This window comes from Bos indicus, chromosome 3 (genome assembly GCF_029378745.1).
Source record: "Bos indicus isolate NIAB-ARS_2022 breed Sahiwal x Tharparkar chromosome 3, NIAB-ARS_B.indTharparkar_mat_pri_1.0, whole genome shotgun sequence".
Lineage (NCBI taxonomy): Eukaryota > Metazoa > Chordata > Mammalia > Artiodactyla > Bovidae > Bos > Bos indicus.
In genome coordinates, this window is record NC_091762.1 from 38498338 (window position 1) to 38570426 (window position 72089).

The following is a 72089-nucleotide window of genomic DNA, read 5'->3' on the forward strand; positions in this document are numbered from 1 at the left end:
TGGCTAGTATACTCCTTGATGTGGTGGTCTTCCAGACCCCAGTGTGCTTGCTCTATCAAGTGCAAAATCTCTGGTTGCAGAATTCCATGCAGTAGTCAGTGTATACCCCTGTTTATGAGGCAGCAAGCTGAAAGCACGTTGCAGAGGACTTTCACAAATTTCCGGGGCACAGGGAAAGGAACCCTTAAAAAGTAATATCAGCTAACAAGAAAGGCATGTGACTTACCCCAGAGGCCTGCCTACCTTCTCAATGGCATTACTTTCACTGGTGATGCAAATAGGAAGAGCTGCTCTTCCTTACACTGAGGGAGGAAACGATGTTTCCTTTTCTGCATTGATATTTGTCAGTTGAACTCCTTACCTCATTTGTTTGCATCTTTGAAGGAAGTAGTGTATCTTCTCCCTGTCCTGCTATCTTCATATGCCACATTTTTATTCAAGTTTTCAGGGATTTCCAAGTATGTGGGTTTACCATGTCCACTTTCCTAGCTTCCTGGTGTGTAGATAATACAGGCTCTTGGAGGTAGAATCTGTGTTAGGCTAAGAGACCCATAAATCTGTCCTCAAAGGGAGAAGGTAATTCATTTTTGGTTAAAGATATTATGCTCTTGTCTGTCTATGAGGGGAAATCCAACAATGAAGGGAACTACCCATTATCTCCCCCCTTCTCTTCACTGGTCAGTGTGAAGTGGGGCAGAATAACGACATGCAGGGAAAATAGAGACAGCAGCGAAATTCTCCTTAGGCCTTTCACTACAAATATTGGGAATATCATACAAAATTTAGAATATAAGCTTCAGGAAAATAAATAAGAATTATTCTTCTGTATAATTAAAGTAGTGCTTGAGTAGTCTGAAAATGTAATAAGTGTTAAAGGATATTTAAAATAAATATTAAAAATAAAATAAAATAAAATAAATATTAATATTATATCTATGCAAAATGGAGCTAAAGCTTGGAAGTTGGTCATCTTTATCCAAGAAGTGATTAGTTGGCCTATTGTGTTCCATTAATTCCTTTTTCCTATAGAATTGCATTACAGAATTAATCTTACTTTATTAAAAAAAACTTCAATATCTTCGACTTTGAAAGGAAGCTATTTTCTCTTGCATCTAAATAAATTCACAAAGGATTCTGATTTGTGTTGGGAGAAATTGTTTTGAAATATAGCTAAGGTTTTATTGGCAAGTTAAAGAATAGTCTTTTTCAGCTTAGAGCATAAAGTGAAATTAAGCAATGATTTTTCCATGATTCTTTTTTGTTTGGCAATACTTTATAGAGTTTAAAATCTGATAGAGATGAATGGGAAATATATGTTTATTATAAAACTTTTCTGAAAGAAAGAAAACTAGACAACCATTAGAGCAAAAGGAAGTTTATTTTAATTAAGATTGTAACAAATTACACCCTGTTTTGTTCATTGGAAATAGAAAGCTAAGGGATCATAGCTTACAGTTTTTCTAACTACAGTCCAGGGTTCCTTGTTTCAATAGCCAAAATGATTATAAAAGGAATAGAAATGAAAATACTGCATGATGCAACATTAAATTTGTTTGAACCCAAATAATAACAGTTCTCCAAATCAAATCAGGTCCCTTGACCATAATGATCTTAGGTCCCAAAATGTTCCTGATAAAGTGAGGGATCCTCCCTAGACTACAAAGTACACATGGTCTCTAAGTTGAAATGACTCTGAATATGACTTTCATGTTATTCAAACCAAAAGATCTTTTATCAGATAATGAATAGCCAAACATTTCTCAGTTTTAAAAATAGTACTGAGTACATTTTTCAGAAATAATCTTTATATGTGGAGCCACTGTGGTTAAATCAGAAGCAAAATAACCCAATATACCTTATGAAATATCTCATATTTGTATCAGGAGAAATAATTAAAGGTAGCTTATTTGTTATAAAATAAAATTAAATAAAATCATAAATACTGAATACAGTTCCTATACTTATCTATATAAAGACTTTATTGTAATAATATCAAGTGAAACAGTTCAGTTCAGTTCAGTCACTCAGCCGTGTTCGACTCTTTGTGACCCCATGAATCGCAGCATGCCAGGCCTCCCTGTCCATCACCAACTCCTGGAGTTCACTCAAATTCAAGTCCATCAAATTGGTGATGCCATCCAGCCATCTCATCTTCTGTCATCCCCTTCTCCTGCCCCCAATCCCTCCCTGCATCAGAGTCTTTTCCAATGAGTCAACTCTTTGCATGAAGTGGCCAAAGTATTGGAGTTTCAGTTTAGCATCATTCCTTTCAAAAACACCCAGGACCGTCATCTGCTTTAGAATGGACTGGTTGGATCGCCTTGCAGTCCAAGGGACTCTCAGGAGTCTTCTCCAAAACCACAGTTCAAAAACATCAATTCTTCAGCACTCAGCTTTCTTCACAGTCCAACTCTCACATCCATACATGACCACTGGAAAAACCATAGCCTTGAAGAGACAGACCTTCGTTGGCTAAGTAATGTCTCTCCTTTTGAATATGCTATCTAGGTTGGTCATAACTTTCCTTCCAAGGAGTAAGCGTCTTTTAATTTCATGGCTGCAGTCAACATCTGCAGTGGTTTTTTAGCCCCCCAAAATAAAGTCTACCACTGTTTCCACTGTTTCCCCATCTATTTCCCATGAAGTGATGGGACCAGATGCCATGATCTTAGTGTTCTGAATGTTGAACTTTAAGCCAACTTTTTCACTCTCCTCTTTCACTTTTCATCAAGAGGCTTTTTAGTTCCTCTTCACTTTCTGCCATAAGCGTGATGTCATCTGCATATCTGAGGTTATTGATATTTCTCCCGGCAATCTTGATTCCAGCTTGTGCTTCTTCCAGCCCAGCGTTTCTCATGATGTACTCTGTATGTGAATTAAATAAGTAGGGTGACAATATACAACCTTGACGTACTCCTTTTCCTATTTGGAACAAGTCTGTTGTTCCATGTCCAGTTCTAACTGTTGCTTCCTGACCTGCATATAGGTTTCTCAAGAGGCAGGTCAGGTGGTCTGGTATTCCCATCTCTTTTAGAATTTTCCACAGTTTATTGTGATTTACACAATCAAAGGCTTTGGCATAGTCAATAAAGCAGAAATAGATGTTTTTCTGGAACTCTCTTCCTTTTCCCATGATCCAGCGGATGTTGGTAATTTGATTTCTGGTTCCTCTGCCTTTTCTAAAACCAGCTTGAACATCTGGAAATTCACGGTTCACGTATTGCTGAAGCCTGGCTTGGAGAATTTTGAGCATTACTTTACTAGCGTGTGAGATGAGTGCAATTGTGTGGTAGTTTGAGCATTCTTTGGCATTGCCTTTCTTTGGGATTGGGATGAAAACTGACGTTTTCCAGTCCTGTGGCCACCGCTGAGTTTTCCAAATTTGCTGGCATATTGAGTGCAGCACTTTCACAGCATCATCTTTCAGGATTTGAAATAGCTCAACTGAAATTCCATTACCTCCACTAGCTTTGTTTGTAGTGATGCTTTCTAAGGCCCACCTGATTTCACATTCCAGGATGTCTGGCTCTAGGTGAGTGATCACACCATCATGATTATCTGGGTCATGAAGATCTGTTTTGTACAGTTTTTCTGTGTATTCTTGCCACCTCTTCTTAATATTTTCTGCTTCTGTTATGTCCATACCATTTCTGTCATTTATCGAGCCCATCTTTGCATGAAATATTCCCTTGATATCTCTAATTTTATTGACGAGATCTCTGGTCTTTCCCCTTCTGTTGTTTTCGCTATTTCTTTGCACTGATCAGTGAGGAAGGCTTTCGTGGTGCAAAAACTATTAAAATAGAAAAATTTGGGGAAATACCTGCCTGTATCAATGCAAAAGGGTCAACATTTACTGGAGGTCTTCTGTATGCTAGGATATATTCTAAAAGTTTAAAAGAAAATTCAAAAATGCTTAGGGAAAATGTGATTCTAATGTCATTTGTGTAGAATTGTTTTACAATGTTGTAGACTTTGCATCTTTCACTCATTTCTCTTAGTTACATAGTCTTTCTTTTGGTAAGCATACCAAAGAATAATACTAGTAAAAGTAATTTACTGTATACATGTAAAACTCTCTCTTAAAGTGTGTGTAACTCAACAAGTTCATCATATTATAATGAATCATACAAATTAGCTAACTATAAATCAGCTTTGTTAGTAAATTACATGAATTATTTAACAAGTTGGGTAACGGGTAAGCCAAGGATTGGCAAACTGATCTCCTTCTTTAATTATTGAATACTGTATCCCCTGTACAAAATTCAGATTTTATTGTACTGAATTTTAGCATTAATAATACATAATGCTGAGGACACCATACACTTTTATTCTAAATACAATATTCTACTATAAGGAGACTGTTTAATAAGTGAATCTGTGGTTTTATGCTGGGAGCTTTTTTGTTTGGTTATTATGCTGCTGTTTGATTGTGTTTCTTCTTATTTAAATATTTAATGAAAGTTTATCTAACTTATGTTCCAAGGCTTTGAAGCAAAGGGCATAACTTAAAATATCTAATAAGAAAATAAATGTCAGAATACTGAAAAAATATTGGATATGCAAAATATATTAAAAGCACTGTTTTAATAATAGCATAACAAATTCTGTTTTTCTCTTGACATGATGAAGTGTAAGAAATGAGATTAAGTAAGATATAAAATCTTCTAAAAATTTGGCTGTGCAGTGCTCATTTCTGTGTGGCTACCTACTACAGCGTCTTCTGCTTAGTAGTTGTCTTAAAATGATCAGTGATATAAAATAGGTCCTGCTAAAGATGCCTTCAGTAAATTACCAAATATCTAACATTTTACACAAGTCATACATTATTGTATATACAGAATCAAGAGAATTCTTAATAGATAGGACAATCAAAAAAATTTTTTATTGTAAATAGGTTTAAAGATGTTATTAGTACCTATATATGTGCTTTAGTTCAGTTCAGTCACTCAGTCAAGGCTCTTAGCGACCCCATGGATCTCCCTTTCCATCACCAACTCCCAAAACTTTCCAAAACTCATGTCCATTGAGTCAGTGATGCCATCCAACCATTTCATCCTCTGTCGTCCCCTTCTACTCCTGCCCTCAATCTTTCCCAGCATCAGGGGTTTTTCAAATGAGTCAGTTCTTCGCATCAGGTGGCCAAAGTATTGGAGTTTCAGCTTCAACATCAGTCCTTCCAATGAATATTCAGGACTGATCTCCTTTAGGATGGACTGGCTGGATCTCCTTGCAGTCCAAGGGACACTCAAGAGTCTTCTTCAAAACCACAGTTCAAAAGTGTCAATTCTTAGGCGCTCAGCTTTCTTTATAGTCCAACTCTCACATCCCTACATGACTACTGGAAAAACCATAGACTAGATAGACCTTTGCTGACAAAGTAATGTCTCTGATTTTTAGTATGCTGTCTAGGTTGGTCATAACTTTCCTTCCAAGGAGTAAGCATCTTTTAATTTCATGGCTGCAGTCACCGTCTGCAGTGATTTTGGAGCCCAAATAAGTAAAGTCTCTTACTGTTTCCACTGTTTCCCCATCTATTTGGCATGAACTTATGGGACCAGATGCCCTGATCTTAGTTTTCTGAATGTTGAGCTTTAAGCCAACTTTTCCCTCTCCTTTTCCACTTTCGTCAAGTGGCTCTTTAGTTTCTCTTCTCTTTCTGCCATAAGTGTGGTGTCATCTGCATGTCTGAGGTTATTGATACTTCTCCCAGCAATCTTGATTCCAGCTTGTGCTTCATCCAGCCTGTAATTTCACATAATGTACTCTGCATAGCAGTTAAAGAAGCAGGGTGACAATATACAGCCTTGACACATTCCTTTCCTGATTTGGAAAAAGTCTATTGTTCCATGTCCAGTTCTAACTGTTGCTTCTTGACCTGCATGCAGATTTCTTAGAAGGCAGATAAGGTGGTCTGGTATGCCCATCTCTTTAAGAATTTTCCACAGTTTGTTGTGATCCATACAGTCAAAGGCTTTGGCATAGTCAATAAAGCAGAAATAGATGTTTTTCTGGAACTCTCTTCCTTTTTCGATTATCCAATTGATGTTGGCCAATTGATCTCTGGTCCTCTGCCTTTACTAAATCCAACTTGAGCATCTGGAAGTTCACAGTTCACATACTGTTCGAGCCTGGCTTGGGAATTTTGAGCATTACTTTGCTAGCATTTGATATGAGTGCAATTGTGTGGTAGTTTGAGCATTCTTTGGCATTGCGTTTCTTTGGGATTGGGATGAAAACTGACCTTTGCCAGTCCTGTGGCCACTGCTAAGTTTTCCATATTTGCTGGCCTATTAAGTGTAGCACTTTCATAGCATCATCTTTCAGGATTTGGAATAGCTCAACTGGAATTCCATCACTTCCACTAGCTTTGTTTGTAGTGATGCTTCCTAAGGCCCGCTTGGCTTCGCATTCCAGGATGTCTGCCTCTAGGTGAGTGATCACACCATCGTGGTTATCTGGGTCATGAACTCTTTTTTGTACAGTTCTTCTGTGTATTCTTGCCACCTCTTCTTAATATCTTCTGCTTCTGTTAGGTCCATACCATTTCTGTCTTTCATTGTGCTCATCTTTGCATGAAATTTTCCCTTGGTTCTCTAGTTTTCTTGAAGAGATCTCTAGTCTTTCCCATTCTATTGTTTTCCTCTATTTCTTTGCATTGATCATTGAGGAAGGCTTCCCTGTCTCCCCTTTCTATTCTTTGAAACTCTGCATTCAAATAGGTATATCTTTCCCTTTCGCCTTTGCCTTTTGTGTCTTTTGTTTTCTTTGCAATTTTAAAGCCTCCACATACATCCATTTTGCCTTTTTACATTTCTTTTTCTTGGCGATGGTCTTAATCACTGTGTCTTGCACAGTGTCACAAACCTCCGTCCACATTAATTCACACACTCTATCAGATCTAATCCCATTAATCTATTTGTCACTTCCAGTGTATAATTGTATGGGATATGATTTAGGTCAAACTTGAATGGTCTATTGGTTTTCCCTACTTTATTCAACTTAAGTCTGAATTTGGCAATAAGGAGTTCATGATCTGAGCCACAGTCAGCTCCCAGTCTTGTTTTTGCTAACTGTATAGAGCGTGTCCATCTTTGGCTGCAAAGAGTATTATAAATCTGATTTTGGTGTTGGCCATCTGGTGATATCCATGTGTAGAGTCTTCTCTTGTGTTGTTGGAAGAGAGTGTTTGCTATGACCAGTGCATTCTTTTGGCAAAACTCAGTTAGACTTTGACCTGCTTCGTTTTGTACTCCAAGGCCAAATTGCTTGTTACTCCAGGTATTTCTTGACTTCCTACTTTTGCATTGCAGTCCCCTATAATGAAAAGGACATCTTTTTCGGCTGTTAGTTCTGGAAGTTCTTGTAGGTCTTCATAGAACCGTTCAACGTCAGCTTCTTCAGCATTACTAATCAGCACATAGACTTGGATTACTGTGATATTGAATGGTTGCCTAGGAAATGAACCGAGGTCATTCTGTCGTTTTTGAGATTGTATCCAAGCACTGCATTTCAGACTCTTAGGTTGACTATAACAGCTATCCACGTCTTCTAAGGGATTCCTGCCCACAATAGTAGATATAATGGTTATCTGAGTTAAATTCACCCATTTCAGTCCATTTTAGTTCGCTGATTCCTAAAGTGTCAGTGTTCACTCTTGCCATCTCCTGCTTGACCACTTCCAATTTTCCTTGATTCATGGACCTAACAGTTCAGGTTCCTATACAGTATTGCTCTTTACAGCATTGGACTTTACTTCCATCTTTAGTCACATTCACAACTGGGTATTGTTTTTACTTTCACTCTTGTCTCTTCATTTTTCTGGAGTTATTTCTCCACTGATCTCCAGTGCATATTGGGCACCTACCGACCTGGGGAGTTCATCTTTCAGTGTCCTATCTTTTTGCCTTTTCACACTGTTCATTGGGTTCTCAAGGCAAGAATACTGAGGTGGTTTTTCCCTTCCCTTCTCCAGTGGACCACGTTTTGTGAGAACTCTCCACCATGACCCATTCATCTTGGGTGCCCTACATGCATGGCTCACAGTTTCATTGAATTAGACCATCTGTGGTCCATGTGATTATCTTCAGTGTTCATAAAGTGGTCTCTTTTCTCCTGAAGTATTCGAGATGAATCTTGGAAAACTTTGCGAGGTTGAAATTAGAGGACAGTCTAGTAAGAATATATTGAAAAACTGTAGTTCTGAAAAGTGAGTGAAGTTTGTTTCCATACTAACTCTAATAGTAGTGTATGGTGAGAACTTTATTATATAATATAAGAGTTCAACCAAGTGGGACATAGGTAGTAGGGATTAAAATGAAATGTCAATTAAGTAAACTTAGAGTTGTGCTGGCTGGAAACCTTTTAGAAAAGCGGAATATTGAAGGAACTGTGTACGCTGACATTTCCACTGTGTATCTGGACACATATGCATCTTTTGAAACAAATATAATAACCCATTTACTAGCTAGTATGTACACCTTGATGATGGGAAAAGACCCTGATGATGGGAAAGATTGAAGGCAAAAGGAGAAGGGGATAGCAGAGGATGAGATGGTTAGATAGCATCACTGACTCAGTGGGCATGAATCTGAGCAATCTCTGGGAGATAGTAGAGGACAGAGGAGCCTAGCATGCCACAGTCTATGAGGTCACAGAGATACAGACATGAGTTAGCAAATGAACAGTAGCAACATCCTGAAGCTAGAGACATAACCAAGAATATATAAGTCTGTCTTTAAAGCTAGTATATTGATATATATAGTCACTGTATTATACTGACATGTCGTCTACATGGACAATAACTTTCAAATATCATACTAAGAAAAGGTTGTTCTATATAGACCCTGTTTATAGGCAGTGCTCATAAAATTACCAGTTATACATTTATCTTTACTAATATCTCCACCTGGCATGTAATGATCATACATGTTGATAAGCAAGCTGGCCCTTGGGAGTAAGTCAGCCCAGATTTATTAATTCAAATTTGGTCATGAACCATGTCATCTTGTATAAGAATGCTGAGTTCCTCAAATTCAGATCCCCTCACTTCAGTCATGTTGTAAGAGGTGACTGTTTTAATTTATATAAAGCATGATTAACACAGTGCCTGATTAGCACACAGCATATGCAAAATATTACATTTAAAGCTTTAGATGGATTATGATAATGAAATGAAGCTAAAGTGAACATTGGAAATTGGGGTGTAAACTGCTAGGATTTTATTGCCCTCTATCTCTCATAATACACTGACACTCGGAATTTTAAATGACCATAAAACAATAAATCACTTGGATTATATTACATAATGTTAATAAAAACCAAGAAAAAAAAACTCAGTTTCTCATTTTCAGAATATACACAAGTAGTTTTTTGAAGTACAGCAAATAAAATGGAGCCTAACAAAAAAGTCATATTTTATTATTAATACTATGACAGCACTTCAAAATAAATAAAAATATACTGCAGGCGTAAACTAAACAAATGTAGTTAGCATTGTTTTATATCCTAAGAGAATTAAATTTATGATTTTAACTTGAAATAGAAAAAAAAAAGCCACAGAAGTTGACAGAAAGTGTTTGCATATACCTCTTAAATCTGTTATTGACAGGACTTTGAAATCCAACTGTTATTATATTCTGAGCAAAATCAACTTTGCTTTCCCATATAAACTAATTTCCAAAAGAAATATCCATGTAGCATGCTATTATCCCTCTGAAAAAAATCAGATTGAAAACCTGCCAACAGCTAAACCAAAGTTTATGAAATTTATTTTCTCTTTAGTTAACTGCTGTGGATGTGAAAAATATGTAAGGCCTACATACTTAAAACCTGTTCAAATTGAAAAAAAAAAAAATGGAATCCATGTTACCTGTAAATGTAATTGTGGTATCTACAATATCAGAAAAAAACTTCATGCCATCAACTATTTTCAATGCTTTCAAGTATTTTCTCTCTACAAAAATAACCCATTGGCATCATACCTCATATTAACCACTATAATACCTGAGAAAAAATTTTAATTTCTCACTTTTCACCCCAGTACATTTATATAACCCTTGACTAAGTAATCTGAGGAAGTTTTAATCCAGTTCTGATTTGTAAAAGCTGCTGTAAAATGATTGTCATCGGCATGACAGTCCTAGTTGTTGGAATAAAATGTCTCTGATGAGAAGCAACTGTTTGCATCCTTTTTTCTTTACCCAGCCAACTCCAACTTCCTTTTTCCATGTATATAACATTGTTGTAAAAAGGCAGTCATACTTCATCCTTCATTCTGGATTTGTTACAACTCTTGTTTGTCACTCATAATCCCAGATATACCTAAGAGAATATCTACATGTCTATATATGTATATATAGATATATGTAAATGAAGCAGGGCAAAGACTAATAGAGTTTTGCCAAGAAAATGCACTGGTCATAACAAACACCCTCTACCAACAACACAAGAGAAGACTCTATACATGGACATCACCAGATGGTCAACACCAAAATCAGACTGATTATACTCCTTGCAGCCAAAGATGGAGAAGCACTATACAGTCAGCAAAAACAAGACCAGGAGCTGACTGTGGCTCAGACCACGAACTCCTTATTGCCAAATTCAGACTTAAATTGAAGAAAGTAGGGAAAACCACTAGACCATTCAGGTATGACCTAAATCAAATCCCTTATGATTATACACTGGAAGTGAGAAAGATTTAAGGGCCTATATCTGATAGATAGAGTGCCTGATGAACTATGGAATGAGGTTCGTGACATTGTACAGAAGACAGGGATCAAGATGATTCCCATGGAAAAGAAATGCAAAAAAGCAAAATGGCTGTCTGGGGAGGCCTACAAATAGCTGTGAAAAGAAGAGAAGCGAAAAGCAAAGGAGAAAAGGAAAGATATAAACATCTGAATGCAGAGTTCCAAAGAATAGCAAGAAGAGATAGGAAAGCCTTCCTCAGTGATCAATGCAAAGAAATAGAGGAAAACAACAGAATGGGAAAGACCAGGGATCTCTGCAAGAAAATCAGAGATACCAAAGGAACATTTCATGCAAAGATGGGCTTGATAAAGGACAGAAATGATATGGACCTAACAGAAGCAGAAGATATTAAGAAGAGATGGCAAGAATACACAAAGGACTGTACAAAACAGATCTTCACGACCCAGATAATCACGATGGTATGATCACTGACCTAGAGCCAGACATCCTGGAATGTGAAGTCAAGTGGGCCTTAGAAAGCATCACTACAAACAAAGCTAGTGGAGGTGATGAAATTCCAGTAGAGCTATTCCAAATCCTGAAAGATGATGCTGTGAAAGTGTTGCACTCAATATGCCAGCAAATTTGGAAAACTCAGCAGCGGCCACAGGACTGGAAAAGGTCAGTTTTCATTCCAATCCCAAAGAAAGGCAATGCCAAAGAATGCTCAAACTACCACACGATTGCACTCATCTCACACGCTAGTAAAGTAATGCTCAAAATTCTCCAAGCCAGGCTTCAGCAATATGTGAACTGTGAAATTCCTCATGTTCAAGCTGGTTTTAGAAAAGGCAGAGGAACCAGAGATCAAATTGCCAACATCCGCTGGATCATGGAAAAAGCAACAGAGTTCCAGAAAAACATCTATTTCTGCTTTATTGACTATGCCAAAGCCTTTGACTGTGTGGATCACAATAAACTGTGGAAAATTCTTCAAGAGATGGCAATACTAGACCACCTGATCTGCCTCTTCAGAAATTTGTATGCAGGTCAGGAAGCAACAGTTAGAACTGGACATGGAACAACAGACTGGTTCCAAATAGGAAAAGGAGTTCGTCAAGGCTGTATATTGTCACCCTGTTTATTTAACTTCTATGCAGAGTACATCATGAGAAACGCTGGGCTGAAAAACACAAGCTGGAATCAAGATTGCCAGGAGAAATATCAATAACCTCAGATATGCAGATGACACCACCCTTATGGCAGAAAGTGAAGAGGAACTAAAAAGCCTCTCGATGAAAGTGAAAGTGGAGTGTGAAAAAGTTGGCTTAAAGCTCAACATTCAGAAAACTAAGATCATGGCATCTGGTCCCACCACTTCATGGGAAATAGATGGGCAAACAGTGGAAACAGTGTCAGACTTTATTTTTCTGGGCTGCAAAATCACTGCAGATGGTGACTGCAACCATGAAATTAAAAGACGCTTGCTCCTTGGAAGGAAAGTTATGACCAACCTCGATAGCATTTTCAAAAGCAGAGATATTACTTTGCCAACAAAGGTTCATCTAGTCAAGGCTATTGTTTTTCCTGTAGTCATTTATGGATGTGAGAGTTGGACTGTGAGGAAAGCTGAGCGCCGAAGAATTGATGCTTTTAAACTGTGGTGTTGGAGAAGACTCTTGAGAGTCCCTTGGAATGCAAGGAGATCCAACCAGTCCATTCTGAAGGAGATCAGCCCTGGGATTTCTTTGGAAGGAATGATGCTAAAGCTGAAACTCCAGTACTTTGGCCACCTCATGCGAAGAGTTGAGTCATTGGAAAAGACTCTGATGCTGGGAGGTATTGGGGGCAAGAGGAGAAGGGGACGACAGAGGATGAGATGGCTGGATGGCATCACTGATCGATGGATGTGAGTCTGAGTGAACTCCGGGAGTTGGTGAGGGAAGGGAGGTCTGGCCTGCTGCGATTCATGGGGTTGCAAAGAGTCGGACATGACTGAGCGACTGATCTGATCTGATCTGATCTATATAGATATATATGCACACACACACACATATATATATATGCGCACATATATATGTAGATATAAAATTTTCAGAATATGTATATGCATAAGAATGTACATGCCTCTTTTCAAAAAATATACTAGCTGCCTAAGACATGTGTTCAATGTTTTTTTTTTTTTTCCCTTTATCAGTCTTGTTTTCCCTTGGGAAATTTAACTGCTCCTAATGTTACCTTTGTTTGGCACTACCTCACTGTTTACATGTGTGATTCCCTGTTCTTATGTTCACATTTAATGCAGAATCCACAGAGTTCACATCACAGTATTGGTTATTCCATCTTTTCCTTTGGTCTTTCACACTCAGAATGTTTCCTCTTGTACTACTTTGTCTGAACTCAGGACTTACATGCACTAAAAAACATACACTAAGAATAAGAATAGGTAATTATATTCTGTCCTTGAGAAATAATCTTTACAGTGTTAGACATATTAATATTTCATGTTTCTATTTCAATATGATTTTATTATATTTGTTTAAGCAGTTAAAAATAAACCAATTTGGCTATAGTGGTAGAGAGATATTTCTTTAGAAAATGATTTTTTGGTTCTGCTATATTTCTTCAGGAATATGAAATGACTATTAACATGTATTCTATTGGATATATTTTCACTATTCCTTTGGTGCTCAAGGCTGGGGTATCAGGTACTCTGGTAAAAAAAAAAAAATACCACTTCTTGGTACAAAAAATTATTCCAAGGCTAGAGCTTCTATTTATGCATAAAACCACTCTAATTTTCTCTTCCTTCTCTACTTCAAAGAAATTGCTATGTCTGCTCCATGACTTTGGATCTGTATCACACAGCTTGACCTTTTCCCCAAGCTGAGGCTTCTCAAATGACCCACTAGTATCTAGATATTGTGACCACAGACAAAAGTCATAGTATCCTGATTCATGCTGTTGGGTCAAGGGATGTGTGTGTGTGTGCGTGTGAACATGTGCAAAAGATTTTAAAGTATATTCACAACATCAGTAGTATTTGCAAGTAACTAAGTCAATCAAGTAGTTACTGGCTATTACTATCCTAAGGGGCTTCCCTTGTAGCTCAGCTGGTGAAGAATCTGCTTGTAATGTGGGAAACCTGGGTTCAATCCCTGGGTTGGAAAGATTCCCTGGAGATGGGAAAGGCTACCCACTGCAGTATTCTGGCCTGGAGAATTCCACAGACTGTGTAGTCCACAGGGTCGCAAAGAGTTAGACATGACTGAGCGACTTTCATCACTTCACTATCCTAAGGATCAGGTTCATCTCAAAACTAAAGTAACTGGAGTAATTATCTGTCTTGTGAATGATTTTACATTTTGATGCACTTCCAAGTTCTAACTTTTGGCATTATCAGTTATCAGTCTATATATGCCTTCTTTCTTGCCTGGAGAACCCAGGGACAGAGGAGCCTGGTAGGAAGCCGTCTATGGGGTCGCAGAGAGTCAGACACGACTGAAGCGACTTAGCAGTAGCAGCAGCAGAGATCTTATTCCAGCAGGTTCACAGGTAAGAAAAAAAAAATGTCACTTATAATAGTGGTTCACAAATCAATCCTTCCTAACTGCATTATTGAACATCATGTGATTTTTTTAAAAAGCTAACTTTAATTAAGTAATCACTGTCCTAAGAACCTTTCGTATTTTAAATTTATCCCTCAAAGGAATTATATGAGGAAGGTAATGTTTTCATACCCTTTAGAGAGGGAATTTTGGACATGCATGTTATATATATGTAATCTGCTTAAATTTTCAATCCCTTTTAACCTACATTTAATTTGAAATGTTTCAGACAGTGAATTAAATCAAATAAATACCTTAATAGTATTTCAAATATAATGGGATTCTGATATGGTATAAGTTTCTGTGTAAGTATGTTCCAAGGTTTATATTATATGAATGGTTCCTTACTTTTTCATCATATTACATGGACAAATCAAAGAAAGGCAGAAATTTGCAAGCAAAGATAATTCCATAATCAGAGGTAGAGAAGTCATATGTATTCCAGGTATGATTCGTTTGATAAGTGTCCTTAGTGAAACAAGATTTGGATAGTAATTTTCATTTGTATTTCTTCTACCCAGAGACAACAGTGATAGTAACTTCCTGTGTATCTTTTAGCATATGCTCCTATGTGTGTGTGTGTGTGTGTGTGTGTGTGTGTACATATAAACACATACATCATATTTGATATTGTTATTCAGTCACTAAGTTATGTCCAACTCTTTTGCAACCCCATGGACTACAGCCCTCCAGCTAAACTGCCCATGGGATTTCACAGGCAAAAATACTGGAGTGGATTGCCATTTCCTTCTCCAGGGAATCTTCCTGATCCCTGGATCAAACCCACATCTCCTGCATTGGCAGGTGGATTCTTTACTGCTGAGCTACAGGAAAGCCTATCATATTTGATAGTTTGTAGTATTCAATTGTAGCTATATACTCTGGTATATTCAGTTATTTAGATTTGGTTCTCTATCAATTATTTTTTGGTGAATAACAAACACACTACATAATAGTTTCTTTAAAATTGGCTATTTATTATTTTACATAGACCTATAAGTAAGTCAGATGGTCCTGGTGATTTGGGCCAGAATCGACTCAAAGCAGGGTAGATTTACTCATGTGACTGAGGTGACCAGATTGGTTGGATCTGGACTGGCTGACCTAAAATAGCCTCAGCTGAAAAAAAAAATGCATCTTTGTTCTTTGTGATCTCTAGTCCTTCAACAGACTACTTAGAGCTTGTTCCCATGGCTGTGACAAAGATCTGAGAGACAGTGCTCTCAAACAGGTGTTCAAGGAGAACATAGAGGATCAAGAGTGATGGTGGAAACATACAGTTGCTTCCTTGAACCTGTACCTCCATGAAATTTGCTATTCTCCCATTGGTAACAGCAAGTCAAAAAGACTCAGTACAGTGGTATACCCGTCCAAAGAGCATGTATACAGCGAGGTTTGAAATATTAAAGTTGATGATGAAATAAATTTACATGAAGCTTTTTTATTATTTCAAATATTTTTCTAAAAAACACATTGCTGCAGAGAACATCCTTTAGCCAATCCTTTTTATATTTATGCTTCCCAGGTGGAGCTAGTGGTAATGAACCTGCCTGCCAGTGCAGGAGACATAAGAGATGTGGGTTCGATCCCTAGGTCAGGAAGATGTCCTGAAGGAGAAAGTGGCAATCCACTTCAGTATATTTATATTTCACTTTTAGCTTGGAAGGTCCGGTACTGAATGCATTTTTTTATATTGAGTTAGTCAAATCACAAATGATCCATGAAATGGACTTCAAAACAAAACAACAAACAAAAATAGCACAATGTTCCTTGCTCTGAGTCATAAGATGTTAAGATGTTGAAAAGTACTACAAAAAGGATATTATTATTTTTTTTTACCTGTAGCCACAGGATGCTGAAAAACAGCTCTAGAAATGTTAAGAATCAATGATGGGTGAAATGCTGACATCTTCAGTATTTTGGTTCACACTGATACATTGGAAGATGATTGCCTTCAGGATAGAATCCCCATCATTTTATGTCAAACTTGAAAAATATTAAATACAATACTAGATATCATCCTTACAAAATATACACAGCTGCCTAGTCAGGCAATCAGGTCCTCTGAGCTTAAATATCGTTTACCTTACCCTACCAAGAATTCTAACAGCTGTATATTCATATTATATTTGAGACCGTGTAAGAAAACGTGTTCTTGAGAGCATGAATGAGTAAAATTATCCAAGCACCTCCAACGCAATGTATATAAACTGTACTTTTTTCATTAAATCTGTTTCTGGAATACTGATAGAAACATTGACTGTAGATTACCTCTCAGTTTCCTTGGGGATGCTTTGTCATACTACAACCAGAGCAACATATGTATGATAAACAATGGAGTATGGCATTGATGCAGTGGAGGTTTAAAATCTACTACAAGTTAAATTTGAAAAAAACTCACAAGTATCTAAATAATGTGACATATATGAAATTACTTTTTATATAAAAACTAACTAAACACACACGCACAGCCAGCCTAAAAGTTGTGAGTTAAATTTTATTTGGAGACTTTACTGAGGACTATAGCCCAGAAAACAGCTTCTCAGATAGCTCTGAGTTGCTGTTCCAAAGAGGTAAGAGAGGAGGCAGGATATGTAGGAATATTTTTCTGGGGAAAAACTATGTAGTTGAACATCAAAAGATTACTGCTAATGACCAAAAAAAAAAAAAAAAAAAAAGACATCTCAGTTAATGATTTTAGTGCTTTTCTTTGTATGGGAAGATTCAAGTATCTGCTGCTGCTGCTAAGTCGCTTCAGTTGTGTCCGACTCTGTGCGACCCCATAGATGGCAGCCCACCAGGCTCCCCCATCCCTGGGATTCTCCAGGTAAGAACACTGGAGTGGGTTGCCATTTCCTTCTCCAGTGCATGAGAGTGAAAAGTGAAAGTGAAGTCGCTCAGACCTGTCCGACTCTGTGCGACCCCATGGACTGTAGCCTACCAGGCTTCTCCAACCATGGGATTTTCCAGGCAAGAATACTAGAGTGGGGTGCCATTGCCTTCTCCGTCAAGTATCTGGGCTCATACAAATATTACTCCTTAAATATGCAACTTAATTGTCTAGGGCCAGTATCCAAAGAACATAATGCTTCCTGTTTTCCTTTATCCTGAGTTTCCCTTTCCTTTATCCTGAGTTTCCCTCAGGATTGTAAGGCAACATTCTTGTTTACTGGAATGGCAGACAACATTCTCTGTCCAAAACAGTCATAAGTAACCCAAAGCAGTGATATTTCTCTGAAGTAGTTGGCTCTAAAACAAAGACTAGAATATGCTTTTGAACTGTGGTGCTAGAGAAGACTCTTGAGAGACCCTTGGGCAGTAAGGATATCAAACCAATCAATCCAAAAGGAAGTCAACCCTGAATATTCATTGGAAACACTGATGCTGAAGCTGAAGCTCCAATATTTTGTTCATCTGATGCAAAGAGCCAAGTCTTTAGAAAAGACCCTGATGCTGGGAAAGATTGAAGGCAGGAGGAGAAGGGGGCAACAGAAGATAAGATGGTTGGATGGCATCATTGATTCAGTGGACATGAGCTTGAGAAAACTCCAGGAGATGACGAAAGACAGGAAGTCCTGCTGTGCTGCTGTCCATGGGGTCACAAAGAGTTGGACATGACTGAGCGACTGAACAATAACATGCCATCTCAGTTTGTAAGGGATCATTTGTCCAAGAGAAAGTTTTTGTCAAATTTATCTCATCAGTTCAGTTCAGTTCAGTCGCTCAGTCGTGTCCGACTCTTTGTGACCCCATGAATTGCAGCACACCAGGCCTCCCTGTCCATCACCAACTCCCGGAGTTCACTCAGACTCACGTCCATCGAGTCGGTGATGCCATCCAGCCATCTCATCCTCTGTCGTCCCCTTCTCCTTCTACCCCCAATCCCTCCAAGCATCAGAGTCTTTTCCAATGAGTCAACTCTTCACATGAGGTGGCCAAAGTACTGGAGTTTCAGCTTTAGCATCATTCCTTCCAAAGAAATCCCAGGGCTGATCTCCTTCAGAATGGACTGGTTGGATCTCGTTGCAGTCCAAGTGACTCTCAAGAATATGCACTAATAAGAATCCTAAGTGACATTCAGTAAATTCCATGTGATTCTTACTGTTGAAAACAAGACTGCAGGTCCAAAATGGAGTTGCCTATGCTAAAAGCCACATCATCAGAGACTTAATTACAGTTCAGCTCTCCCAGAAATGGAATCTTAAATAGATCTGGGACCACCTGATCAGAAAAGTTAGTTAGGTAATCTGCTTGATAGATCCCTGCCATTTCCTAAATAATGAAGCACTCTCATTGCAAAGGGGCTTCCATGGTAGCTCAGCTGGTAAAGAATTTACCTGAAATGCAGGAGACCCTGGTTCAATTCCTGGATTGGGAAGTTCCCTGGAGAAGGGATAAGCTACACATTCCAGTATTCTTGGACTTCCCTGGTGGTTCAGACAGTAAAGAATCCACCTGCAATGCGGGAGACCTGAGTTTGATCCCTGGGTTGGGAATATCCCCTGGAGGAGGGCATGGCAACCCACCCTCATATTCTTGCCTGGAGAATCCCCCTGGTGGGCTGCAGTCCTTGGGGTCACAAAGAGTTGGACATGACTAAGAGACTAAACACACATTATTGCCAGGCATTAAGTCTTTGTTTTTGCTTCCTTCTGCCTCTAATAGTCTTTCATTTTTGTATAGCTTTTGGGGCTTATTTCTATCTTAGATTGGATGCTGTTTGATTCATGAATTGTTGAATAAAGCCACTAGGGTCTTTAAAATTTATTCAGTTGAATTGTATTTTTTAACAATGTTTATCATCTAAAGTGTGTGTTCTAGTTCATAGTTCTAGGACTCTGTGATTGGACTTCACCCTGTTTGTCATTGCTATTCCTCAGTGTATGGTCACAGGTTGTTTTTTTTTTTTTTTTTTTCATCTAAGGCCATTAAAGCATTTTAAATTACAGAAAAACAATCAGTTTATTTTATTTCACATATCTTAATTAAATGTCCCATTAGGATAGTTCTTATTTTGAGTGCAGAAGTAGAAGAGAGTTGATGTTATCCTTTTCTAAACTTATTTATGTGCTATATCTTTAATGGATTTGACTATATTTCATCCTTATCTTGAAAGAGCATCCAAGTTCCTTATACTTTTCTTAAGATCATTAGTTTTTAGTATCACTAGAGATCATTTGTTTCCCCCAAATCTAGTATCCTCACACACATCTTAAAAAAAAAAAAAAAAAAAGCATAGAAGAGCATGGCTAAAGACTACTAGTTCTCAAACATCATAATAGTTATGCCAATTAATGAGATGAATGGGCAACCATTATGTATAAGACATTTTGATAAATTCTAAGACACATAAAAGAAAATAATATATGCATGATCTATACCAATGAAATACCATATATTTACCATATATATACCATATATCAGGGCTTCCTTAATAGCTCAAATGGTAAAGAATCCACCTGCAATGCAGGAGACCCCAGTTAGATTCCTGGGTCGGGACGATCTGCTGGAGAAGGGATAGGCTAGCCATTACAGTATTCTTCAGCTTCTCTTGTGGCTCAGCTGGTCAAGAACCTCCTGCAATGTGGGAGACCTGGGTTCGATCCCCAGCTTGGGAAGATCCCCTGGAGAAGGGAAAGGCTACCCACTTCCCTTTATTCTGGCCTGGAGGATTTCATGGACTGTATAGACGATGGGGTTGCAAAAAGCTGGACACGACTGAGCGACTTTCATTTTACTTCACTTCACATACCATTGAGATGTTCTTATAATAGCTTCTTATATTGTAATACTATAACAAGATAATCAGGCAGTTAATTAGGCAAAGTAATGTAGAGGTTGTTTGTTGTTATAATAAATCATTTTATAGTTTTAATGATTCATGAGAATGAATTATATTAAATTATATTAAATTAAATGATTTTAAAATTAATATTAAAAATTAAATTATATCAAATGATCCATGATAATATTTAGACTAGAATTTTAATTAAGGAAATAATTTTTCATATAATTAAGATATATTAAATATAAATATTTGTAATATGTTAAATGTATATTACATATGCTACATATATATATACACACATATATAGTTTATCGGAGAAGGCAATGGCACCCCACTCCAGTACTCTTGCCTGGAAAATCCCATGGATGGAGGAGCCTGGTAGGCTGCAGTCCATGAGGTCGCGAAGTGTCAGACACGGCTGAGCGACTTCCCTTTCACTTTTCACTTTCTTGCATTGGAGAAGGAAATGGCAACCCACTCCAGTGTTCGTGCCTGGAGAATCCCAGGGATGGGGGAGCCTGGTGGGCTGCTGTCTATGGGGTTGCAGAGTCGGACACGACTGAAGCGACTTAGCAGCATATAGTATATAATTAAAAATAAGAGTAGATTCTTTATCTCTACATGTCTTCAAAAAATGCACTGTCTAATGTATCAGAAAATTTTATGAGGTATCATTAAGTTTATAGAACATCACATGTAATCTATCACTAATCCTATTTCTTGCATGCGTGTGTGTGCTTGTGACGCCATGAACTATAGCCTGCCAGGCTCTTCTATCCATGGGATTCTTCAGGCAAAAATATTGAAGTGAGTAGCGATCCCCCCTTCATGGGATCTTCCCAACCCAGGGATAAAACATGGGTCTCCTGCATTAAAGGCAGACTCCTTACCATCTGAGCTACTTACTTATTTGCCTACAAATTATAGTTTTAACTTTTAAAGGCATTAACACATTCAGCCTAACAATATATGTTTATAACATACTCAATTTAACATAAAGCAAAAAGATTCACACACATTTTAAATAGCATTTGTGGGTATGGACCGCTAACATATCAAATGAATCTTTCATACACACACACACACACACACACACATACACACCCACCCACCCCCACACACACAAACATATATGCCTAATTTGTTCTTTTTCTAGCTCATTGAGGTATAAAGTTAGGTTGTTTGAGATATTTCTTCTTTCAAAACATAGGCATTTTTGTAATAAATTTATCTCTTAGTAATTTCTTTTCAACATCCTATTGTTCTTGTTCAGTTGCTCAGTTGTGTCCACTTCTTTGTGACACCATGGACTACAGCACGCCTGTCCTTCACCATCTCCTGGAGCTTGCTCAAACTCATGTCCATTGAATTGGTGATGTCATCCAACCATCTCATCCTTTGTGGTGGCCTTCTCCTCCTGCCTTCAGTCTTTCCCAGCATCAGAGTCTTTTCTAATAAGTCAGCTCTTCCCATCAATATCACATAAGTTTTGTTATCGTATATCTTTATTTTGTCAGTCTGAGGGTATTTTCTAATTTGCATATGATTTTTTTCTTTGATCCAATCTTGTTGCTCAGTGTGTTGTTTAATTTCTACATATTGTGACTTTCCAGTTTTCCTTCTGCTGTCGATTTCTAGGTTCATTCTATTATGGTCAGAAAAAAATACTCAGTGTGATTTCATCCTTAAATTTGTAAAAACTTGTTTTGTGACCTAATATGTGATCTATCCTGGAGAAAATGCCCTGTGCTTGAAAAGAATGTATCAATATATTCTGTTTCTGTTTAGTGAAATGTTTCATGTTAGAAAAATAAGATATTCACACACACACAAAAGGAATGAATGTTATGTATGAAAGTCAACTCAAAACGAGTAAAAAAAATTAAATGTACATTCTGAAACTGTATAACACCTAAAAGAACATATAGAGCAAAAGTTTCATGATGTAGTGTTGACAGTGATTTCATGGATATGACACCAAAAGCACAGACCTCAAAAACAAAAATTTAACAAATGGGACTACATAAAACTAAAAAACTTTTGTATAGCAAATGAAGCAAGTAATAAAAGGCAACCCATAAAATGGGAGAAAATATTTGTAAAGCATATATCTTATAGAGGGTAAATGTCATAAATATATAAGAAAATCTTATAACTCACTAGAAACAAAACAAAACACAAAACTAAAATCCTATTTAAAAATGGACTAAGAACTTAAATAGGCATTTCTCCAAAAAAGAAGTACAAGTGGCCAACAGATACATGAAAAGGTGCTGATGTATTATTTTGTTCTTTTAAAAATACTTAGATATTAATGCTAACTGAAGGGGGGAGAAATTGCTGATAAATGTTTGCAGAAAATAAAAAACTATATCAAATTTAAAAAAAAAAAAAGAAATTATTAGGGCAGTAAGAGTGGTATATTTGAAAACCAACAATTTGAAGTTGGTGATGATAGCAGAGATTCTAAGATAAGAAGTTAAGAATGGGACTTCATGTACCTTGGCTGGCATTCCAGAGCTGGACAAGAAATATGAACTTTGTTAAACTCTTTTGGGTTAGTCTTAGTTTGAACGTAACTCTGTGACCTTTCCAGTAAAGACTGTCATTCATTAAATAACTACCTTAGAAGGCATATTTCACAATGACAAAATTTTCATAATTTAACCAATTTCAGTTTGGGGAGTTTTTAAAGTGAATAAATTTTTCCTTCTCCCTGAAGAACTTTTAAGTAAGTCTACAGGTGGCAAACTCCTCAGTTTTTGGTTGTTTGAGAAAATCTTTATTTCTCAGTCACTTTTTGAAGTAATTTTGCTGGACACAGAATTCTAGGTTGTTATTTTTAGTTATGTGTGTGTTTATGTGTCTAACACATTAAGTATTTTGTTTTATGCCTTTCTTGCTTCTATAGTTTCTGAAAAAGCATAATATAAATTTTTATCATCTTCCCTTTATTTAAGTAAATCTCTATTTCTCTCTGCCTTCTTTAAGATTTTCTCTTTGTCTTTGATTTTTGGTCATTTGAGTATGGTATGTGTATTATATTTTTTGGTCCTTGTCCTTTGTTAAATCTGAGCTTTTCCAGATGTATGGTTTTTGGTGTCCCTGATGAATTGTGGACAATTCTCAGACATTACTACTTCAAATATTTACTTCTGTTGTCTTATTTCCCCTTTTACTAGTCTCACGACAGATACGTACACATTTTATAATTGTCTCACAAGTCTTGAAAATTTTCTGTTTTTTTGTTCTTTTTACTTTCTGCTTTTCATACCTTCAAGCTCACTGATTTATTTTTTCCTTTGACCTTTTCTAACATACTGATGGGTTCATCAAAAGCCTTCTTCATTTCTTTTTTTTTTTTCCTATTTTTTTAAAATTTTATTTTATTTTATTTTTAAACTTTACAATATTGTATTAGTTTTGCCAAATGTCGAAATGAATCCACCACAGGTATACATGTGTTCCCCATCCTGAACCCTCCTCCCTCCCCATACCATCCCTCTGGATCATCCCAGTGCACCAGTCCCAAGCATCCAGTATCGTGCATCGAACCTGGACTGGCAACTCGTTTCATACATGATACTATACATGTTTCAATGCCATTCTCCCAAATCTTCCCACCCTCTCCCACAGAGTCCATAAGACTGTTCTATACATCAGTGTCTCTTTTGCTGTCTCGTACACAGGGTTATTGTTACCATCTTTCTAAATTTCATATATATGCATTAGTATACTGTATTGGTGTTTTTCTTTCTGGCTTACTTCACTCTGTATAATGGGTTCCACTTTCATCCACCTCATTAGAACTGATTCAAATGTATTCTTTTTAATGGCTGAGTAATACTCCATTGTGTATATGTACCACTGCTTTCTTATCCATTCATCTGCTGATGGACATCTAGGTTGCTTCCATGTCCTGGCTATTATAAACAGTGCTGCGATGAACATTGGGGTACACGTGTCTCTTTTCCTTCTGGTTTCCTCAGTGTGTATGCCCAGCAGTGGGATTACTGGCTACAAATAAGAAAAAAGTCATAGACATTGCTATGCGTCCAAAAATTGTTAAAATTGCTATAAATTTAAAAAAAAATTTGATTTGCACTGATATCTATTGCAAAGATTGAAGTATATTTCTCCATCCTTCACTCTGAGAACCTGGTGAGGTTCCTGAAGTAAAATTCACAAAAAATATTTCCTCCATACACCTACTGACACAGGGAGCCCTCAGGAATTTTAACGCAAGCTAGTCTGCACTCAGCCTCTGGTAACTTGTCAATTACTGTACGTGTTCTTACTCATTTATGCTTTCTGTAGCTTTTGCTCTTGCTAAGCTGTGACTCTCTGTTTCTGTCTGCCTGTCCAGTTTTCAGGACCACGGTTTTCCACGGACTTCAATTCCCTGATGGATCTAAGAAGAGTTGTTAATTTTCTGCTTGTTCAACCTTTTCTCATAATGAGTACACAGGACTGTCAACTCTGAAGTCCCATTAATGTCAGAATGTAAAGCATAAATGCAGTTTGTCTATATTTTATGAGAATTTTTGCATGTATAGACATAAGAAATATTAGGATAAACTGACTCCATCAATATAATTACTCTTAGGACATAAAAAAAAGCTTCGAAAGAAAAGTTAGAAGTTTGTGAGAACAAAGTTGATTTTTTTGGACATGATTTGTCCCAAGACTGTGAATACTCCCAACAGATAACAATCCATTCAAAATGTTACCAAGAGACAAATAATAGTATTTTTCTGAATATCACTTTGTATTGTAGGCAACAAAGTCTCAAGTTATTTTTTTTAATTGAACTATAGTTGATTTACAATGTTTTAATTTCTGGTATACAGCAAAATGATTCATTTATATATACACACACACGCACGCACACACACACACTTGTAAAATATATATATATATATATATATATATATATATATATATATATATACATACACATATATATATACTTACTATTTTTCATATTTTTTCCATTATGGTTTATTATAGAATATTGAATGTATTTCTTTGTGCTATACAGTAGAACATTGTTATTTATCTATATTATATACAGTAATTTGTGTCTGCTAATCCGAACTTATCTCTCCCCTAACCCTTTCCCCTTTTGTAACCATAAATTCGTTTCAATATCTGTGAGTCTATTTCTGTTTTATAAGTTCATTTGTGTCTTTTTCTCTCTCTACTTTTATATTACCTTATGACTGAAACTTCCCTGAAAAAACTTGTAATTTAAATACAATCTTTAAGAGCTCCAATACTCTGTGCCTTTTTAATTACTGTGAATCTATAAATCTATTCTGTACATAAATACTATTGGCAAGTTCTTAGAATTCAGAATCAAACTCATGTGAATAACGAAAATCAATTTCTTATTAGAGTGTTCTACAAACCTCGTGACAGAGACCTACCCATATTTTCAAGGAGAAATTGTAGCAGCAACTAAACTAGTGAAGTCTTCTCCATATTTGATTTTAAAATCTAAACCTGATGGTCTTTCATACTGTCAGTACTTGTTACTGAAAATAAAAAATATTTATTAATAAGTGTTAATTTTCCCTCAAACATGTCTATTTATTTGTATAAACCATATCCTGCTATCATTCCATTCTCCAAAAGAAAGGTAAATCCATGACTGTTTATCATCTCTGTTGTTGATGAAATATGACCAAATAAAGTTTAATATAACTCCCTTCCCTTTAGAAAATCCAGACTTAATCTGGTTTTTTGGTAGGTCATAACTTAAAACTTATATGAAATATACTAAGCAGAATATACCATAAGCTTCATAGTGGGACAGAGATCTTTAATAGAAACTTTCAAAATGTTGCCACTATGCATGGTCAATAATAGTGAACACATGTCTCGGTATATGTCTAATCTGTCACAATGATCATACTGGGAGAAGTGTAAAGACAGAACCTGGACAAAAATGCACACTCCAGTATCCCTTGAACATCTCTGAATAGACTTCATACCACTAATTACTTGCCATGGGTTTTGAAAAATGTGCTTTTCTTCCTGCCTATCTTTAGGAACATGACACTTTTCTTTTTCAAAGAGCTATGGCTCTAACTGAAGCAAAAATCTGGCTTGATTTTGTGTGTGGCTGGGTAGTTCCAACCTACATCTTCAAAGACAGAGACATTAATTTTATAGGGAATTTTAGTAGGGAAATTTGAAAGTCTGATTACTCACTAAGAGACATTGTTGTCTCTATCATTCTTAATACTTAGGAAAAGAAAAGGGGGCCAATGACATTTTAAATCTGTATTAGCAAAGTTAGCTGACATTTTGGCTTCCTTAGACAAGAGTTTTGCCTCTGCCCTTCATGTACGGGAAGCCCACACTATCAAGAACTCGTGACTTTAACCAAGTTTAGTGCAGGTCACTTACGGGCTTGGATATTTCACTCTTGATTTCAAATCCTAAGTCACCTAAAGAAGGTATCACAAATTATGCAAAATATTCATTCATATATATCTAGTCTTATCATCTACAGGTACAAACTTTCTTTCCTTATGTTCTTAAAATAGCCTCTAAATGGACTAAGACTAAAGAATTCATCTCCTGGAAAATATACCAGAAGAGGAACATGTCTGAGAATCATGTTGGAAAACAACTCTATTAAATACTTTTGAACACTAAAGCTGCACTCAATCTTCAGAGTATTGATCCATGGCTAAATGTGTCCTAGCTAAAAAGATATAAGACATGGGCTATCATTATATCAGAAAATGTAAAACTAAGAGTCTTAATAATCCTCCATAAATAAATAATTTTAGCTTGTATATCAGTCAGAGTTTAGCCAGGAGAAAGAAACTACAAAGTAATTTGAACAGGGAAAGCTCAGTAAAAAGAATTATTCACCATTACAGAGGATTGGAGGAATATGGAATTGGCTGATAAAGTAAAAATAACTATATAAAATATATAACAAAGCTCAGAATCAGAAATTATTGGTGGAGGATAGGTGGTAGTTCTCTAAGGGGCAAAGATACTGCTGTGATGTTGATAACTGAACTTCCTAGAAATCAATTCTCTGTAGAGTGCTGTAAATCCACATAGTACCTAGAGAAAGCTAGAGGTACTCCACTACAAAACTGCCTTGAAAGGAGGTGGTCCTGGGGGAAGCTGTCTGTCTTTAGGTACTGCAGGGTACATGGACATCTCCATATAAGATCTACCAAACAAAATCTATGAAATGTTAATCACAAGCTTCATGCTTTAATTGGCATATTCTTATTCTTTTATATTTCCATTTTAACCTCTGCTGTTAGCAATTTTTAAAGAATTTTAACCACATATTTACAAAGTTTCTAACTTAAAATTATCTTTTATGTATTGAGTCAACACTGGGTAAGAGTCTAAGTACAGACTTATAGAATTTTTTAATGATTTGATTAAAGATTATTTCATAGGGTATTCATTTGAAAATATTTTTCTAAGTTACAATCAATTATTTCTAGAATCAATTCTTTAAAAAATGAAACTGGAGCCTATTATACAGAATGAAGTAAGCCAGAAAGAAAAACACCAATACAGTATACTAATGCATATATATGGAATTTAGAAAGATGGTAACAATAACTCTGTGTACGAGACAGCAAAAGAGACACTGATGTATAGATCAGTCTTATGGACTCTGTGGGAGAGGGAGAGGGTGGGGAGATTTGGGAGAATGGCATTGAAACATGTAGAATATCATCTATGAAACGAGTTGCCAGTCCAGGTTCGATGCACGATACTGGATGCTTGGGGCTGGTGCACTGGGACGACCCAGAGGGAGGGTATGGGGAGGAAGGAGGGAGGAGGGTTCAGGATGGGGAACACAGGTATACCTGTGGCGGATTCATTTCGATATTTGGCAAAACTAATACAATATTATAAAGTTTAAAAATAAAATAAAATTTAAAAAAATGTCATAAGCAACAGAATTCAATTATTAGATTTTTTATATGTAATATAGCAAAAAAATACCCAGTAAGCAACAATATAAAACCATTTTCATGTCATTTCTATAACAAAAACAATACCCAAGAGTCATTTGTAGAAATTTGCCTTTGTGATCAAACTTTATTTAAGGCAAGGCTTAGAAAGGAAATAGAATGATGACATATATTTAATAACAATCTTACACAGAAGCGTTAATGTGTAGTATATAAGTTTTCAATTCTTATCTTCAGATCGTATCCTTCATCTAGTTGATTATTTCCCCTTTTTATATTCTGTGTACCTAATTAGGCTCATTCCAGTCCAATTTTGTTCGCTGATTCCTAAAATAGTTTTTTGTGCATAGTCTTCAACAGTTAGTATTAGGTTTTTGGCACACACAAAAAAATATTTGGTACTAAATTCAAATTAAGTATGTACCAATTATTTGGTAAACTGCTACTGGTCTGAAAAAATAGCCATTGCTATGTAGAGCCACCTAAGAAAGACAGGTCATGGTGGACAGTTCTGACAAAATGTGGTTCACTGGAGAAGGGAATGGCAATTTTTGCCTTGAGAACCCCATGAACAGTATAAAAAGGCAAGAAAATAGGACAGTGAAAGATGAACTCCCCAAATGCCCAATATGCTACTGGAGATCAGTGGAAACCTGGAGAAATAATTCCAGAAACAATGAAGAGACAGAGCCAAAGCAAAAATAACACCCAGTTGTGGATGTGACTAGTGATGGAAGTAAAGTTCGATGCTGTAAAGAACAATATTGCATAGGAAGCTGGAATGTTAGGTCCATGAATCAAGGCAAATTGGAAGTGGTCAAACAGGAGATGGCAAGAGTGAACATCGACATTTTAGGATTCAGTGAACTAAAATGGACTGGAATGGGTGAATTTAACTCAGATGACCATTATATCTACTACTGTGGGCACAAATCCCTTAGAAGAAATTGAGTAGCCATCACAATAAACAAAAGAGACCAAAATACAGCACTTGGATGCAATCTCAAAAATGACAGAATGATCTCTATTCATTTCCAAGTCCAACCATTCAATATCACAGTAATCCCAGTGTATGCACTGAGCAGTAATGTTGAAGAAGCTGAACAGTTCTGTGAAGACCTTCTAAAACTAATACCCAAAAAATGTCCTTTTCATTATAGGGGCATGGAATGCAAAACTAGGAATTCAAGAAGTACCTGGAGTAACAGGCAAATTTGGCCTTGGAGTACAGAATGAAGAAGGGCAAAGGCTAATAGTGTTTAGCCAAGAGAATACACTGGTCAAACCAAACACCCTCTTCCAACAACACAAGAGAAGACTCTACACATGGACATCACCAGATGTCAATACCAAAATCAGACTGATTATATTCTTTGCAGCCAAAGATGAAGAAGTTCTATACAGTCAGCAAAAACAAGACCAGGAGCTGACTGTGGCTCAGAACATGAACTCCTTATTGCCAAATTCAGACTTAAATTGAAGAAAGTAGGGAAAACCACTACACCATTCAGGTTCGACCTAAAGCAAATCCCTTATGACTAAACAGTGCAAGTGACAAATAGATTCAGGGAATTAGATCTGATAGACAAAGTGCCTGAAGAACTATGGACAAGGTTCATGACACTGTACAGGAGGAAGGGATCAAGACCATCCTGAAGAAAAAGAAATGCAAAAAGGCCAAATGGTTGTCTGAGCAGGCCTCACATATAGCTGTGAATAGAAGAGAAGTGAAATGCAAAGGAGAAAAGGAAAGATATACCTATTTGAATGCAGAGTTCCAAAGAATAACAAGGAGAGATAAGAAAGCCTTCCTCATTGATCAATGCAAAGAAACAGAGGAAAACAGTAGAATGGGAAAAACTAGAGATATTTTCAAGAAAATAAGAGATACCAAGGGAACATTTCATGCAAAGATGGGCATAATAAAGGACAGAAAATGGTATGGACATAACAGAAACAGAAGATATTAAGAAGAGGTGCCAAGAATACACAGAAGAACTATACAGAAAGGATCTTCATGACCCAGAAATTATGATGGTATGATCATTCACCTAGAGCCAGAGATCCTGGAATGTAAAGTCAAGTGGGCCTTAGGAAGCATCACTATGAACAAAGCTAGTGGCAGTGATGGAATTCCAGTTGAGCTATTTGAAATCCTAAAACATGAGGCCGTGAAAGTGCTGCACCCTATATGTTAACACATTTGGAAAACTCAGCAGTGGACACCGGACTGGAAAAAGTCAGTTTTCATTCCAATCCCAAAGAAAAGTAATGTCAAAGAATATTCAAATACTGCACAACTGCACTCATCTCACATGCTAGTAAAGTAATGAAAATAATTCTCCAAGTTAGGATTCAGCAGTACGTGAACTGTAAACCTCAAGATGTTCAAGCTGGTTTTAGAAAAGGCAAAGGAACCAGAGATCAAATTGCAAACATCCGCTGGATCATTGAAAAAGCAAGAGAGTTCCAGAAAAACATATACTTCTGCTTCACTGACTGTGCCAGAGCCTTTGACTGTGCAGACCACAACAAATGCTGGAAAATTCTGAAACATATGGGAATACCAGACCACATAACCTGCCTCCTGAGAAATCTGTATGCAGGTCAGAAAGCAACAGAACTGGACATGGAAAAACAGACTGGTTCCAAATAGGAAACAGTATATTGTCACTGTGCTTATTTAAGTTATATGCAGAGTACATCATGAGAAATGCTGGGCTGGAAGAAGCACAAGCTGGAATCAAGATGCCCGGAGAAATATCAATAACCTCAGATATGCAGATGACACCACCCTTATGGCAGAAACAGAAGAACTAAGGAGCCTCTTGACTCACCGTGAAAGAGGAGAGTAAAAAAACTGGCTTAATATTCAACATTCAGAAAACTAAGATCATGGCAAATAGATGGGGAAACAGTGGAAACAGTGGCTGACTTTATTTTGGGGGGCTCTAAAATCACTGCAGATGGTAACTCAACCATGAAATTAAAACACGCTTGCTCCTTGGAAGAAAAGCTATGACCAACCTAGACAGCATATTAGAAGGCAGGGACATTACTTTGCCAACAAAGTCTATCTAGTCAAAGGTATGGTTTTTCCAGTAGTCATGTATGGATGTGAGAGTTGGACTATACATACAGCTGAGTGCCAAAGAATCGATGCTTTTGAACTGTGGTGTTGGCGAGACTCTTGAGAGGCTCTTGGACTACAAGGAGATACAACCATTCCATCCTAATGCAAATCAGTCCTGACTATTCATTGGAAGTACTGATGTTTAAGGTGAAACTCCAATACTTCAGCCATGTGATGCAAAGAACTGATTCATTTGAAAAAACCCTTGTGCTGGGAAAGATTGAAGGCAGAAGGAGAAGGGGACGGCAGAGGATGAGACTGTTAGATGGCATCACCAACTCAATGGACATGAGTTTGAGCAAACTCCAGGAGTTGGTGATGGACAGGGAGGCCTGGCATGCTGCAGTCCATAGAGTCCGAAGAGTTGGACACAACTGAGCGACTGAACTGAACTAATGCTGTGATGTCAATTCTAGTTCATTTAGGTTCAGTATTTTTCTTTTTATCAAGCAAAAGAGAGAGATGTTAAGAGATTGAGAGATATTCGCTAGAAAACTTAAATCAAGCATAAAAATTAGATTCTAGTTGAGATTCCTAAGAAACTCTATATGGCTTTTTTTTTTTCCTATACTTAAATCTCCTCATATAACACTATGAAAGAATCATGAGAAAAGTGAAAAATCTTACATGCAATAGTTCATATATTTACTGGTGCTAGAAAATGTCACTGAAGTGCTTTAAGTTCTCACTCTAATAGTTAACAATAATGGCCAGAAATAAGGGAGAGCATAAGTAAAAATGATATTGTCTTTGCAAAAGGTTACCTATCATTTAACGAGAATAGTGCATGTAAACACCCACTGAACTCTCTCAGATCTTAGTATTACTAACAAGATTCAGAAAAAAGGAAGGAATTAAGCAATTAAGTGATTCACCTAATATCTCCATATCTAGTTCTGTGAGGACTGCAAATTGAAGAAAGGATTTCTTCTCTTGGTTTAGTTTGGACATTCTTGATTTCTGTTTTAGAAGAGATCTACAAACTTTGAGCATAAATAGTCACTTTATTTGTTGCAGTGTTCAAATATTTGATTTTAGAATCTTAACTTTTATTTTTCAGACACGTCGTCAAATGACTCAGTAAGCAGTTCTCACTTTTAGATAGCCAACAGACACATGAAAAGATGCTCAATATTGCTAATTATTAGACATATGCAAAACAAAATTACATCGAGGTACCACATCACACAAGTTAGAATCCAGTTCAGTCACTCATTGTGTCCAACTCTTTGTGACCCCATGAACTGCAGCATGCCAGGCCTCCCTGTCCATCACCAACTCCCAGAGTTTACCCAAACTCGTATTCATTGAGTCGGTGATGCCATCTAACCATCTCATCCTCTGTTGTCCCCTTCTCCTCCTGCCCTCAATCTTTCCCAGCATCAGGGTCTTTTCAAATGGGTCAGCCCCTCGCATCAGGCCGCCAAAGTACTGGAGTTTCAGCTTCAACATCAGTCCTTCCAATGCACACCCAGGACTGATTTCCTTTAGGATGCGTTGGTTGGATCTCCTTGTACTGCAAGGGACTCTCAAGAATCTTTTCCAAAACCACAGTTCAAAAACATCAATTCTGTGCTCAGCTTTCTTTATAGTCCAACTCTCACACCTATACATGAGTACCAGAGAAACCATAGAATTGACTAGAGGGACCACTGTTGACAAAGTAATGTCTCGGCTTTTTAATATGCTGTCTAGGTTGGTCATAACTTTCCTTGCAAGGAGTAAGTATCTTTTAATTTCATGGCTGCAATCATCATCTGCAGTGATTTTAGAGCCCAAAAAAATAGTCAGCCACTGTTTCCCCATCTATTTGCCATGAAGTGATGGGACCTGATGCCATGATCTTCGTTTTCTGAATGTTGAGCTTTAAGCCAACTTTTTCACTCTCCTCTTTCACCTTCATCAGGAGGCTTTTTAGTTCCTCTTCACTTTCTGCCATAAGGGTGGTGTCATCTGCATATCTGAGGTTAGTGATATTTCTCCGGGAAATCTTGATTCCAGCTTGTGCTTCTTCCAGCCCAGCGTTTCTCATGACGTACTCTGCATATAAGTTAAATAAGCAGGGTGACAATATACAGCCTTGACGTACTCCTTTTCCTATTTGGAACCAGTGTGTTTTTCCATGTCTACTTCTAACTGTTGCTTCCTGACCTGCATACAAATTTCTCAAGAGGCAGGTCAGGTGGTCTGGTATTCCCATCTCTTTCAGAATTTTCCACAGTTTATTGTGATCTAAACAATAAAGGCTTTGACATAGTCAATAAAGCATAAATAGATGTTTTTCTGGAACTCTCTTGATTTTTCCATGATCCAGCAGATGTTGGCAATTTGGTCTCTGGTTCCTCTGCCTTTTCTAAAACCAGCTTGAACATCTGGAAGTTCATGGTTCACATATTGCTGAAGCCTAGCTTGGAGAATTTTGAGCATTACTTTACTAGCGTGTGAGATGAGTGCAATTGTGCAGTAGTTTGAGCATTCTTTGGCATTGCTTTTCTTTGGGATTGGGATGCAAACTGACCTTTTCCAGTCCTGTGGCCAGTGCTGAGTTTTCCAAATTTGCTGGCATATTGAGTGCAACACTTTCACAGCATCATCTTTCAGGATTTGAAATAGCTCAACTGGAATTCCATCACCTCCACTAGCTTTGTTTGTAGTGATGCTTTCTAAGGCCCACTTGACTTCACATTCCAGGATATCTGGCTCTAGATGAGTGATCACACCATCATGATTATCTGGGTCGTGAAGATCTTTTTTGTACAGTTCTTCTATGAATTCTTGCCACCTCTTCTTAATATCTTCTGCTTCTGTTAGGCCCATACCATTTCTGTCCTTTATCGAGCCCATCTTTGCATGAAATGTTCCCTTGATATCTCTAATTTTGACTAAATTATCTCTAACATCATCTATACTTCAATATAAACAAATAAGTAAATAATGATCTTCATTTAAAAGATCACATAACTGCCACCAAAGATCTGGTATATCAAAGAGTGGGGGAGATCTGAAATGGTCACTTCTCTAGTTGAGAGAGGCAATGGCAACCCACTCCATTACTCTTTCCTGGAAAATCCCTTGGATGGAGGAGCCTGGTAGGCTGCAGTCTATGGGGTCGCTAGGAGTCGGACATGACTGAGCGACTTCACTTTCTCTTTTCACTCTGGTGGGCTGCTGTCCATGTGGTCACAAAGAGTCAGACACGACTGAAGAGACTTAGCAGGAGCAGCAGCAGCAGCTAGTTCATAATGATCTATCTATCTTAGAACTCAGTGAAGAATGATGATGATAGGTGATTGAGAATCAAGATTATACCTGTCAATATGACTTAAATACAACTCTGGACTACTTAAGTCAATATTACTTACCTGTTTCAGGAAAATTCTACCACAGAGAATTGAAACTGAGACTATAAATAATTTCAATGTGTGATTGAGGAAATCCATAAAGATCAATATTCTAGTCATCAAGGCAAACAGTTCATGTATAAAACAAAAATACTTTTCCATTTACATCAAAATCCTTAGCCTTCTAATTCTAAACTGTCATATCATAACTGCTTAATTTCAATATGGTTTTACCTTGAAAGACCCAAGGTAAACAACTTGAGCTCAGACTCCAAAGCCTTACAAACTTTGTGTATATATGCAATTTCCCCTTTCAGAGAAATTGTCCCTTTTCAGAGACACAGCTCTGCTACAGTGGTATTTTTTCTTAAAACTTCCTTGTTAACAGATTTTATTGTGTGTTGGAGAATTCAATGATCCTATCCTTTGCAACTCAAAACTCTCATTTTAAAATCAAATCATTTAAGCAAACAAAGTGTTTTCCAATATGTGTTCTTCATAAATGTTATAAATCAAAATACTGGTAAACATATTTTAAAATGTTTTACTGTAAGCACTGTAAGTCTTTAAAAAGTCCTTGATATGTTATTATTCATTATGTAGTACTGAGTAGGGTAATACACATAGGAATTTCAAATTTTATTTTATCCTTAAAAATACAAATTTGTGAAATATTCAGTGGAATAAAATCTACTGCAGAGAAGCTGGGAATTATCCAGACTCCTTAAGGGTATATCTGATTCCAGGAATTTAAATTATCTTCTTCAGCAATAGGAAACCAGTCCCCATTTATATATTTTGACTTGATAGTACTTTATGCAAGTGTTTAATCAATATATTTATTCATTTATGATGAATTTCTACTTACTTGCTCTTCTTTATGAGATAATTTTCTACTTGTAATGAAGAGATTTGATTATGGGTACTAGGGAAAGGAAGGGGAAGAGAAGAAAACTAAAAGGGAAATGCTATATACACACTCCCACAAATTTTGCACTGCATAATCGCTCTCTTTTACAATGTCAGAATGCAGATACATACAGTATATACACTCTCTTTAATGCCTATCTCTGCACTTAAAACTTATCTCCTTTGTTTCTCTTCTGATTCTTATAGATTTTCCATTCAATATTCATATAATAACTTCTTATATTGTGTAACTAAAATAGATATTTAAGGATTATACTTATAAATTGAATATGATTGGTTAGTAGTCAGCTCATTGTGAATCTCTTTTCTTAGTATCAGAGAGAGTATGGTTGAGCTGACCATATCTTTTTATTTAATTTCACTTGTCAGACAGTTGTCTGGATCTGGACAAAACAGAATTTACCTCTGGACTAAGTCAATCACCCTGAAATATGATTGGATGCTTATATCTCTAGTAATTTTAAAATTATAATTATCATGGTTAATTTAGATACACTTCTCCCTTGGTCAAAAAAATATCTTTAGGAAAACTCTCCAACCTCCTCTCTTATGCTGTATTCCATGTCAAAATCCAGCCAGAGTCAAGTGCACACCTTTACAGTAACCTGTTATATCTGAAAAAAGTACCAAACACAAAAATATGTCATAGAATATTTAATGTTTTAGAAGGCTGAAAGACAATGATAATTGATCTCTTAGGGAAGAGTTTGGATTTTTTTTAAATAATTTGATTTATTAATATTTCATCTGAGCATTCTAGAATAGAAATTATTTTTTATCTTTAGTAGAGTGTTTTTATTTTAATTGAGATATCATCATGTGTGTCCTATTAATTAGGAGTCTTTACGTTCTTCCCTTGTCAGGCTAGTTTCATCTTGTATTATTTCTTTTTCTTATTTTATGTGGTATTGTTGCCAATACATTACTGATACCAACTCACTGGGAAATACATTAGAGAATTAATAATGTTAAAAAGTTTCATCAAGGTGTGAAAAGTCTTTAACAATGGTACTTTCAAAGTGAAATTTGTTTTAAAAATGTTCTGTTATAAAAAGTTTTATCTGTTTTTGGTGTTAAACAGATTTGTATACTGTCTCTTTTTAGGATACATATTTGAAGATTTTGGTTGGAATACATAAAGCTAGACAGCTAGAGACCATTTGTACACATACTTTATGTCATGAAACAAAATGACTTACATATTTTTATGTCATAAGACAAGCTTCTTTGTACATTTCATCTTCCTTTGATCAGTTTTCACTGAATTTTATGTGCTATTTACATCTATGTAACCCACCTTTGTTTTGTATAGCTCTGGCACTGGCACTAAAATTTAGAGACCATAGGTTCTAAGAATACATCTTTATATTATTAGTATGATAGATGTCTTTTGAAGTAAGAAGTTTATTCTATCTTATTTTAGCAACCAATAGCAATATGAAGTGTAATGCTGTATATTCTTTATACCAACACCACTTCGGTTATGATAGAAATGCCCTAAGGTTGCACTGTCAGCGGCAGTTGCACTGCCCCTAGGCACAAGTAACTACTGAGCATTTGAAATGCTTCTAGTGTAATGGGGAACTGACTATTAAGTTTTGTTTACTTTTAATTAATTTAAATGATTACAAGTAGCTATTGGGTAAACAATGAAAGAGGTTCAGTCTTACATGATAATAAAAAGTTGGATGATGGTATAAAAATTGGATTGAAAGAATGTTTTTCTACAAAACTTCAAGATAAATATTCTGGAACTTTGGCATGTCCAGACATTCATGATCCATGTTTTCCCTTAGGGCTGATATCTGGGTAATTATACTAAGTGCTGCTTTTTATTTGGGAAAGAACATTTTTCTGCCATCTGACTTGTGAATAAAAATTGAGTCTATTATCTAGGACTGCCAATTCCAAATGTTACTATTTTGTACAAATAAGCCTAAAAGCAAGCTGGAACAGTCTATGAAACTTTCCATGAATTATCTCCAAAGGGAGATATGAATTTCATTTTATGAATTTCATTTATACTATTAAAACTTTTATTTTTATTGTACAACTCATCAGATTCGTCACTTTACTGCTTTTGGCGTGAGAGGAAGATTGTGATTCACTCTTCAGGGTTTCTGCTGCTGCTGCTGCTAAGTCACTTCAGTCGTGTCTGACTCTGTGTGACCCCAAAGACTAGAGTCAGGAAAAAAAAATTGAAAACACTATTTATGTTGTCTAATTATTTCTTATTTTTCAACATAAATCCTGTTAAGTTGAATTTGCATCATGCCTTTGAGCTAAATAAATGAAATTAGACTAATTAAAGTGGGGGAGAAAAGTAGATGAGTGATAGCTCTCTTGTTCTCACTCCCCTCTTCCACCCCCTCATACACAGTGACCTAAGTGCTTCTAAATATTTTTCTGTAATTGAACTAGAAAACCCAATACATTTAGTGCCACTGCAGGTTTTATTTGATTTGACTGTTTCACTCAAGGTGAAAGATTCAATTTTTTTTTTTCTGTATTCATAGCAATGAATTGACATCAGTCTTCATAAAGGCTGAATCTTATTTTACTTGTATATTTATGTTTATTCACGTTATTCTTTCTATGTCATACTTATATGTGTTAATCTATTCTAAATTCTTTAGTGAGTATCCTTTTACTGACATATCCTTGTTAAATATTTATTTTTTGCACTGAATTAGTTTTCGTGCATGTATTCTTATTTAAAAGTGACACTGTGCTATGGATGTCTTTTTCTTTATCTCTCAGCCCCATACCTTTAAGAGTTGAACACCGATCTTTATAGGCACATTATGTAATATTTTGCTTTGAACAAACAAGTACATATTGTTTATAAGGTAAAAGGAATCCACTTTCCTTGTTAGTTTCCCTAATGATAGAAAACAGTCTTTATCAACTCCATGTTACTATAAAACAATTCGTGAACATCCTTTTTATGCACCTTGGTGAGACTTTTTCTCAGAGGAAGAACATAGCGTTGCGATAAATGCAAACATCAATATGCCTGCTGCTGCTGCTGCTGCTGCTGCTAAGTCGCTTCAGTCGTGTCCAACTCTGTGCAATCCCATAGACAGCAGCCCAACCAGGCTTCCCTGTCCCTGGGATTCTCAAGGCTAGAACACTGGACTGGGTTGCCATTTCCTTCTCCAATGCATGAAAGCGAAGAGTGAAAGTGAAGTCGCTCAGTCGTGTCCAACTCTTAGCGACCCGATGGACTGTAGCCCACCAGGCTCCTCCATCCATGGGATTTTCCAGGCAAGAGTACTGGAGTGGGGTGCCATTGCCTTCTCCGATCAATATGCCTACCAGTAGGCATTTTAAAAAATGGGCTTCCCTGATGGCTCAGATGTTAAAGAATCTTACTGCAATGCAGAAGACCGAAGTCCAATCCCTGGGTCAGAAAGATTCCCTGGAGAAGGAAATGGCTAACCACTCCAGTAATCTTTCCTGGAGAATTTCAAATTTCTGTGTTGTCATACCCCATTTGGCTTTATTCCTATTTATAAATATTGTCAGTCTGAGGGTTTAGTCAATTAAATTAGGATTTGAGCACCATTTAGATTTTGTTATTGCTCTTACAACCCTCAGAGCACCACAGGCTTTAAATGTTTCTCGAGTTCCCTTGTAACGTGTATAGGGGCTGGCTTGCAGTAAATTGTTCTTAGTGTCTTCTCTCCCCTCAGTTTCAGGTCTTATCTTCGTAATTCCTCTTCAGAGAACATCTCTGGTCTTCTTTAACTTCCCCAACAATACACTGCTGGTACTTGTTACTTTACACTTATTAGACTGAAGTTGGTATGGAGTGTAAAGAGAGGATGCACTCTCTGTTTCTATGTTTCACGGTCAGCCTTTTCTTGGCACTCTGGCTCCGATATCTAGGATGGGGCTTTCTAAGTGACTACTCTTTCTCCCTGCTAAAGGACATCTCTAATGTACTGAGCCTAGAACCTATCCACATTTCACTGGGTCTTCACCTGTGTCCTATAAGCAAGCAGAAAGTTTGCCGCCCTTCCACACACAGCTTAAGGCTTTTTTCCCATTGGGAATACTGGATAGCCCAAATGGGTCCTGCCTTTTACAGCTGCTGTTTGCTTTCCTGGGAGTAACCATAATGGAGACGTTCTGAGACTCCTATTCAACTTCTAGTCTTAAATAAGCTAAAGTTTGTGGTGTAGAAACCCAAAATAAGTATAAATTCTCTCTGTGTCTGTGACTTCCCGACTTCTATACTGTCATTGTAGTCTACACTTGGTTTTTAACAATTTACTACAAATTTTAGCTGGATTCTATTTAACGACTTTCATGCTGTCTGGATTTTCAATATCTGCCCCAGGCAATATTCATACCATGTCTCCTTTGTAGTCACCGGTCATCCCCTAAGTTTCAGGTTAGTTAGTTGTCCAGTACTCTCAGCTTTCTGACGCATTTACCAAGAGTTATGCTTTGTGCATTGTCTGGCTTTTCACTTTGTAAATATGAGGGCAACACCATTTTCAAGCTTTCTGCAACATAAGCAGAAGCTGAACGCTTATCAGAGTTAACATTAATTTTTCCACATTGGGTGAGCAATTTTTTAAGCACTGAGTAAAACACATTCCTTTCTTCCTCATTTATCAGACAATCCAAATTTATCATAATCAAGTTTTCACATACACATGGTCTATCTCTGACTTCTCTATTCTAACATTGTGGCATCTACTGTATGTTCTTAAATGGTCCTAAAATATTTTTGTTGCTGTAACTTCATAGAATGTAGTTAATAAGGCAAATAGTGTTTGCTCCTATTTTCCCAAGTGAGGAAACAATCCTTTCCTAAAAAAGTTTTTGCATAAATACATTGTGTTATTCAAAACAAAGTACACATATAATTTTAAGGTAAACTCTATTGATTTATAAAAGAATTTGGGAATAATGAATATCTTTTAAAGTTTAAGTCATATGACTGAGGGACACAGAAAGGTTCTGGGCTAGAAAGATACCACTTGCTCCTCCAAATTCACTCTCTACCTTTCAGTACTGTTATCTGTCTCAGGAGGCTGACTTTTATGTAGTTCAGAAACCAGGATATTTTGTTCTGTTTCTGTTTCGATCTTGTCATTAGGAGCCACCATCTGAAAATCAGAGTGTGTGAACAGAAGAGGCTGGGAGATACAATCCTCTGGCTATGACCTTGAGGGATGATATTTGCCCTCATTCCTCTACCGAAGGCCACAGCTCCTGTTGGACAGGCTACTCCGACAGTGGTGGCTTAGATGGGGTTATAGTATCTGTTAGATCACGTTGCCCTTTCAGTTTCCTTATATCTGAGCAGAACTCTATATACTCTTCACAGTCAGTCATCAGCCAAATCTCCTATATTTTTAACCTCTTTTTAGAATGATCCCTTGACTTTCTGCCTTTAACTGTGTTCTGGCTTGTTTCTTTAGAATACTGTTTCCCCTGCAACTTTCTCAGGATGTGACTAGTTCTTTTCTCACTGTCTAAAATGTGAGCAGGTTGTTTCTAACAGCTAAATTTTGTTTGTAGATGTTTCTTCTTCCTAAAAACAGGACACTTTGAATCTCATGATATCACTTTACCCACCAATTACCTAATTATTGCAGGAATCTGTCATCACAGAGTTTACTTTGTTCTTTTAAAGTTATTGGCTCTTGGCATACTATAATTCTCTCCAACTAAATAAACCTTAAATTTGACATCAATAGCAATAAATATATTTAAAACTCTGGTGTCTTACTTTCTTATTTACCTTTCACTGTGAAAATAACTTTAACAGCTTTAATAATGTGTAACTGTTGAACAAAAAAACTGCATATATTTAATGTATGCAGTTTAAGTGAGTTTCAATATTTGCAGATACACATGAAACCACTATCACAGTCAAAACAATTAAGACATTCTATACTCCCAAATATCTGTTCATGCCTTTTTGTCATCCATCCTTCCATCTTTCATCCTCAAATACTGCTTCCCCTAGCTTACCTAGAAAGTTGACCGAGTGGTTCAAATTTAGACACACCTCTGCTAGTAAATATAATGTCTCCAATAATTCAATGCAAGCACATGTTTTTGAGTCACTTTCTTTTAGTTTTCATTGGCAATTCTTCTAGTAACACTACTCCAACCATCCACTGACTGCACTGAGGCATATTATTAATATCATCAACTTCTCATATTCTCCCATTCAACCATTTATTTATTAAAAGAATATTTAGTTTGCATTTATCTAGGAGAGGAATTTTCTAGTCAGTAGAAATAAGCAGTGTTTAAAACAAATAAAAATAGATGCCTACTTGTAAGCAAATTGAAATAACAAAGTAGATATTTTTAGATGGTGATAAATATAAAGGTAATAAGAAATAAGCAAAAGAAAGAAAGGGGGACTAGAAAAGTCAAGAAGGTAATTACATATTATACATGGCATAAGAAGGCCTCACTGAGAAAGTAACGTTAATAGCATTACCAATGTGGAACTGCTGTACAATAAACTACAAATATTTAATGTATGCAATTTAGAGAGTTTTGATATTTGCAAATACTCATGAAACCACTATCATTGAAGACAGAGTTTTTAACACCTTTAAATATAATCAGATTATAGAGTCTATTTTAGAAACTATAAAACTAATTCAGAAAACTTGTCCTCAAAATTAAATTATTTTCTTCTAAAATACTTCAGTACCAAAATACATAATTGAATTCTCGAGAGTAGCAGAATCAGTAGAATATCGATAGATATAGACATAGATATTTGTCTAGATATAGATAGAGATACAGACAGACATAGATAAAAGACATGGACAGACATAGACACAAGTATGCTGCTAAGTCACTTCAGTCATGTCCAACTCTGTGCGACCCCATAGACGGCAGCCCACCAGGCTCCCCCATCCCTGGGATTCTCCAGGCAAGAATACTGGAGTGGGTTGCCATTTCCTTCTCCAATGCATGAAAGTGAAAAGTGAAAGTGAAGTCGCTCAGTCGTGTCCGACTCTTCATGACCCCATGGACTGCAGCCCACCAGGTTCCTCTGTCCATGGGATTTTCCAGGCAGGAGTGCTGGAGTGGGGTGCCATTGCCTTCTCTGAGACATAAGTATAGATACAGAAAAAGATGGACATAGAAATAACATAGACATTACATATGGAAATTTTGAAAACTCAGCAGTGGCCCACAGGACTGGAAAAGGTCAGATTTCATTCCAATCCCAAAGAAAGGCAACGCCAAAGAATGTTCAAACTACCACACAATTGCATTCATATCACATGCTAGGAAAGTAATGATCAAAATTCTCCAAGCCAGGCTTCAACAGTATGTGAACTGTGAACTTTGAGGTGTTCAAGCTGCATTCAGAAAAGGCAGAGGAACCAGAGATCAAATAGCCAACATCTGTTGGATTATTGAAAAAGCAAGAGAGTACCAGAAAAACATCTGCTTCCGCTTCATTGACTACACCAAAGCCTTTGACTGTGTGGATCAAAACAAACTCTGGAAAATTCTTCAAGAGATGGGAATACCAGACCACCTGACCTGTCTCGTGAGAAATCCGTATGCAGGTCAAGAAGCAACAGTTAGAACTAGACACGGAACAACAGACTGGTTACAAATCAGGAAAGGAGTACGTCAAGGCTGTATATTGTCACCCTGCTTATTTAACTTCTATATAGAGTACATCATGCAAAATGCCAGGGATAAAGCACAAGCTGGAATCAAGATTGCTGGGAGAAATATCAGTAACCTCAGATATGTAGATGATACAGCCCTTATGGCAGAAATGGAAGAGGAACTAAAGAGCCTCCTGATTAAAGTGAAAGGGGATAGGGATAAAAACTGTCTTAAAATTCAACATTAAGAAAACATACTGAATTTTTCAACATTCAAAAAAATCATGGCATCCAGTCCCATCACGTCATGGCAAATAGATGGGGAGACAATGGAAACAGTGACAGACTTTTTGGGGCTCCAAAATCATTGCAGATGGTGGCTGCAGCCATGAAATTAAAAGATGCTTGCTCCTTGGAAGCAAAGCTATGACTAACCTAGACAGCATATTAAACAGCAGACATTATTTTGCCAACTAAGATCCATCTAGTCAAAGCTATGGTTTTTCCAATAGACATGTCTAGATGTGAGAACTGCACTATAGAGAATGCTGCCGAAGAATTGATGCTTTTGAACTGTGGTATTGGAGAAGACTCTTCAGAGTCCCTTGGACTGCAAGGAGATCCAACCAGTCAATCCTAAAGGAAATCGGTCCTGAATATTCACTGGAAGGACTGATGTTGAAGCTTAAACTCCAATACTTTGTCCACCTGATGTGAAGAACTGACTCATTTGAAAAGACCTGGATGTTGGGAAAGATAGAAGGCGGGAGGAGAAGGGGACTACAGAGGATGATATGGTTGGATGCACTTGATGCACATCAACTTGATGCACCTGAGTTTGAGTAAACTCCAGGAGTTGGTAATGGACAGGGAAGCCTGGCGTGCTGCAGTCCACAGGGTTGCAAAGAGTTGGACATGACTGAGTGACTGAACTGAAGGCATAGATATAGACATAGGTGAATACACATATACACACATATATATACACATACTAATATATACATAAATAATTAATATATATCTGAGTATATAAATTTATCTATTGGAAGGAACAGACTCACTTAGTTATGGAAGCTGAGACATTCCAAGATCTGCAGTCAGCAAGCAGGAGACCCAGAAGAGCCAATGGTATAGTTTCAGTCTGAATCAGAAGGCTTGAAAAGCAGGCAAGCTGATGGTATGAGTTCCAATATGAGTCCTAGTCTGAAGGCCAGAGAATTTCCAGCTGGAAGACAGTCAAGCCAAAACAATAGATTCTCTCTTACTTAATCTTATTGTTCTGTTCAAGTCTTCAGTGTCTGAATGGCCACCCTGCCTTCCCCAATCAGACATTGGGTACGGGTATCTGCTTTACTCAGTTTACAAACACAAATATTATTCCTTTCCAGAGGTACCCTCATAGACTTACCCAGAATTTAACCAAATACCTGGAGAGTTGGTGGCCCAGGAAGTTGACACAGAAAATTAACTATTATGGTTACCAAGGAATTAAATGTATTGAATCTATGTATTGATTTCACTATATGGATGGGACATGTGAAAATGATGTAAAATATATGTTAAATGTCTCACTATGTATATACTGTGATTTAAATTAATAAATGCTGAAACATATAAGTAATTAAACTGTGAAACATGAATTATGATTATTTGCTTTGGTCAAGGTTAATTCAAAGAACTAGATTATTAACTTACTTACTGAATTGCATTGATAGGTATCAACAGAGTTTAGGAGAATCACTTTAACTTGGTGCAGATACTCTTCAAAAGAAAAGGGGCTCTTTTATATACTATTCTGCTTATATACAAACAGAAGTACTTACCTCAATTACAAATGCTTTGCATTTGAGAAGCATTAACACATTTGAAACTGATATTATTAAAATTGTAATGACTATTATTTAAAACAAAAAATTTTATTCATTATAAATATGATCTATATGAACAAGTTCTCCTTATATTATCATGTGAAATGAGTCACCAGTCCAGGTTCGATGCATGCACGATACTGGATGCTTGGGGCTGGTGCACTGGGACGACCCAGAGGGATGGCACGGGGAGGGAGGAGGGAGGAAGGTTCAGGATGGGGAACACGTGTATACCTGTGGCGGATTCATGTTGATATATGGCAAAACCAATACAATATTGTAAAGTTAAAAAATAAAATAAAATTTTAAAAAAAGAAATAATTTCTTATGCAGTTTATAATTTCAGATAATACATATTCTGAAAATGAAAACATTTCCTCAAATCTAAATCACTTAATATAAAACTAGTTATAGAATCACCACTGTATTTAAGTTTGAAATAAAAGCCAAAATTGTAATTAAAAAAAATTTTTTTTTAAACATTGTGTGTGGTTTAGTCACTAAGTCATGTCTAACTCTTTGCAAACCCATAGACTGTACTCTGCCAGACTCCTCTGTCCATGGGATTTCCCAGGTAAGAATACTGGAGTGGGTTGCTAACATTTCCTTCTCCAGGGTATCTTCCTGACCCAGGACTTGAACCCACTTCTCTTGCATTGCAGGTAGATTCTCTATCTACCCACTGAGCCCTTTAAAACACTGTACTGTCAAGAAATTACAATTTTTTCAACACATTTTTTCAGATAATAACATGCAGAAGCTTAGCTGACATACTAATAATTATCTTGAAGTATCCAGAATATAGAGAAATTTCTACTAGAGCAGGAATCAGAGATTTGTATTCAAAATTCCTAAATCTCGAAACAGTGGTCATAGAAGATTATGTTGTTGAGTCACTAAGCTGTGTCCAATTGTTTGCGATTCCATGGACTGTATCCCACCAGATTCATCTGTCCATGGGATTTCCAAGGTAAGAACGTTAGAGTGGGTTGCTATTTCCTTCTCCAGGGGATCTTTCTGACCCAGGGATAGAACTATGTCACTTGCATTGGCAGCAGGATTCTTTACCACTGAATCACCAGTGAGGTCCTAAATGATTATAAGGAATAAAAACTGTAATAACTCCAAGTAATCATCTCAACTGACATAATTTTAGAGCTAATAAGAAACTATATCTCATTTCCTGTCATTCTTTGTATTTTTCTGCTTGTTGAGAATTGGAGAGAACTCTTTTCTTAAGATATCTGTATCTTTCCACCTTTCTTAATTTTCTTCAATCTCAGATTCCTCCCCTGTTTCCTCAGTCTCCATCTAGTCAGTGTTCTTCAGAAATCTCTATTCTTTTTTCTTTACATGACTGTGTAGGTTCCCTATATATAGACTCATGAAATAATGATCACAACAAAGTTTATGTAAAAGCTCAAATCATATCTCTATTGTACCCTCCAAACATTAAAATCCATAAAGTAGACTTGACATGTGGATAAGCATCTTAAACTTAATACATTTAATTGTGCCATTTTGCTGTCTTCAAAAATTATTTTCATCTTTCCCCATCCTGGTTGACTAAGTGCTGCAATTCTAATTTCTTAACATATTTCATATCCATCTCCTTGTTTTTCTGCTCACTGCTTAAGTTAGACTCCCATCAATTTTGCAGGACTTTTGTTAAATTTCCGAATTACAATTACAAACCTGGCCTTGTACTAGTTGGAAAGTTTGGGTTTTTTGCTTACACTTTTATTCTGTAAATAATGCCCAAATATTATATTTTCTTTAATACTTAAATATTTTTTTCCACACAGGATTAACACTGTAAATTGTAGTAATAATAACTGAATATTACCATGAGTTATGGTATGTAAGGCAGTTTAAAATGTGTCATCTCTGATATTCACTACGATGTGTAAAATAGATAACTAGTGGGAAGCTGCTATAGAACACAGGGAATCCAGCCTAGAACTCTGTGATAACCTTTTCAGTGGGAAAGGGTAGGGGAGGAAGGATCAAGAGGGAGGGAATATACGTATAATTATGACTGATCCACATTGTTGTATGGCAGAAACCAACCCAACATTGTAAAGCAATCTTCCTCCAATTAGGAGGGTTCAGGATGGGGAACACATGTATACCTGTGGTGGATTCATTTTGATATTTGGCAAAACTAATACAATTATGTAAAGTTTAAAAATAAAATAAAATTTAAAAAAAAAAGAAAAAAAATTTAAAAAATTGTCATCTCCAGCAGCTGTTTCATATTAAGGATTTTTTAATTTTAGAACAACAAAATAAAATTTCAAAGTCTGGAAACAATAGTATATAAATTATTATTGCAGCTTTGCCACCATTTAATCAAGAATCCCTGTGAAATTAACTCTCATGGACTTTAATGACCTCATTTGAGAGAAGAACAAATGTCTTAGATGGCCTCAAATATTTCTTCCAGATCTTAAACTTTTGTAATTCTGCTTATGAAATGATTGGAGTCAAATTATTTGCAACACCCCCCCAAAAAGAATCAATCAAATGTCCAAAGGATCCTTTAAAAAGTCATGCTTAAATTCAATAATGAAAATTATATTCATTTAAATGTTATAAAATATTTAGTTGATTTAATGTGAATGTAGACTAAGGGAGAAATTAAAACTTTTTTTCACATAATTGAATCATTGCAGCTCTCCTTATACTACTTGGGTAAATGAATCTCATCTTTTCTCTACACCTTTCCAACAGAGCTTTGCCTTAGCATTAGCAAGGCAGATTAATTCAGTACTTCCCTGTGTTTACTACCTAATATTTCAAATTCAGCACATCTCCAGTGGAGTAAAACTGGATCACATTTAAAACCAATCCTATTTGAACAATTTTACACTGTCATGGTTGGAAGTGCAGGAAATAACCAGAAAATGAATGTTATAATTCACTTTTTCCCCTGGAAGATAATTTTACCACAATCATTTATGAATATCATTTAAAAACTTCCAGATAACCCTCAAATAACTTCTAAGGGTTGACTTCCACTCTCTGTGTGCATATGCAAAGTATTATATCGTAAGAGTAGCAGCCATATCAGAAGCCACTGATAATCATATACCAGTGATCCACAGATTCTATAGGAACTAGAATGCAGTTTTTTCAAGGGCCCCAGCATTTGAAAACTGTATGTCAGAAAAAATTAAATGGTTATTTTGTTGTTTAAAAATGGAAAAAAAATATAAAATGAAAGAAGTTTCGGGGGAGAGAGAGAGTTGAGAGGGAGAACAGAAGAAAAAGGAAAGGAACAGTCAGGTTTGGATTGAAAAAAAACAAAACAAAACAAAACACATCTCTTTGTGTCATTTAACTGAATCAGAATAACTCCAGAGGAGACTGATGACCTGAAGTATCAAAAAGAAAAAAAAGAAAACAGATGGAAAATCAATTTGAGACAGATCACACTTAGCAGTGATTTTAAACTGACATGTATAGAACTCAGTTAACCTCGGTTAAATATTTCTTTGGTCTGTTTTCCAAGTGGTTATAGGTGCTGCTATGGTCCTGAAATATCGTTATTAATGCATCTGTGTATGAAAAAGTAAATAACTGTTTATGTGTTGAAAGTGAAAGTCACTTAGTCGTGTCCGACTCTTTGCAACCCCATGGACTATATATATATAGTCCATGGAATTCTCCAGGCCAGAATCTTGGAGTGGGTAGCTGGTCCCTTCTTCAGGGGATCTTCCTAATCCAGGGATTGAAGCCAGGTCTCCTGCATTATTGCAGGTGGATTCTTTACCAGGTGAGCCAACTTTCACATACATGCCAGAGGTTGTCTCATCAATTAATTAACTCATTCAACTTGTTTCAGATGGGTATGAAAATTACATTACCATAAGCATTGTAATTCATTTCTTAAAAGGAATTCTTTTTTTTTTTTTTAACTTTACAATATCATATTGGTTTTGCCATACATCAACATGAATCCGCCACAATTCTATTTTATGGGTATGGGGAGGGAGGTGGGAGGGGGGTTCAGGATAGGGAACACGTGTACACCTGTGGTGGATGCATGTTGATGTATGGCAAAAGCAATACAATATTGTAAAGTTAAAAAATAATAATAATTATAATAAAAAATTAAAAAAATAAAAATAGGCTATTTTTATTCCAGTCTTATTCATATTAATTTATCCACACTGACAATGCATGTAAGTAAAATGGCAGGAAAGAGGATAAAATCAGAGAGTGATATTAACTGAGACACATTACTCCTAAAGCTTTCCTAATGATATCTATTTCTAGATTGATGACGAAAAATTTAATGTAAAAATGAACAGAAATAAATTCACTCTAGTTTCTTTGAAAAGTAACACAAAGACATCATATTCAAAATTTCACTACCACTAGCCTTTAAAAAAATTTCCCAAATACTTAAATATGTATTAATATAATTTTTGTGCTAAATTTTAAAAAGTGACATGGATTTTATAGTATAAGAAATAGTGGAAATATATTTTATTTAGATTTTTTTCTTTATTCACCCGATATGAAAGAAATTTTGCAAAAGTATTTAATTTTAAAAATATCATGTTCATTATCTGGATATTTAAGACATATAATGACTAACATCAAATTTGTTGCAATTAATCACTGGGCAAAAAAAATGTTAGTAGCCTTCCCAATTTTCCTGATTTTTTTTGCTAACAGAATTTTGACATGTTTAAGCAATACAAGGCTTATACTTTGACAATGGATTATGACTGGTCTAAGCCACCTAAGATTCTGACATTCTTCCTTTTCCTTTTATTCCTTGCTGCTAGGAGTAACCACATGGCCCAGTTCTAGCTAATGACATGTAAAGGGAAGTCTTTTAGAAAGAAGGTGGTTCTCTTGGAAAACTTTTGCTTTCCTAGCAAAAGAAATGGACATGCTAGCATCACTTTCTCTATGTACCTGTTATTCCTGCCTTAAATAGCTATATGAGCTATAAACGTCCAGAGACATTTAATATACATATATGTAGCAAACACAAGTAATATAAGTTTAAGTCATTTGCAAATATATTGTTGAACTGCTGAATGAGTATCACTGAGGCACAGATAGACAGGTTTCTTGAAATTTGGAAATATTAATCTTTAATTAGTTTAGTTCAGTCACTCAGTCATGTCCAAGTCTTTGCAACCCCATGAATCGTAGCACGCCAGGCCTCCCTGTCCATCACCAACTCCCAGAGTTCACACAGACACACGTCCATTGAGTCAGTGATGCCATCCAGCCATCTCATCCTCTGTCGTCCCCTTCTCCTCCTCCCCCCAATCCCTCCCAGCATCAGAGTCTTTTCCAATGAGTCAACTCTTCACATGAGGTGGCCAAAGTACTGGAGTTTTAGCTTTAGCATCATTCCTTCCAAAGAAATCCCAGGGCTGATCTCCTTCAGAATGGACTGTTTGGATCTCCTTGCAGTCCGAGGGACTCTCAAGAGTCTTCTCCAACACCACATTAATTAATCTTTAATTAAGCCACTATCAATTTGATTTTTTTCTGTCCTTTGCTTTCCAAAGAATTTTTCTCTAATTCAATCACTAAAATTTGGCAGAAGTTAATAATGCAACATTGGCATTTGGCTACATATGTATCTAATATGTACACACCAAATATCTGTCTTAAAATTGAGATGTAGTTTCTCATTCTTCTCATGGTATAACTCTCAGGTAGGTCCCTGCCAATCTTTGACTCCAAAACTCTTATATGCCCTGATAGTTCATCAACATCTCAATCATTCAGATTTATTTCGTTCTCTTATATAGCTGATATGCAACTAAGCTAAGAGATTTTATTGTTTTCTATTTTAAGAAATGATGTATTTATTTTAAAATTATATAGATATGCATAGAGTATGCCAAGTGAAATAACAAGTTAAAACTACCCAACCCCTAGCAGTTTAACAATGATCAACAGGAGGACTACCAAAAAAAGATAACTCGTGTCCAAAGACAAAGAAGAAGCTAGAGTGAAGTGGTAGGAAGGATACAAACAATAAATTAAAACCCATGCCCAGCAGGTGGGCAACCCAAAAACTGGAGAACAATAATGCCAACATTAATACAACACAATACCCAATGTTGTGAACGTCCTGAGCCCCATGTCATGCTCTTCAGCTTGGGGATCCAGTCAAGGCAAAGGGAATCCCCAGGAAATCTGACCTTGAGGGCCAGTGGGATTTGATTACAGAAACAGAGACTCTACTCTTGGAGGCCAAAACCAAAATCTTGCATGTATGAGAACCCAGAGGAAAGGACCAGCGATGCCACAGGAGACTGAATCAGACCTACCTGCTAGTGTTGGAGGGTCTTATGTGAGGGCAAGGGTTGGCAGTGGCTTGCCACAGGGGCACTGGCAGGAGCAATTTTGGGAGGTAACCCCTTGGCGTGAGCCCTCTTGGAGGTCATCATTGAATCTACCATAAGGTCCACAGACTCCAGAGCTGGCTTACCTCAGGTCAGACAAATAACAGGAAGGGAGAGCAAACTCACCCATGAGCAGTGTGCTGCTTGCTCAGTTGCTTCAGTCATATCCAGCTCTTTGCAACTGTATGGACTCTAGCCCACGAGGCTTTACTGTCCATGGGATTCTCTAGGCAAGAATACTCAGCGTATTCTAAGTGGGTTGCCAGGCCATTTTCTTCCAGGAAATCTTCCTCACTTAGGGATCGAATCTTTGTGTCTTATGTCACCCTGCACTGGCAAGCAGGTTCTTTACCACTAGTGCCACCTGGAAAGCCCACCCATCAATGGTAATTGGATTAAAGTTTTACTGAGCATGGTCCTGCCCACTAGAGCAAGACCCAGTTATTCCCACCACCAGTCCCTCCTATCAGGAAATTTATACAAGCCACTTAGCCTCAACCACCAGAGGGCAGACAGAAGAAGCAAGAAGAACCACAATCTCACATTGGCTAGAACCAAAACCACATCAACAGAAAGTTAACCAGGATGAAAAAGCAGAGGGTTTCATCCCAGATGAAGGGACAAAATAAAACCCCGGGGAGGCGGGGGGGGGGGGGATTTATAAATAAAGTAGAAATATGCAAGCTTCCAGAAAAAAAAAGAATTCAGAATAATAATAGTAAAGATGATTCAAGATCTTGGGTTAAAAAAAAAAAAAAAGAGGCAAAGATTGATAAGTTGCAAGAAATGTTTACCAAAGAACTATAAGAACTAAAAAACAAAGATGAGCAATAGGAACAAGGAATCAATAGCAGAATAACTAAGTGACCTAGAGGACAGAATGGTAGAAATCACTGTTGCAGAACAGAATATAGAAAAAAGAATTAAGAAATGAAGATAGCCTAAGAGACCTCTAGGACAGATCAACCACACCAACGTCACATTATAGGGGTCCCAGAAGGAGAAGAGAGAGAAAGGACCCAAGAAATAATAGTTGAAAACTTCCCTAACATCAGAAAGAAAATAGCCAACCAAATTCAGGAAGCACAGAATCCCTGGCAGGATAAACCCAAGGAGAAGCACATCAAAACACATAATAATCAAAATAATGAAAATCAATCATGTCCAGCTTGCAGATGGGACCTTCTCACTGTGTTCTCACATGGCCTTTCCTCTGGATGGGAGTGGGAGCCCAGAGAGAATGGACTCTAGTCTCTCTTCCTTTATGTTTCTATATTACTTGAAAGCATCTGCTAAACAAAAGTGCCTTTACCATAGCTTAAAACAAAGAAAGAATTTCTAACACTTTGAAAGTTGGTGGTGAAAATATATTTAGGAATTGAATACTTTTAAATCCTCTTCAAATGCATTTATTCAGTAAGTTATTTGACATCTACTACATGTTAGGCATCGCTATGGTCTGATTACTTGTGTCTCTTCAGAATTTGTATGTTGAAATTCTAATACCTGATATGACAGCATTAGGAGGAGAGGCCTTTGGGAAATACTTAGGATATGAGGGTGGAGCCCTCATGATGGGATTAGTGCCCTTATAAAGTAAAGCCCAGGAGCTTGCTAGCCTCATTCTACCACACTAATGACACAATGAGAAGCTGGCAGCCCTAAGTCTAAAAGAGGGCTCTCAACTGACTATACTGGCAGTCTGATCTCAGACTTTCAGGCTACAGAATTGTGAGCAATAAATTTTTGTTGTTAACATGCTACCCAGTCTGTATTATTTTGTTATAGCAGACTGAGTGGTAAGCTACAATGATATATTATATACAACACAGTGAATATAACCAATATTTTATAAAAAGTACAAATGGAATATAACCTTAAAAACTGTGAATCACTATACTGCACATGTGTAGCACATGATGTTGTACACCAACTATACTTCAATTAAAAAAAAAAAAAAAGATACACACCCTCCTAGCTGGTGATAAGGATGTGAATTTAACAGACAACTTTTTGCCTTCATACATACAGCATTCAAGTCTGAGATGGGTTGGGAAGATCCCCACTGGAGAATGTAATGACTACACACTCCAGTACTCTGCGATGGAGAATTCCATGGACTGTATAGTCCATGGGGTTGCAAAGAATTGGATACAACTGAGCAACTAGGATGGTGCACAGAATGCCGGCAGCTGCAACGGCACACAGAGCACAGTGGAGACGAGCTACCCCACGTCCGAGGTCAGGGGCAGAAGCCGGGAGGACCGCATGCCTGAGGGGCAGTGGCCAAGAGGAGTTACCCCACGTCCGAGGTTAGGGGCAGCAGCCAAGAGTGCCAGGCTGCAACGGCGTGGGAACAGCCTAGAGGAGCTACCCCATATCTGAGGTCAGGGGCGGCAGTAGAGAGGAGCTACCCCGTGTCCGAGGTCAGGGGCAGTGGCCGAGAGTGCCAGGCTGCGACAGCGCAGGAGCAGCCAAGAGGAGCTACCCCACATCCTAGGCCAGGGGCGGCAGCCGGGAGGAGCAACCCCATGTCCAAGGAGCGGTGGCTGTGAGGGCGCAGGAGGGCCTAGAGGTGCTATTCCACATTCAAGGTCAGGAGGGGCGGTGGTGAGGAGATATCCCTTGTCCAAGGTAAGGAGCAGTGGCTGCACTTTGCTGTAGCAGATGTTAAGATATACCACACATCCAAGGTAAGAGAAACCCAAGTAAGACAGTAGGTTAGGTAGGTGTTGCAAGAGGGCATCAGAGGGCAGACACACTGAAACCATACTCACAGAAAACTAGTCTATCTAATCACACTACGACCACAGCCTTGTCTAACTCAATGAAACTAAGCCATGCCCGTGGGGTAACCCAAGATGGGCAGGCATGGTGGAGAGGTCTGACCGAATGTGGTCCACTGGAGAAGGGAATGGCAAACCACTTCAGTATTCTTGCCTTGAGAACCCCATGAACAGGATGAAAAGACAAAATGATAGGATACTGAAAGAGCAACTCCCCAGGTTGGTAAGTGCCCAATACGCTACTGGAGATCAGTGGAGAAATAACTCCAGAAAGAATGAAGGGATGGAGCCAAAGCCAAAACAATACCCAGTTGTAGATGTGACTGGTGATAGAAGCAAGGCCCGATGCTGTAAAGCAATATTGCATAGGAACCTGGAATATCAGGTCCATGAACCAAGGCAAACTGGAAGTGGTCAAACAGGAGATGGCAAGAGTGAACCTCGACATTCTAGGAATCAGTGAACTAAAATGGACTGGAATGGGTAAATTTAACTTAGATGACCATTATATCTACTACTATGGGCAGGAATCCCTTAGAAGAAATGGAGTGGCCATCATGGTCAACAAGAGTCCGAAATGCAGTACTTGGATACAATCTCAAAAACTACAGACTGATCTCTGTTTGTTTTCAAGGTAAACCATTCATTATCACAGTAATCCAAGTCTATGCCCCAACCAGTAATGCTGAAGAAGCTGAAGCCGAACAGTTCTATGAAGACCTACAAGACCTTTTAGAACTAAAACCCAAAAAAGATGTCCTTTTCATTATAGGGGACTGGAATGCAAAAGTAGGAAGTCAAGAAACACCTGGAGTAACAGACAAATTTGGCCTTTGAACACGGAATGAAGCAGGGCAAAGACTAATAGAGTTTTGCCAAGAGAATGCACTGGTCATAGCAAACACCCTCTTCCAACAACACAAGAAAACTCTACACATGGATATCACCAGATGGTCAACACCAAAATCAGACTGATTATATTCTTTGCAGCCAAAGATGGAGAAGCTCTATACAGTCAACAAAAACAAGACGGGGAGCTGACTGTGGCTCAGATCATGAACTGCTTAATACCAAATACAGACTTAAATTGAAGAAAGTAGGGAAAACCACTAGACCATTCAGGTATGACCTAAATCAAATCACTTATGATTATACAGTAGAAGTGAGAAATAGATTTAAGGGACTAGATCTGATAGATAAGAGTGCCTGATGAACTATGGACGGAGGTTCGTGACTTTGTACAGGAGACAGGGATCAAGACCATCTCCATGGAAAAGAAAGGCAAAAAAGTAAAATGGCTGTCTGGGGAGGCCTTACAAATAGCTGTGAAAAGAAGAGAAGTGAAAAGCAAAGGAGAAAAGGAAAGATATAAGCATCTGAATGCAGAGTTCCAAAGAATAGCAAGGAGAGATAAGAAAGCCTTCCTCAGCGATCAATGCAAAGAAATAGAGGAAAACAACAGAATGGGAAAAACTAGAGATCTCTTCAAGAAAATTAGAGATACCAAGGGAACATTTCATGCAAAAATGGGCTTGATTAAGGACAGAAATGGTATGGACCTAACAGAAGCAGAAGATATTAATAAGAGGTGGCAAGAATACACAGAAGAACAGAACAAAAAAGATCTTCATGCTCAAGATAATCACGATGGTGTGATCACTCACCTAGAGCCAGACATCCTGGAGTGTGAAGTCAAGTGGGCCTTAGAAAGCATCACTATAAACAAAGCTAGTGGAGGTGATGGAATTCCAGTTCAGCTATTTCAAATCCTGAAAGATGATGCTGTGAAAGTGCTGCACTCAATATGCCAGCAAATTTGGAAAACTCAGCAGTGGCCACAAGACTGGAAAAGGTCAGTTTGCATCCCAATCCCAAAGAAAGGCAATGTCAAAGAATGCTCAAACTACCACACAATTGCACTCATCTCCCACACTAGTAAAGTAATGCTCAAAATTCTCCAAGCCAGGCTTCAGCAATACATGAACCATGAACTTCCTGATGTTCAAGCTGGTTTTAGAAAAGGCAGAGGAACCAGAGATCAAATTGCCAACATCCGTGGGATCATCAAAAAAGCAAGAGAGTTTCAGAAAAACTTCTATTTCTGCTTTATTGACTATGCCAAAGCCTTTGACTGTGTGGATCACTATAAACTTCGGAAAATTCTGAAAGAGATGGGAATACCAGACCACATGACCTGCCTCTTGAGAAATCTATATGCAGGTCAGGAAGCAACAGTTAGAACTGGACATGGGAACGACAGACTGGTTCCAAATAGGAAAAGGAGTACGTCAAGGCTGTATATTGTCACCCGGCTTATTTAACTTACATGCAGAGTACATTATGAGAAACGCTGGACTGGAAGAAACACAAGTGGAATGAAGATTGCTGGGAGAAATATCACTAACCTCAGATATGCAGATGACACCACCCTTATGGCAGAAAGTGAAGAGGAACTCAAAAGCATCTTGATGAAAGTGAAAGCGGAGAGTGAAAAAGTTGGCTTAAAGCTCAACATTTAGAAAACAAAGATCATGGCATCTGGTCCCATCACTTCATAGGAAATAGATAGAGAAAGAGTGGAAACAGTGTCAGATTTTATTTTTTGGGGCTCCAAAATCACTGCAGATGGTGACTGCAGCCATTAAATTAAAAGACGCTTACTCCTTGGAAGGAAAGTTATGACCAACCTAGATAGCATATTCAAAAGCAGAGACATTACTTTGCCAACAAAGTCCTGTCTAGTCAAAGCTATGGTTTTCCCAGTGATCATTATGGATGTGACAGGTGGTCTGTGAAGAAAGCTGAGCGCTGAAGAATTGATGCTTTTGAACTGTAGTGTTGGAGAAGACTCTTGAGTGTCTCTTGGACTGCTAGGAGATCTAACCAGTCTATTCTGAAGGAGATCAGCCCTGGGATTTCTGTGGAAGAAATGATGCTAAAGCTGAAACTCTAGTACTTTGGCCACCTCATGAGAAGACTTGACTCAATGGAAAAAACTCTGAAGCTGGGAGGGGTTGGGGGCAGGAGGAGAAGGGGACGACAGAGGATGCGTTGTCTGGAGGGCATCACTGACTCGATGGACGTGAGTCTGAGTGAATTCCGGGAGTTGGTGATGCACAGGGAGGCCTGGCATGCTGCGATTCATGGGATTGCAAAGAATTGGACAGGACTGAGCAACTGAACTGAAATGAACTAAACTGAGCAACTTTCATTTCATTTCAGTCTGAGATAGACATAATACATAAAAATCAGTATTAGCTGATAATTGTGGTATAAAGAAAAAAAAAGAAAAGTACAGAGATGGTGAGAAATGGGAAAGATATTTATTTTAAGTGAATCACCTCTCAAGGCAGAGATGCGAAAAAGCAAGGATCTCTGAGCCATGCAGACATCTGGAGGATAAGAAGCCCTGCAAAAGAAAGAGTGAGTACAGTAGTACTCACTTTCTACTGCCCTGCAGTAGAAAGAGTGCAAGGTTTGTGTGGGAGCATGTATTACATTTGGAAAGATTGTCCTGTAAAACCTCTAAAATGTCTCTTCTGTTTTCCTCTTTAATTAATGAAGAATTGACTCATGGAGTTGCATTTTTCACCTGAAAGATATTATTCCTGTGTGTGTGTGTGGGGGGGGGCGGTTAATAGCTAAGTCATGGCTGACTTTTTTCATGACACTACGGGTTATAGCCCACCAGGTTCCTCTGTCCATGGGATTTCCCAAGCAAGAATACTGGAATGGGTTGCCACTTCTTTCTCCAGGGGATTTTCCCAACCCAGGAAGCAAACTGTGTTTTCTGCTTGGCAGGCAGATTCTTTACCACTGAGCCACCTGGGAAGAGCTTATTCCTTTTTACTTTTAATTTATATAATGTTATCATCATTCATTATTGCTCAACAACAGTATAACAATAGCTATTATACAGTGAATGTTAAGTAAAATTATAATAGATTATATTTATTCAACTCTTATTTTATGTTTCAAGAAGGAAGGAGTGGTTAGTTTTACAGAACAAAGTTAAATTTCCCAAAATGTAATTTGCCTTGATCATCTTGTGGAGGAAAATAACTTTAACTTTTTTTAGGCAAAGAAAAGCTTAAAAGAGTTAAACATCTTCCCAATTTTGTGCAAATAGAAACCTGGGCAAGTATAAACAGTGTGTGTTCAGGACTGTGCTAAGGAGGCCAGCTATAAATATGAATAAGCCTTCTGCCCTGATCTTGAGGGATTCATAATCCATTAAGACAGACAAGTAAAGAGACAGCTGAAGCATGAGCTAAGCAGTGCAGAGCTGTGTAAAGCTGACGTAGCAGCGTGAGGCTTCCCTTAAAAATTCTAGCTCTGCTGGGTGAGTGAAGCCCGTGAGCCTCGGTCCAAATCAGAGAGCATGAAAGAAAGAAGAGACTGTCAGAACAGAACACAGGCATGAAAGGGCTTCAGACCTTGATATATGAGAGGAGTTAAAATATTCTTATCACAACTATAACAGGGAATTGTAGAGTTAAAGCAGGAGAGAAAAATATTTATATTACAGATTCAAGAGCTTCGATCATATTCCTCATGATGATGAGTGAGCTAGCCAAAATGTGTGAGCAGGGAAGTGTGTTCTTAAAGATGAGCCCATTGATTTCATAGATGATAGATTGGAAAATGAATACACTGAAATAAGGATAACTAGTGAAGTGTATTTTATACCAGTAACACTGGGGGACACATAATAGCAAAGCACCCATCTTACGTGTAAGCATTACTTACGTAGGGTCTTTCCTTTTACATGCAGTTTTTCCTTATTTTATTTTTAACAGACAAAAAAACACAACCTACTTTTCTCACACTGAAATGATTTAAAATGCTTGTGTGCTGGCTTGCCATTGAGCTTTTAATTAAAATTTAACTTATGATATTGATTATGTTTATATAAATTAATTTCCTTAGACAGCAGGTGTTGGCCTGTAGGAGTTTAGTTTAGTTTTCTATTAAACAATGAATACAGTCATAAAAATATAATGAAGAGCTAATGAGTATATATGTATTAGACTTAGTAACAATATTGACAAAACCTTTTAAGATGGTATTTTCCTATTTTACCTGCTAATTATGAGAAAATTTAGTTAACACATAAAAATGATGAGCCATGGTATATTTAATTTACAAGTATAGCATCGTACACTTTTCTATACAAGTCTGAAAATTTATTGAATTCATATATTTAGTCAGGATTATGTTAAAAATGCCTTTTTTAACATAATGCAATCTAAACCATGCAATTATTTAATTCTGTCTTCACATTAGACTATGACTTAGAATAGAATGTCATAATTCTTAATTGAATAAACAAATTTTTGACAGATTTATTCATAAGATAATTTTTAAATGGCTCTAACTGCATAGTTATTTAAAAATGATTTTAAAAATCATGTATGTAAATGTTAAGAGGTAGTTTTTACTGTAAGAACATATACTGATTTCATGGTATAAACCATGATACTATAGGTATTTAACACATGAAAACATATTGTTCTCTAGGCTTATTTTTATTTAGTTTCTATCTTTCCCAGCAAGAAATTCTAAGGATAACTGATGTAACATTTTGAAGAATATTAATGATTAATTTTATCTACACACCAACTTACCCCCTATCATATTAGTTGAGATAAAGGAAAGGAGAATCAGGCTCTCAGGAAATGCTTTATAATAAGCTCATTGTTCAGGAATTCCTGAAACACATAATATATTATATATTCTGCAAATAAGACATATATCTTCTATAAAATTATTTTTAATTATTTTAATTATAATCAATTGGTTTAATATATTTTGTTAATGACCACACAGTGAAGCCTCTCTTTATATATGTTAAAAATTGAAAAACCTTGACTGTGTGGATCACAATAAACTGTGTAAGATTCTGAAAGAGATGGGAATACCAGAGCACCTGACCTGCCTCTTGAGAAATCTATATGCAGGAAAGGAAACAACAGTTAGAACTGGACGTGGAACAACAGATGGGTTCCAAATAGGAAAAGGACTACGTCAAGGCTGTATATTGTCACCCGGCTTATTTAACTTACATGCAGAGTACATCATGAGAAACGCTGGGCTGGAGGAAGCACAAGGTGGAATCAGGATTGCTGGGAGAAATATCACTAACCTCAGATATGCAGATTACACCACCCTTATGGCAGAAAGTGAAGAGGAACTCAAAAGCCTCTTGATGAAAGTGAAAGTGGAGAGTGAAAAAGTTGGCCTTAAGCTCAACATTCAGAAAATGAAGATCATGGCATCTGGTCCCATCACTTCATGGGAAATAGATGGGGAAACAGTGGCAACAGTGTCAGACTTTATTTTTTGGGGCTCCAAAATCACTGCAGATGGTGACTGCAGCCATGAAATTAAAAGATGCTTACTCCTTGGAAGGAAAGTTATGACCAACCTTGATAGCATATTCAAAAGGAGAGACATTACTTTGCCAACAAAGGTCTGTCTAGTCAAGGCTATGGTTTTTCCACTGGTCATGTATGGATGTGAGAGTTGGACTGTGAAGAAGGCTGAGCGCCCAAGAATTGATGCTTTTGAACTGTGGTGTTGGAGAAGACTCTTGAGAGTCCCTTGGACTGCAAGGAGATCCAACCAGTCCATTCTGAAGGAGATCAGTCCTGGGTGTTCTTTGGAAGGAATGATGCTAAAGCTGAAACTCCAGTACTTTGGCCACCTCATGCGAAGAGTTGACTCATTGGAAAAGACCCTGATGCTGGGAGGGATTGGAGATAGGAGGAGAAGGGGACGACAGAGGATGAGATGGCTGGATGGCATCACTGACTCGATGGACATGAGTTTTAGTGAACTACAGGAGTTGGTGATGGACATGGAGGCCTGGCGTGCTGCGATTCATGGGGTCACAAAGAGTCGGACAGAACTGAGAACTGAACTGAACTGAACTGATATTCATATAATCATTTATTTAAAAAATATTAATTGAGCATTTACACTGTGTTAGGCTTAATCTACGCCCTGGAAGATAGCAGTGGACAAGATCCAGTATCTACCTTTGATGAGTCAAAAGTAAGCAGAATAAAATAAGTAAGACGACTACTTTAGTACAGATAAAGATAGTGAAGATATAGATCTAAGAATAATACTGAACTGATAGATGAAAGTTAAAAACATGACTGTTTATTCTGAAAACAAAATAGCTAAAATAAAATCTGCATGTTATAGATATGACATCACTTGTTATCTGAATATGGACCATTATAAAAGTTTAATCCCATTAAATTGATAGTAGCTAATACTTGCTGAACTCTGTTCAAAGGGATTGCGTGTTTTGGTCACTTATTTCTCACAATAATAGAATGAGATTAGTACTACTGTAATTTCTCATGTTGCAAGGGAGGACCCTGAAATCTAGAGATATTAGATAACACCTCCAATAAGGAAGCTAGTGATGGAAGAGGGCTGTGTTTTGTCAGTTTGTGTCAAGATCATATATACTTAAGAAAAAAAAAAAGATGATACGTGCTTAATCATTTACCCGTTGGAAAAAGAGTAGATGTGTTACACTGACAGACCGAATGTTCTTGTTAAAAGCATGCTAAAGGCATGATTTAATAAAGTCAACTATTTGACAAATCCAATTCCATTTGATTAACCTAAAACATGACAAACCCTGCCTTTTTTATGAAGGAGATACTTCAGAAATAACTTGATCAGATATTTGACAAAGCATTCTCAAATTGCATAATAAAGGTTAAATCACAATATTTTCTAATTAGAAAATCTTCTTTAGCTTTAAAAAAATTAGTGAGTTCTAAAATCCACCTAAACATTCTCTGTATGTGCATCAGTCTTACAATTTATTCAACTCATAATTCAACACCTACTGGTAATTTGTACATTGAAAAAATGATTAGAAAGTATCAGGCATTATCCTCATCTCTATGGAACTAAAAACCAAAAAAAAAACATAACTTCCTTTAGAAAGGTGTGAAACAAAAGGCTCTAGGGAAATCTTGCAGGAGCTAATTAATTCAGTCTGCCACAAAAATGTTGCAACATTTACATTATAAGGCTTCTTTCTGCAAAATTAGATGTTAGTTTTGAAGTGTTAATATATTAAAATACATGCAAATTATCTCAAATAGTCACTAACTACTATGGATTTTCATTCTGTTAAAAGTTATAGGTTTTAGCTAATCAAATATGCAAACACTGGGTGATCTAAGGAAAAAATTCTTAGGCATGATTAATTGCCAAATTCTTTTATCTGGAAGAATCTAGATGAAACTAATTTTATTAAGATTATTTGTGTTCATTTAAATTGGTGAATTGATATAATGAAATTTAAGTGGGCTAAAGCATAGCAAAGTATTAGTGAGACCAAAGTGTTTACTATAGTTATTCAGGATAAAACAATCCCCTGTAATGAATCCTACTAATTAAAGAATCTAGGAGCCTTCAGAGGATTCATTATAGTGTGCTGCTAAATTTATAACAATTTGTCCAAAAATGACAATTGCTAAAGCAATGGAAATATGAGATATTTTAAATATACTATTATTTTAATATTTGGTGATAATATGACATGGGGGAGAAAATTCTGGTTTTAGAGTTAGACAAAACTGACTTCAAATCTTGATTCTTCCTCAGTGTGTAACAGGAAAGGGAAAAGTATTAAATAACAGTCACTGCCACTATCTTATTGATCACTTACTATATTCTAGATGTCCTAAGGGCTTTGTATATATAAAAGAATTTCCAATAAGCTTCATGCAAAATTGGGAAAATAAACTCCGCTTTAAGGTGAAAAAACTGTAGTAGAAACTCAAAGAGAGTAATCACATATTGTTTTCACTTGTTTGCTTTAATATAGTTCACTGTATCCTGAACTAGACACAAAGATGTGTACCTACTATTGAAAAAAAGTTCTTTTCTGAATTAGCATTGCTTCATTTCTATTTTCAGGTAGATGCAGCTGGGAATAGAAAGACATGTGCTTCGAAGGCAGCAAATGCCAAAAAATTATGTAGGCATCAATATGTTCTCATTGTTTTAAAAACTCACAAGTTGTTCTAGTTTTTTTTGGCATTCCTGAAAGCAATTCCTTTGGAATACTGGAAATGATCTTCTAAGCTTTTTCTTCAGAAATTATTCTTCAGAGATTATTAAATGGAAATATTAACTAATACAGAGTCCCAGAGAACAGTATATATGAACAACAGTAAAAGCCTCAACTGAAATAGAGGAACACCTCAAAGTCATGACTGCTTTTTTTATGTCAGAGGAATTCACCTTGTATGAGGTGCATGTGGATTATTCCAGGACAATTGAGAGAACTCTCCTAGCTACGTATTTCTTAAATGGTAGAAACTATCTGTGATGTCAATAGCTTATAAGTCAGATACTGGTCTATACATGTGGGCTAATTGTTAATGTTAGACACGAAAAATTTGACAAATGGTTCTAGGAATAGAGTTTGTGAATAAAGTCATTTTGACTGAAAGGGTGGTAAATAAAAGAGGTTAAAGGATCCTGACTCACCAGCATAATCTGAGGCAGACAGCTGTTTGGAGTTTGTTCATATCACTGAGCAATTTGACACAAAGGAACGTAGAAGACATTTGATTCACTTAAAACATTTAGTATGGTGAAATATTAAATTGTGCAGAATATTAGTTATATAATGTGAAAGTAAAATCATTAGCTTTATAATAATGGGCTTGAGAAGGCAATGGCAACCCGCTCCAGTACTCTTGCCTGGAAAATCCCATGGACGGAGGAGTCTGCTAGGCTGCAGTCCATGGGGTCGCCGCTAACAGTCGGACACGACTGAGCGACTTCACTTTCACTTTCATGCACTAGAGAAGGAAATGGCAACCCACTCCGGTGTTCTTGCCTGGAGAATATCAGGGACGGGGGAGCCTGGCGGGCTGCCGTCTCTGGGGTTGCACAGAGTCGGACAAGACTTAGCAGCAGCAGTAGCAGCTACCTACAAGCCCAGAGTAGCAAGAAACTGTCTACATGAATAAGGAGAGAATAACAAAAGATGTGAGGAGGGCAATGGAATAAAACTCTGCCTCCCTCCTTACAAATCAACAACAATCTCAAGAACTAAGCACATTAACAAAGCATTAGTCAGGAGTGTAATTATAATTTACATAATAAATTAACTGGGATTCTCTGGAGGCTCTGATGGTAAAGAGTGTGCTGCAATGTGGGAGACTTGAGTTCAATCCCTGGGATGGGAAGATCCCCCGGAGAAGGTAATGGAAATCCACTCCAGTATTTTTGCCTGAAAAATCCCATGGACATTGACGGAGGAGCCTGGCAGGCTACACTCCATACAGTTGCAAACAGTTGGAAACAACTGAGCGACTTCGTTTTCAATAAATTAACCAAGGCTCTGCGTACTAGCACTGAAACAAAGAGTTAAAGGATACAAATTTCACAAAAGTATTAGAAAAACAGCCTGAGAGGGTTCTCTCCCCATGGGATTCTCCAGGTAAGAATACTGGAGTGGGTTGCTATGCTTTCCTCCAGGGGATCTTTCCAACCCAGGTATTGAATCCGTGTCTCCTAGGTCTCTTGCACTTGCAGGCAAGTTCTTTAAAACTAGGGCCACCTGGGAAGCCCATTAGAAAAATAACCAATATAACTGTGGAGGCAAAAGCTCACACTGTTATTAGCCAGACTTGCAGTATAGAAATGACAAGAAAAGGAGACTACTTAGGTGATAAAAACAACATTCAGTTCCTACATGAATTATTTTATCAGTCAGTATTACTATATTTTATTATTTTATATTTGGAAAATAATCCATGATCTGAATTCTAGCATTTGCACAAATATGTCATATGCATATTTCATCAAAAAAAAAAAAAAAAAGAAATTTAACATCCCATGGCTTGAGGGTTTTGTGATCTGATGTTACTAAGTAAAAAAACAAACACTTCTAATCAGTAAATGGAGTTTGCTGTTGCTGATAACTATGATTTCTTTAAGGCAGCTTATTGTAATTTGTGATTGCACAGTTAACCTGGAAACAGATTCAGTATGTATATATGGCATAATTTCACTACATGAAGATACTTTTACATTATTCAATATTATCAAAGACTTTTCATGACTATTTTTCAATTCCTTTTACTTGTTTTTAGAAAAAAAATTAAACTTCTAAAATACGCCAATAATATACATACTGTACTTTCTAATTACAAGTAATGGCACTTCACCTAAAACCATGTACACTACATTTTCACTGTTTATTACCTCTGCTGTGAGCTCACTACCTACTTTATTCTTTTTTTTTTCTTTTTCTACTTTATTCTTAAATATTTTAGTTCATCATTATTTTCTCCACTCTATCTGTATTCCCAACTTTGTTATGAGTCTTATTTACTTTAACAATCTCCACATCTGGCGAAACTCATTTTTATAAACATGAAATTTGAACTCTGGCAACTGAACACAAATGGAATAAATTCAAGCCATATTAACTGACTCTATTTTAAATATATGATCACACATTTCAAGGGATGACCTGTTGAAATCTAATTTCAACTTGCTTAATACACTTAATTTTTAGTCTTTGAAATGAATATTTTATGCTTTGTTCACTATACTCAAACTTCCGTTTACCTTTCCTACCTTGATATTTTTATAACATCTTCACTTATTTCCTGATTAAAATAGAAGCAACTGTATAATAACTATCTAGTCGTATTGTCTTCAAACCAGAAACTTACCAGTATCTTTATGTATAGAATACTCACTTTCCTTCTATTAAATAGTTAATCTACCCTGTTTCCTTTCTAAGGTCAAATTTTACATATGTTCATTGAATCTCAACACCTCCTATGACAGACTTCATTCTAAAAATTATTTCACTATTTCATATATCACACAATTTCCTACTTTGTTTTTTGTCATCAACATAGAACTGTATTCTAGTGCTACCATTACATCAGACAATAAAGCTTGTAAGAGTATCTTCCACTTCAGCTACTACTCTATTTTTCTGCTCCTTTGATAAGCAACTCAATACGTACTGTCAATAATCACTACTCTTAATTTTTTCCATACCAAATTCTTTTTTAATCCCTCCAAAGAAAAGATTCTCTTCTTCACACCTGTAATGGCTTCTCTCTTCTTAAATAAATTAATTCATTTTTCTCTATCTCTCATAGCCTGTGACCCATGTGACACTTTCCTTCATCTTGGGAAAGATTATTCCCATGGAGGATAGAACACTACACACTTCTATTTTTCTGTCAATTTCACTGGCAGCTTTTATACAGTCTATCAGATTTTTATACAATCTATAAGTTGAAAAAGTTGGCTTAAAAGCCAACATTCAAAAAACTAAGATCTTGACATCCAGGCCCATCACTTCATGGCAAATAGATGGGGAAACAATGGAAAAAGTGACAGACTTTATTTTCTTGGGCTCCAAAATCACTGTAGATGGTGACTGGAGCCATGAAATTAAAAGACACTTGCTCCCTGGAAGAAAAGCTATCACAAACCTATACAGCATATTAAAAAAACAGAGACATCACTTTTCCAACAAAGATCCCTGTAGTCAGAGCTATGGTTTCCCCAGTAGTCATGTATGGATGTCAGAGTTGAGCCATGAAGAGGCTGAGCACCGAGGAATTGATGCTTTCAAATTGTGGTGCCGGAGAAGACTTTTGAGGGACCCTTGGCCTGCAATGAAACCAAACCAGTCAATCTTAAAGGAAATCAGTCCTAGATATTCATTGGAAGTACTGATGCTGAAGCTGAAGCTCCACTTTTGGCCACCAGATGCAAAGAGCTAACTCGTTTGAAAAGACCCTGATGCTGGGAAAGATTGAAGGAAGGAAGGAGAAGGGGGCTCGAGGATGAAATGGTTGGATGGCATCATCAACTCAATGGACATGAGTTTGAGCAAACTCCGGGAGACAGTGAAGGACAGGGAAACCTGGTGTGCTACAGTCCATGGGGTCTCCAAGTGTTGGACACAACTGAGCAACTGAACAAAAACATGTCAGATTTTTGTCTGGCTTTTCATTCTTATCTACTAAACTTTGGATTCTCAGAATTTGTTCTTGCTCCTATGCATTAGATTTCCCCAGACCACTCTCAGATGCAGTGATTCACAAGAACAATTCACACAACTCAGAAAAGCTGTTATACTCATGATTATGGTTTCTTACAGGAAAAGGATACAGATTCAGATTCATAAAGATCAAAGGCACATAGGGTGAAATCCAAGCATAAGATTCCAGTTGTCTAAGTGCAGTCCTACAGATAATGCTTTATTTTCCCCACCAGCCATGTATAATAACTTATATGAGTATGGCTTACCAGGAAGAAGCTCACCTGAGCCTTAGTGTCTAGGATTTCTATCGGAGAATAGTCTGGTAGGCATGAAGTGCTGGGGTAACTGACCTTAGTCACTCAGTTTCCAGCTTCTCCAGAGGTCAAACTGACACAGCATGACCCAAGGCCACGGTAAGTGACAAGAATAAACTGGTTGATGAAGCTCCACACCAATGAAACTCTTGTCATACAAGACATTTCAAATGCTTAGAGGTTAAATCCCAGATTCTGCTCAAGGGCTACTTGTTCTTTGTAATGTATAGGGTTTGAACATTCTAAGCCTGCTGAATTAACTCTTCACTGCACACCCCCTTTCTATTCATTTGTACTTTCTTGCTTCCCCATATTACATGGCTTAAAAATTACATATGCGCTAAGGAACAAGCTCCACTCCAAACGCATCAGGTAGCCCAAGTACTGGAGCTTCAGCTTCAGCATCAGTCCTTCCAATGAATAGTCAGGGTTGATTTCCTTTAGGATTGACTGGTTTGATCTCCTTGCTGTCCAAGGGACTCTCAAAAGTCTTCTCCAATATAACAACATAGACTATTATTTAACGAAGATTTAATGATCAGCTCTAATTTTTCTCCAATTTTCTTAGCTCTAATATTCACATTCTTTCTATAGCCTTGTTATTTGATATAACACAGCTCTTTATGTTTTGGCTTAGGACTTGCCTAATGTGTCTTCTCTTGATCAATGCCAATGGCATAAAAGTGCTGGTACATCAGTTCTGGGCTTAGGCTTTACCCTCCTTGCAGCTTTGTTATTTGCCGTAAGAATATGTTTGGATTAACCTCCTGGTATCAGACACAGTGAACTAGGCCTATTTAGCTCACAGGCCTACAATAAAAATCAGAGCCACTTCAGACTTAATTCTAAAGCAGAACCCCTTAGCCTAGCCCAGTATAGATCAGCTGAATCCAAGTATACCCACTAATTCACAAAAGATAGAGAAGTACTGTATTAAACCTATGAGTTTTTGGAGTTGTTTCCTTCTCAGAATTTTTGTGAAAACAGTTGCCAAATACATTAATTATCATCTCTACTACAAAGTGAATATGAAACTTAATAAGCAGATTTATGGACATCTAAAAGGTCAATGCTATTTTTGTGCCAAAAATAGGCAGCTTCCTCACTCTCTAGTTACTAAAAATTTCTTAACTGTAAATTAAGACAACAGTAAAACCTACCTCAGATATCTTGTGAGAACCATGTATGAATTAATGTAAACCTCATAGTACTATTCATCATTCATAATGACAAAAATATCAGTTATATTTAAACTATTTTCATCAATACTTTGTAATCTCAAAGTTTAGTTTGTCTCCCTATGTTTTATCTAATTCTTAATTGAAGTATAGCTGATTCACAATGTTTCAAGTGTCCAGCAAAGTAATTCAGTTATTTTTATACACACATATATAGTCGAGAACAGAATTTTAGCTTCCCATCTTCAACCTCGTTACCTTTAATAAAATGTGGAAATCTACAAATACTAATACTTCAGTGAATATGGCCACAAAATATTCAATTTATGAGGCCAAACACGTAGAAGTCTCTGACTCCCTTCTTATTCATCAATGGTAACATTTTTTTTTCCATACAACTTTATTTTCAAGAATATTTCAACAGCTTCCAAATAGATTTCCCTAATTTCTGCAGTCCTTTCCTCCCTTGCAGGCCTTCCACCTCAGTATTCAGTGTCACTTTCAAATATATCAGTCAAAAAATACCACATCTATTGCAAAATAATTTAGTGGTTCAAAATATCAATAACCTCAGATATGCAGATGACACCACCCTTATGGCAGAAAGGAAAGAGGAATTAAAAAGCCTCTTGATGAAAGTGAAAGAGGAGACTGAAAAAGTTGGCTTAAAGCTCAACATTCAGAAAACTAAGATCATGGCATCCGGTCCCATCACTTCTTGGGAAATAGATGGGGAAACATTGGAAACAGTGTCAGACTTTATTTTTTGGGGGCTCCAAAATCACTGCAGATGGTGACTGCAGCCATGAAATTAGAAGACGCTTACTCCTTGGAAGGGAAGTTATGACCAACCTAACCAGCATACTAAAAAGCAGAGATATTACTTTTCCAACAAAGGTCCATCTAGTCAAGGCTATGGTTTTTCCAGTGGTCAGGTATGGATGTGAGAGTTGGACTGTGAAGAAAGCTGAGCACCAAAGAATTGATGCTTTTGAACTGTGGTGTTGGAGAAGATGCTTGAGAGTCCCTTGGACTGCAAGCAGATCCAACCAGTCCATCCTAAAGGAGACCAATCCTGGGTGTCCATTGGAAGGACTGATGCTGAAGTTGAAACTCCAATACTTTGGCCACTTCATGCGAAGAGTTGACTCATTGGAAAAGACTGATGCTGGGAGGGATTGGGGGCAGGAGGAGAAGGGGAGAATAGAGGATGAGATGGCTGGATGGCATCACCAACTCGATACACATGAGTTTGGGTGAACTCCGGAAGTTGGTGATGGACAGTGAGGCATGGCGTGCTGTGATTCATGGGGTTGCAAAGAGTTGGACATGACTGAGCTACCTAACTGAACTGAACTGATCATTCAAAATAAAATCTAAAGTCTTTACATAGAGTTCTAAGCTATATGTAAGCAGAATTCCCTTTATACTCAATCTAAAGGAAAATAAGTGAGACAGATGTTAAACATGTAAATCATTACATATTATCTTAAAACAAAGGCAATTGGTGATAAAAGGCACATAGATAAATAAGAAGGTAAGGAAACAGGGCTCATGTGGTGGGCATGAAGAGCTGTTTAGCTAGGATGGGCAAGGAAGACTTTCCTCCAGACTTGCCAGTTGACAAATACTCAAATCATATGAAGAACAAGAAAGAATCTAGAAAATACTAATGCCTAAAGTCACAGTAACATTGACTGAGAGATAGTAAGATAACTTGTAACTGGAACAGGCCAAATATTCTGTAATTACAACATAGTGCGGAGTCAGGGGAGTGATAGGCAATTATGTGAAAGGCAATCAGGCTAAATTATACTCTGGTCAGTTAAATCCAACTTTCTATCTACTTCTTGCCTACAACCTTGCAACTTGCTGTGTCTAGAAAAAGTCTGCAGCAATGCTGACAGCCTCACTTTAAAGTCATTATCATTAACCTCAAATGTGTCCCAAATGCTACCTGCCAATCTCACGATATTGTCCCAGCACACAGTTTCACCCTCCCGGTCATTAATTTCATAGTCTTTTATCTTTTGTCAAGTTCACAGCACCTTCTTTCCTATTCAAACTCTCAGCTCCTGACCTTGCTTTCAATTTCAGAAAACTGAAACTCTAAGAAGGAAACTTCCGTTAAGTCCTGTTGTCTTGTCTATGTAAACACTTTTACCTGTTCTCATATGCTTTGTAGTCACTCTTATTACTGTAGGTTGTTCGGTTGATAAGTTGTATCCCAACTCGTTGCGACTCCATGGATTACAGCACACTAGTCTTCTGAGTCCTTCACTATCTCTCAGAGTTTGCTCAAAGTCATGTCCACTGAGCAGATGATGCCAGCCAATCATCTCATCCTGTGTCATCCCCTTCTCCTCTTGCCCTCATTCTTTCCCCAGCATCAGGGTCTTTTCCAATGAGTTGGCTCTTCTCATCAGGTAGCCATTGTATTAGAGCTTCAGCTTCAGTCCTGACTGACTGATTTTCCTTAGGTTTGATCACCTTGCAGTCCAAGGGACTCCCAAGAGTCTTCTCCAACACCGTAATTAAAAAGAATCAGTTCTTCAGCAGTCAACCTTCTTTATGGTCCAACTCTCACAATCGTACATGACTACTGGAAAAACCATCACTTTCATTATTACAGACCTTTGAAGGCAAAGTGATGTCTCTGCTTTTTAATACCCTGTTAGGTTTGTTATAGCTTTTCTTCCAAGGAGTAAGCATCTTTTAATTTTGTGGCTGCAGTCACTGTCTGCAGTGATTTTGGAGCCCAGGAAAATAAAGTCTCTCACTGTTTCCACTTTTCCTCCATCTGTTTGCCATAAATGGTGGGACTGGATGCCATGATCTTAGATGTCTGAATGTTGAGTTTTAAGCCAGCAGTTTTAATCTCCTCTTTCACCCTCCTTAAGAGGCTCTGTAGTTCTATAGGTGCACAATATTTTGACAACAAAGCCAACCTCTCCACTGGTACACTGAGTCACTTTGTTCTATAGCAGATATTAAACACAACATTGTAAATCAACAATACTTCAACAAAATTTTTAAAAAATCTGATCAAGTCACTCTTTTGCTCAGGACCCACCAAAACCATTGCTTCCCATTCATGGTAAAAGACAAAATCTAAGCACTAGTTTCAAGTGTGCAGTACAATGAATAAATTTCTTTGTCCAGTTTACATCACTTACTATGATAATCTCTAGATCCGTCCATGTCACTGGGCAAAAAGCATCATTTCATTCTTTTTTATGCTTGAGTAATATTTTAGTGTGTGTGTGTGTGTATACCACATCTTCTAAAAACAGAGTTATTGCAATCCCATTCCTGGACACTCTTTGTTGTTTGGTTGCTAAGTCGTGTATAACTCTTGAGACCTCATGGACTGTACCTAACCAGGCTCTTCTGTCCATGGGATTTCC